The sequence below is a fragment of the Microchirus variegatus genome, assembly GCF_963457635.1.
Source record: "Microchirus variegatus genome assembly, chromosome: 23".
In the NCBI taxonomy this organism is placed as follows: domain Eukaryota; kingdom Metazoa; phylum Chordata; class Actinopteri; order Pleuronectiformes; family Soleidae; genus Microchirus; species Microchirus variegatus.
Window position 1 is genome coordinate 10,680,837 of NC_139824.1, and position 72,089 is coordinate 10,752,925.

General features: G+C 42.3%; 1 protein-coding gene across 1 annotated transcript; it reads left to right on the forward strand.

Annotated features, from left to right (window-relative positions):
- Positions 1 to 2,537: 2,537 nt before the first annotated feature.
- On the forward strand, positions 2,538 to 60,004 carry znf827 (zinc finger protein 827; the record flags this gene model as incomplete). The annotated part of the gene is made up of 14 exons (XM_083909204.1): positions 2,538 to 2,580; positions 21,061 to 22,338; positions 24,369 to 24,541; positions 24,662 to 25,157; positions 31,218 to 31,496; positions 39,048 to 39,290; positions 42,310 to 42,364; positions 42,492 to 42,592; positions 48,400 to 48,537; positions 50,740 to 50,911; positions 52,188 to 52,354; positions 54,225 to 54,434; positions 55,039 to 55,216; positions 58,987 to 60,004. The coding sequence occupies 14 exons, from the start codon at positions 2,538 to 2,540 to the stop codon at positions 60,002 to 60,004; spliced, it is 4,551 nt and encodes a 1,516-aa protein (XP_083765330.1).
- Between the last annotated feature and the right edge of the window lie 12,085 nt (positions 60,005 to 72,089).

The window sequence follows — 72,089 nt, forward strand, 5'->3', positions numbered from 1 at the left end:
AGCACTGGGTTGTAATTTAAAGTTTTGCAAGTATAATCGTGCAACAAATAAAGAAACCTACAGAACAAATACATTTACCTGGGATTTCATTAAGTAGCACTCTCCAGAGCTGCTGCACTATAGCAACTTAGTAGAATTCTAATACAACTGCCATTGGCCTGAATGCAATAGACATGGTAACCAGAAATGTCTCTGTATGCTCGTGAAGTCACCTTTTATGGATTTTTCAATTCGTTCCTAGCTTATCTGGGCACCGGCATTACATCTCATACATATATAAGCATATGTCGGACATATACTTTTAAATGAATAGCACTCTCAGCTCCTCCAGTCTTAAATCAGGACACTAGTCCATAGATCTGCAGGTGAGACGCACAGCTGTGTGTGTGCACAAATACGAACACACACACACACACACACACACACACAAACACCCTCAACAGTCTTTCACTGTAATGCATCCCATTGTAATATTTTCACAAGCCAACATTATCTCCTCCAGAAATGAAAGACCTAATGGGATGTCTTAATCATTTCATGCCAGAGATACAATGATATATAACTATTTTCTATTTGTGGAACATGTTTGTCCACTCTCCTCCTGATAGGCCCCATTTAATCATGTTGTTCTCTTTCCTAATTAGCAGAAATGCAAAGTGTCTTTGTCACCTGTGCACAGCCAAGAGCGCTAATTTGGGCTTTTCACTAATTGCCACGGTAACGAGCCTCCTGCGCCTCCGCTGGGGGTGGGTGGAAGGCATGGCAGGAGGAGGACTGGAGGATGGAAGGATGGAGGGATGAAGACACAGCTCTCCTCGCACACGGCCGAGGTGTGAAAGAACACGGCAGGCCAACAGAATGCAGCCTGGAGGAGTCCAACAGCAGGGAGTGGGGGACAGCCTGCGCTGTGAAAAAGCCCCAACACCCAGCTGAGAGGGAGGAGGATTCAGCTCTGGCCAGTTTTGGTCTTTCAACTTTGACGAGGAGATGACTTCGTTGGGTAAGACGCTTGCTGGACATGGTTCTGACACTGACACCTGTTATTAACCCCCACCTGATTATAATGCTGGTTCCCACACAATGCACTTCCTTTTTTCTTTTTTTTCTCCCTGTTCTTTTAATAGACAAAAAGGTATAACTCAGCAGGCAGATTCTAAATTGGTGGCTTAACATGAGTAAAGCTGTGTGTGTGAGGAGAGGAGGTAGGAGTAGATGGTGAGGAAAATGAACCAAATACTTATAATATCTCAGACATATGCGACGATGAGGGTTAGGATACTTGAATAGTCCAAATTAGAGCTTTTATTATTATTATTATAATTATTAGTTGTCTTCATGCAACTTTTATCAACTTTGCAACATCTACAGTGCTGAGCAAACATTCGGTTTGTTGTTTAAGCAGTGCTATACACATATAATTAATGTAAATACTATTTATTTTCCAAAGAAACTGCTTCTACGGGTTAAAGTGTCGTGCATTTCGTGTGACCTACCCTTACATTTTAAACAACAGCGTGGCCCTGACTCTCTTAAAACTGGAGTGGAGCTCTTAATTATGTTATGACTGGATTAATACTGACAAAATTAACATCCTATTTATTTATTTATTTATTATTTAATGAGGAGAAAATATGTGTGTGGATGTCTGTCTCTCTGTCACACATACAGCAAATACATAAGTCATATTATCAGCATTATTCCAATAATTTCTTAATGAAAACTAAACATTTGGTTGGGATTGCAAATTAATTTTTTTTCCTCTCCATGTTCTTGTGTTTTACATCATTTCATAGCAGTGAGGTGTGCATCCATGTGTGCATCATTTGCATAAATCACCACCGTCACACGTGCATCTTTTTATTTTTTTTATTTATTAATTTATTTCTCTTTTTTTATTTATTTTTTTTAAGGTGGAATTAAATGGGTTCTGTTAACGGATTCCGACTCCATCAGTGTGGTCTCGACGCGGAATTACACTTTTACATTTTTCTTCCCCCCCCCCCCCCTCTTCTCACAAATACATTTTCTTGTGTGCAGAACACACTGAAAGCTTAGGGGCACCTTGTCCGTACGCGCTGCTGCTCGAGGGCGAGCTCAGAGTGTGTGTGCGTGCACGCCACAGTGTGTGCGTCTGTGTGTGTGAGTGTGTGTGAGAGTGTGTGTGTGTGTGTGTGTGTGGGGAGGGGGGGGGAGAGAGAGAGCGCGCGCGCGTGTGTGTGTCTGCTCTGCTGTTGCTGCCCTTTGATCCCTGCATTAGTGTTAGTTAGGGGCTCGGAGACACACTTGCACCGAGAGCAGCCATAGTCAAGACAAGGCAACAACAACAGCGGCAGCAGCAGCGGCGGTGGCGGCGGCGGCGGCACCACCTCCTCCGCCTGTGTTCCTATTCCCCCCCCTCAACAATACACTTTAAACCGAGCAAAGCCAGGTGCACGACCGAGTCCCTGCCATCACTGGCGCCTCCAGTCTCAATGGGAAAAACCTTTTTTCTCCTTATCCCCAAACAAGGACGAGAATGTGATTAAAAACGGGGGAAAATGCCAAGGAGGAAGCAGGAGCAACCCAAGCGCCTGCCTTCACGTAAGTCGTCCGCTCGAATTGTGCCATTTTAACGGCTCCGTGTGTCTTTTGCGCAGTAGTTTAGGGTTAAAGAGGTGAAACAGACAAAAGGCTCGGCGTAGGTTATTTCTCCCTTTTTCTTTGAGGTCCGAGCGAGGCAGCCATGTTGTTGGCGATGGGCAACGTTAGCTAGGCAGTATGTGGATCAATGATACGTGGCTTTATTATTATTAAGAGTACAAAAAAAAAAAAACCGACGGAAAGGTCCGGTTCCGCTTAAAGGTTGCGGTCAGTTGTCATATCTGTCGGTTGTGTGTGAGTGTGTGGTGAATAATGGCCGAGCGTTTTCAGTCGAGAAGGGGTTCGCCTCTGCTGGGTCGCTTTTCGGTTAGAAAGGGGAGGATCTGGGAGTCTGGCCGCAATAAAATGAAGGGTCAGTCGGATCAGACAAGGCAGACTCTGGCTGCCCGTACCCTTGTGTTCCTAGTTAGCAATAGCGCTATCTAGCAACGCTCGCTAAACTTCATTTCCTCGCCAGTAAAAGGTCCAACTTTCACCTCGTAGTTTTGCTTCCCGAGTCGAATTCGCTCGCGCTTGTTTTGTCGTCGACTTTAAAAAGTGTGTAGACTTTTTTTTTTCTCCTCCACCACTAAAGCCAGTGTATTTTCCTCTCTACCCCTCCCAGTCTGCATGCAGGCTATGTGAGAGCCATGGTCGGTCACCTGAAGTTCAGGGTTTTTCCCCCTTTCCTTCCCTGTGCAGCCATTCATTGCAGACAGACTCGATCAATAACGCGGTTAGAGGAGGGAAACGACACATATGCTCGAAATAACGGCTCCTCTCTGCAGAAATCTAACATAAATGTCCATGCTGTTCATTTCTGGAGGAGGTTGGCTCACTTTTGTTTGTTTTTTTATGTACATCTGACCCTCCGTATCTTGGATGTTCATATTCTGTTTTTTTATCAGTCCAAATAATGAAAAGCTGCAGTAACACACTCTCGCCACCAGAGGATTGCATGTATGGTAGTAAGCACTGACAATGATGATTATTATTACTAAAGGAGTAATCCGAAAGTGACTTCTTTTTTTGCTTTTGATCGTCATGTCTGCTCATTACATGAGTAAGCAAACGGCTCACTTTGTCACACTGCTATGCAAATGTGATGAAAAACTGAGTGATTCATGTTTACATCAATGATGGATTTATCTCATGACCACTCCAGTTCTTTATTTCACAAATGTCAGGCCATGTCAGCTGTTCATTATTAGTGCACAAGTCCCTGAAAGTGCTTTCATTTCCTCAGTTTCCTGACTTGCACCTTTTTTATTTAAAGTTGCAAATGCTTTGCAGAATGAATGAGGTCTGACACCTGTCAAACATTCAACTAATTAAATCCAATGCATATGACAGAGTAATTACACAATATGCACAAATACACTTTTTTTTACATGTTGATGATAATTTCCCATGATCCCATAGCTCAAGTGTTTGACCTAGGGTTGAACTTGAGGAAATTGCTATGTTTGCTGGGAGGCATAGAGGTGGAGACTGGGTGACAGTGACACAATCTTTCACTCACTCAATGTGTTTGTGTGTGTGTGTCCATGGCAATGGGATGTTTGGATGGTAAACCCATGCTAAGAGGCTGCAAAGCGGACATTTATATGACCACATGTTTAGATTGCAAAGTGAAAGGGTCACGGCAGTGTTTTGCGACAGCATTCTAATGCGGTCGTAGAAAGTGTGTTTTCTCTTGAATATACTTTATTTGTTAGTAAAGTGCCATTTTAAATTGAAATAGTACTCTTCAAAACTTTCTCGCATTTTGTACACATTAGGATTGGCAGCACATAATCGATGATGGCCGCACATTAATGCGCGCTAACGCATGATTCGTTTCCATGACGACTGACCAGAAATAGACGCACACGACGTCATGTTTATGTGCCGCGACACCTGCGCCTACAGTGGAACTGGAGTGATCTGTTTATTAATCGAAAAGAGCAGCGCTACAAATAACCATTGTACCTGTGTACTGCGTATGTGTGCCTCTGTTTTTAAAGTTTAACGTTACTTTACAGACTAATTTTAACAATCGGGAGTCACGTAAACCGGTCATGAGTCACAGAAAAGTGTCGTGCGTAAACGTGCGCTAACGTTGACGCGTTAACGTTTGATAGCGTAATTGAATCAAGGGATAAGTGGCGATGCACAGCCTTAATACAGTTCGGTGCAAAATATTTCCATCATGTCACCCCATAGGAATGTGTGTGCAATATGAGATTTGTGTGTCGATACATATTGCAAAGTGACACAATTCAAACCAATTGTATTTTCTTGTGTAACAGCCATGTTTTATTACTGAAAATCCTATCTAGGGAAGTTGCAATTGATTATTCATTACAGCATCCCAATGTACCTCGGAGATTCATTTTCACAACCACCAAGTTCTGCATTATAATAACAAGAATTTCTGAGGGCCGACTTCTGTTTTTTCTTTCCACTTTAGGAAAATGCTGGTCTGAATGAAAGTAAGGTTAGACAATGAAAAACTCTCCGACTCTGGCCTCCGTGTGCTTAAAAAGTTCCGCAGTTGAGGGGTGAAAGTGTATTTTCAGCAAAAGCGTTATTATAGAATATATTATAGTATATATCTGAATCAGTCAAATGTAAAGTCCAATATTTTCTTTCCTGTGGACTTTGAAAAAAAAGAAAGAAAAAAAGCAGACTAAGTCCATGTCAAGTATTCAGTTTAACCACTGAGTAAATGGTCTGCAACAAAAATATTCTTCACCACCATATCTCAAAATCACGTCCTCCTATGTAGTCTTTGTAACTGACCACTGGTGTGCCTGTGTTCATGGGTTTAAATGAAAGCCTTTTCTGATTTAGGAATTGTTTCTTCCTCAGTCAACAAACTGTCAAAAAAGTATGAAGCTTTTTTTTGTTGCGCTTGTTTTGGATCTTCCCACTGAAGAGTGGAAGTGTCACCTCATGCCATTCTCTGTCAGTCTGTGAGTTATCATTATTCAGCCAACAACACCCTGGTGGTGTGCCAGCCAACAAGCACAATATCGAGCTTCAAATCTCTTCATCTGTGGTGAAAAAGGGCAAGCTAATACACAGGCTTTAATATGGGAGGTGCTTTATCTTAGCACGGGCCCAGATATATGGGTTGTGTAGCCTAGTATGAACTGTCCTATTGTCTGTGGCACAGCTTGTGAGAGGTGACTATTCTTTAAAGTGTGTGTGCACGGCACGCACATGTGAAAGTGAACACATAACCTTTTTTGTTTGTGTGTGTGTGTGTGTGTGTGTGTGTGTGTGTCTGGGTACATAAGCTGGCGATGGAGGTCACAGTACAGTATGGCGCCTTCACTTTGACAAGTAAACATGACCTTTGGTGTCACAATGGAAACTGCCATTCTTTATGACCTTGCAGTGAGTTATTGTTTGTGTAATTTTTTGCTGGCTTAATATTCACCATTACATCTTAAAACGTGTATGGGAATGTTTTATTCTATCAGTGACGTTATGTCTTTTAGCCCTGACCTAAATATTTAGTATTGGTTCTCAACCAAAATGTTCCTATAATAAGATCATTGCGTTAGATCAAACATGGCTGTTTAAAGACTTCTCAATCAGTCATATAATCCGTCTCAAATTAATGGAATTGGAAGAGTAATTTACGTTGAGCATAACTATGTTAAAGACTGAACGAGAGTCCATATCAGCACAAGCTTAAGTGTACAGGAAGGATCACTTATTTTGCTCCCTCCTCCCGTCTATCTGCATTTGTAATGGAGAGATCTCAAACATTTTGAGACAGAAATCCGCTCCTCTTCATCAGCCAATAGCTGACTGACTGGGTGGCTCTGTACCTTACTGTAATGGTGGGTCACTGGCTCTCTTCCACTTGCTATGATTATAATGACCTTGGTGGGGCTGGGGCTTGAAAACATTGGATGAAGGGGAAAGGAAAATGAGAGGAGGTTTCAATTTCGCTCTTGGCATAACATTTTTGGAGGAATTTCTGCCAAGAATCCCCCACCTCACCACTGCCATGCCCCAGCCCCCCCACCCTCCTCCAAGTTGATGTGGCTTGGGTGCTCTTGCATTGTCTGGCAAGTGGAGCTCCAATAAGCGAATAATGATACACAGGCTTTAACTTGGAAATGAATTAAAGGGCAAGGGAAGGTGGTGAATATCTCTCTCATAGCACACTATCATAAAGAGCGAGGGAATCTGCTGTTGGTGGAGATTCATATTCAGTGAACAGACAAGACTTTACCTCAGAAAACACAGGCTGACGTGAATGAAGAGTCGACGGGCCTGCTTTGAAAGAAGCGGCTAACCTTCAGGACATGGCACAATACTTGCAGTGTACTGGACACAAAAGTTAACCTTATTTCATACTAAAGAAAGGCAGCAAGGTGATTAGTCTGTCTTTACATGACTGAAAAGGATAATATTTTCCCTTGTTGACAAGTTGTGTGTGGGTTTGTATGTTCCCTAAGAATGACATGTTAAATTCGATCATCCTCAAAATCATCATTCTCATCGCCATTGAATAACTCATGCATGTGAGTGCCCGTTTTGCATTGTGCATTATTTTGTCTATGAAGAAATGAGAAATGTGACCAAAATAATTTGAATTCACTGAGCAAGTATCATCAATAAGTCGATTCTGCGTCACATTTTTAATAATAGCATTGTTTTGGACTGGACAGACTTTTCAGTTGTGTAACTGTTGATTGACTGATGGTTGACTGTAGGCTAAAATATGCTTGTCAGTTAAGCCCTACCCATCTAGATGGCTTAGTCTTGAACATGAGCTTGAAGAACAAGACTTAATATATTAATATTAAGATCCCTTTTAAGTTACTACATGCAGTGCAGCAAATATTGGCCTTTAACAGAAACCTGTATGACTGCATTGCTCAACCCCAATCAGTGCAAGCTTTGTCATGCTAGCTTTTTTCTGTTTCAATTAATATATATATATATATATATATATTACACCTTAATTACCAGGCCTGCATTTTTGTACGTATAATCGTGCCCGTGTATTTGTGTTGAATGGCATCAATACTGTATATTTTCAGACAAAAAACAAGCATAGCTTATATTGCCTTGATTTATTTTTGCCCTCATTTTTGCCATTTAAAAACATATTTTTTGCCATGCACGCTGTCATCTTCCTCTCTTGTCCCACACCGCTTCTCTTCCATAAGCTGCACTTTGATCGATGTAGTCCTTTCAATCTCCTCTCTGCATCAGAAAAATGTAAACATACTTTCAGTTCCACTAGAATATTCTGACAGTAAAAATTTAAATGTATCGGGTAGATAGAGAGTCTTTTTAAAAGTTCCTACATTACAAATCTGCACAATGTATAGAACATTTATTGTTATCAAGAGCAAAATACATATAGCAAACGATGCACACACTTGCATAAATAACTTTTTTTTTATTTAATTTTATAATATTCCACAATATGGTGGCCTAGCACACTTAACTTAAACCCCTCTAATCCTGCAACACCCTCTTACCCATGTTTTTAGTTCAGAGTAGCAGAAGTGTTTTAATTTGGGCATTAAAATTTTCAAAAAAACCATGTTGTTGTAATGGAAATAATGCATTTAATTTACTATGTAAGCAGCGGACCGTCACGTGACTCAAGTTTCTTCCATGTTGGCAGTAAAAGCTTTTGCAAAAATGAACGGCGCCGGTGCCAGTTTCAAGCCGTCAGAGTTCACTGCGCACTTTAAATCCACAGAGATCGGGCAATATATTGCAGAATCTGACAGAGTGAATATATCTGACCCTTAAAATGCCCCTGGATGCTTTTCGCCAGTATGGAAACAGCCAGAGCAGACATTATTTCAGGACTTGCATTAAAGTGACGTCTTCAACTTTGTCATAAACTTTCCCTCGTTCCACTCCGGAGACTGCTTACACATCACAACAAAAGCATGTAAAATAAACAAGATCTTTGAGTTAGTATGTGTTGGGTGTGGTACCTGATTTGAAGTGATCACTACACAAGTGGAATGGGAACCCATTGCCTGTCGGTTCTAAGCTCGCTTTGAGTGCATATTATGACCGTGATCCAACTCTGCCGTTTCTTTTCGGATATTTGATCTGGTAAAATACTTTCCTAGTTACTTCTCCATTGGTTTGAAGAAGAATATATACTTTATTAATCACTGCATAATCCCTGGGTCTGCTTTTAACCCATCTTTTACTCCTTTACTAGGAACCTTCCTAGAATTAGGAGCCTCAGCCACTTGGCCGCTTGCTGCCCTTTGTCACAGCAGTTCTCCGCCATATTTACTCTATATGAATATAGTCTGTGGCGAGACGAGCTGCCTGACATATTGGTCGAGTATGTTGCATTACGTCAGCTACCGGAGCGTTATTCTTATTTATTTGTTCATAAGTCATATTCTCATTGCCTTAGTTCGTGCAGCCTTAATCTGCATGGAGGAAGTGGATGTAAACACCCATCGTGATGGGCCAGCCACTGTTAAATGTCACATGGCATTATGGGAGCTGTTGTGTTGGTCAGATGACATGTAAGGAAGAAAATAAATTGAATTACGAGCAGTCTGTGAGTAAAACTCCAGTATCGCACTTCAGAGGGTCCGGTCTTTTTTTGTTGACATGATCTAAGAACCGCTGTGTTAAGTCATAAAAAAGTGCTTCACCCACATTAAAGCGGTTATGCCAGTGATCAAAGAGCTTATTGACATTTGCAGCATCACAGAGTCGGAATTATATCCCAACTTTTTATGATCTGCATCTTTGGAAAAATACTCTTGTCTGGACCTTGGTGGTCAGAGGCGGATTGCAGCCAAAAATGAGACTTCTTATCTAGACATTTTTTTTAAATACATTTTCAGCTGTCAAATGTATTTGCCAGGGTGAACGAGCTAATAGATTTATCCTCGATAAGTCGATAAGGTTTAATATTGATTATTGAGTGTAAATGCTATAGGCACGGTGTTTCTTAGGAGACCTGAATGTGAGATGTACAGCGTAAGCTTGCATTCAGAAAGTTTAATTTACCTAGTGTTGGGCGATGAACTTGAAATTTTATTAAACAGCAACGTAGAACCAAGACTTGAGATAAGAAGTGACATATTTCCCAGTCTAGTTTGAAGTTATATTATTTTTTATCAACCTCTGTCTGTTGTTAACATTAGTTTGTACAGTTTTATGTAGATATTCAGCTGTAAACCGTAAGCTAAGTGGTAAACAGTTATTTAATTAATAATGTAGTAGATTAACAGTGTGTATTTCACACAGCGCTGCATTAAAAAAAAACTTTAATTGCACACACTGCAATCAACATTGAAATACGCTCTCTTTTATAGTTTTTAATTTCTGTTTGGATTAAAAAATACAACTCACAAACTCAGATGGTCATGTATTGAAGTGATGAATCATCCCTTTCATCTTGTTCACTGTCTGATTGCAAATTGCAGAATTCTGTATCAGTATCTAATAAGTTCAAAGCACTTTCCCTGAGATGAGAATCCTCTGTAGCACAAAGTCAGCTAACAGCAGTCGTCCTTGTACCTCCAGTCCAGTACCTGCCTGTCTGCCTGGTCTCAATCAGAACCCTCTCTTTGTGGAATGGAGGTGCCTCAGCCTTGGTAACGATTTTTCCCCGTGTTGACAAGTCACAACATGGAGATCTACAGCTCGGAGAGCAGCCCTTTGGCTACGCAGGGCCCTGCTTGCACTGAGTAATAGCAATCTCACAGGAGTAGCAGGCTTTCAGCTGGCAGCAGTTCATACGGAACAGCTCGCTGGTGCAGCTGGGAAAGACGGAGCAGAGTGGAGAGGGAGAGAGAGCGAAGCTGGTGGTGGTAGCAGTGGAGATGGAGGGAGGGAGGAAGTGGAGAGGAAGAGCTGTTAAGAGCTTTGGGCGGTTTCTCTGTTGTTGTACCACACAAGTGCATCCAGGCCCTGCAGGACAAGCCTTTAACAGGCATGAGGGATGGAGAGCATGAGAGGAGAAGAAGAGGAGGAGGAGGAGGCGGTGGCGTTGGAGGAGGCGGTGGTCTGGGGTGCTGAAGCCGGCCAGTCGTGCCAGACGCCTGCTCTAAACAGGGATGTGATTTATTGCTGGTCTGTATCACACGTTTTACTCCTAGAAAGACACTAAAATTACGTTGTAGAGATAAAGAACTTCCTCAATTGACTTAGAAAAAAGATGTTTGCCTGTGGCCTGTTAAGAAAGAAAAAAGTTTGGAACATGTGGTACATCTGTAAGTAGTCGATGAAACAGGGAAGTTGTTGCGGCACCAGGTGCCATTAGATTTTCCACGTTTGGGAATGTATTCCTGCTTATTGCTTTTTAACCTGTTCTCGCAAATATATTCCTTTTAAAATATTATACTTTGATTTTCCATGAAACAGGATATCAGTGTTTATTTTCCTAGGGGGCTTAAAATGGCTTTTGGCCAACACATTGATCTTTGTCACTCTTGCTGAATGCACTCTGCACAGAAAGTGGTATGAGATGACCTCACATCCTGTGTGGGTAGAGGAGGGCAGCAGGCCTCTCACACATGCACATGGACTTTCTCTCTAGCAAAAGCCTGGCTCTAGTTAGCCTTTAGTGCACTGGCCAGTCTAACCCCTCTTTTCCTTTCGGTGTGGAAGTGTTTCCACATTGCACATTTATGCAGTCAAAGGCAAAGGACAGGCTAATACCTTTAACTAGCCGGGCTAACTGCTCTGTCTCTGCAGCTTTCTGGGACGTCGGCTCAGTTTTATAGGGAAATTAAAAGTAGAGAGAAGGAGGGGGGGTTGTTACAGACACGGGATAGTTGGACCATAAGGCAGTGACAGCTCTCCAGGGAAACGATATATCACCTCTAAAAGGAGAGTGGAGGTGTTTGGCTGCGGGACAAAAAATCCCGAGAAGTTAAAATCATTGATGTGATGTCATCTCTGAGAAAGCCATTGTCAGTGAGGTTATTTATGATGCCGAACATTCCGGTGAGTGTCTTGACTAATTCAGTGTTGTAGAGCAGACCTCCCCATTTGCACAGTGCAGTTGTATCCTTAAATGAACAATAAGATTCATTGTTTACTAAGATCAATTGGTAATTTGATCGCTAGATTTTTACCCTTAAGATACTGATGTCATTGGTGTCTGAATTAGCATGCATGCATCCCTACATATTTATGTAGTAATCTACATGAACCGACTCTGATAGCTCAGCTCATTATTACCTACGTATCACTCACCATGAGTGTTTTGCTGCCATGTCATTACTCCCTCATCCTCTATAGAGGAGTGGTCAGCGGCACATGTATTTGCACTTCCTCCAGAAGGTTTTCTAGATTAGCACAAATCCTCCCAGAAAGACCATTTAAACCCCCCATTTGGCACACACAGCCAGACTTTCAGCTCATAGCTGGCCAACGACTTCCATCCCTCCCTCTACATCTCATTATTTTTATTTTTTTTGTCATCCCCCCCACCCACCCACCTTTTGGATCTCAGAGCCGAGCCCCATGCAGATTTGGACAGCGCAGTGTAATTGTTTGGAAACTCGGTTCTGTCATTTGCATGTAGCAAGCAGCCACTTTTCCAGTTTCAGTGGTTTGACCTTGTTGTACCTGCCAGCCAGAAATGAGATCATCAGAAGAGTAGACGGGAAGCTGACATCTCTCCTCCACCTACCCATGGCTTTAAGTGATGGTTGTCATAGCAATCATTATGCCACAGAACAGACTCAGTGGGTGAAGGATGGCTTTGAATGCGGCAGCCTTGGGTCACAACCTGGTTATGACAGAACAAACAAATAGACCTTTGAGGGTTGGTTGCAAACCACTGTCGGGGCACAAAGTAAACAGCCGCATACATTGCATGTCAGGCTCATATAGATTTTAGGTCGAGATTGAAATTACTGAGGGAATATCTCTTTTTTAAATCTAGAAGAAAGCAAAGCAGGTATTGATATTACTCAGGGAGAAAGAGCAGCATGAGGCGAACAATACCTCTCATTCCCATCAGCTGCCCTGGCCAGCATTTAACATGGAGATTGGAAACGGAATAAGCTCTCCCCCATTCTCCCTGGACCTGCATGTAAATGAGGTTAGCGGTTAGCATTTCCTGCTGTGCCACAGCAATTCTTCTCCCTCTCTTGCTCCCTCTTTCCCTTTTTTTTTTTTTTCATAAATAATGGCCTGAAAGTGCTCCCCCTTTCCTGGGACAGGGACCGGGACCAATCCTGATTAGTGTCCCCGTCCTAAGTGACAGGCTAAAATCCAAACAGGCACCGACTTGGGTGCCTCTGCCAAACAGCCGTCAAACCAATACCACCATTAAAAACGTACCCCCCACAAGCACCTCCTCCCCACTTCTCAAGATTTCCTCCTGCTTTCGTCTCCCTTGCTCTTCAGCTCATTCTTCCCTGCTGTCCTCTCAGACTATCTCTAATAGACACTGCCTCTTTCGTTATGCCACACTGTCCCTTTACACACATACATGCTCATATAGAATTACCTCTTACCCCGCACCTCCTCGCGAACATTTCTTTGTGTCCCTGGGTTGACTGGCTGCTATAGAACCAAGTGTCCCTTTTGCCAGTAGGGTGATTTACAAACAATACATGGACACTATACACACTCCCACCCTCCTACTCTCTTTTGCTTCTCCTCCACAGACACACAATCACCTCTGTGAGCAGCTTTAGCATGCTCGAAAACTACGCAGCAGGGTGATGGCCTGTTCTTTTTGCACTTGTTTCAAAGAATGCACCCCGTCTTTTGAGAACGCGAGCACGATTTCCATGTCGCAGTTGAATGAGTTCACGTTGTCAGCTGTAAGAATAATTGACCTTACTAGTATTTCAGCAGGCTCGTGATTAGTCGCTTTCAAAACCACATAACACGGTAATCTGAGCCGTATTTACAATTTTGCCTGATTTGTATTTCGTTGAGTTGTGTACTTTCATTGTCCAGGAATTGTCAAACTAGAGAAAACGTAGTAATACTAGCTTTTTGTCCCTCTTTGTGCATTTGCCAATGCTGTGGTTGTCTTGTGAGCTTAGTGGTCTTGACTGCCTTGCTATCCCTTTCCATTTTATCCAATTAAGCCCGAAGGCGCGCTCTCAAAAAACTTTTGTAAAATCTAATAATTGCTTAAATCCCCCTACACCCAAAACTGAGGGTTTCTTAAAGCTTGCACAGCTCAACTTCTTTTCCTTCTGGGATGCCTTGCTATTTTAAAACATTTTAAATACCTCACATTGTGTAGAATTACTAAAAAAATAACAATTATGTTCTTTTTAACTTCAAAGGTTTTGATTAAATGGAAACTTAAACCTATTTAAGTGTTTCTATTTACCTATACTGATGGAGTATAGGCATGATTTAATTGATTCAGATGTTGTGCTGTAAGTATATTGGTTAAAAATAGCAAACATGTATGGCTATTTATGTACATGCAGTTGAATGTGTTTTTATTATCCTACATTTAGATACGTCTTGAATATGTTTAAAAATAGTGTTGAAATTGCTGTAACTCTTTAAAAAGCAGTTTAAAGCAGGAAGGACCGGACATTTCTGGATTTATTCGTAGGTTATTGCATCTTAAATTCACAAGCACATGTTGAGGCTGCAATAATACATTCATCTGTTGTGGTGCAAGCCCCGTTTCCACTAAGCGATTCACTCTGCAGGTCCACAATCATGCGAGTTTCCATTGTCAAACATGAACATTTTGATAAGGGCTCCAAAATAACCAAACTGTACCATCGGGGGTTTTGGCTCCGGTTCTTTGGGGCTCCAAATGATGCATCCAGGTTTATAGTGCACTGGCTCACACACATAGTGCTTTGCTGGTTTGACACTGTCTTCTTGGTGCCAAATATCCCGCCTTTTCATGTTATCGCTTGACAAAGGCTGCACACACTGTGCGTGGACAGGAAGGGCAGACAAATCATCTGTCGGTGTGTGTGTGTGTGTGTGTGAGAGAGAGAACTGCATATGCAGGGAGATGAATGAATGGAACAATGCGGTTTTTTTTTCAAAAAGAAAAGGAATCAATTTGTGGCGACAATGTATGGGAAGCTCAGACTTCCATCGTTTTGCCTGGAACCCTGTGCATAAAGATCCCGTCAGTTACATAGCCACACACACACATCAAAAGTCCCAGAAAGTGTATTATTTTTTAATTTTTTTACCTTGTGTGAACCAGATGTAGAGAAACATTATTACACCACGACACACTTCCGGGTAACATTGTTGTAGAGGTGAGTTAGCATGAGTTTTGAGTGGTCCCCACTTCAACAGTAGTACTTATGGTACTGTATGTGTGTGTGCGTGTGCGTCAGAGTGCACCGGGAATAGAGAGGCAGTGGATCGAAATGAGCTATCATACGATGTCACCTCGGACGCCACACTAGTTAGTGAGGAAACTCTGCACAGTGCATTACTGTTATGGGCAAATTTGGCACATCTGTATGATGCATGGACAGAAAGTTTTGATGTGTCCTTTTAGATTTTAATGCTTCAGGGATGCAGGACGCATACCAAACATCACTGCCGTGGTGAGCTGAACGGTACTGGTTGGTGGTTCACCGCAACAAAGGGGTCCTGCAGCATGCTATGTCTGAGGAGCACCTGGACATTATTTGCATAATTAGCTAAGAAAACAAAAAATCAGGATATAACTTTTGGTCCGTAACGCCCAGCCCTTCCATGTTGTAAGCATTTTGATCACATTTCTCTGCCAGTGATGATTATTAGATACAATTGCCTTAACGTTAACAAGATGAACTTAATGCCACCAAGTCTTTTTTAATTTGATTAGACTTGGCCAGGCTGATATGTCAGCGTCCTTTGACACCACACTGTCCTGTACATTTTTCATACCATTATTGATTTCAATGGCCTTATGTTATTTAGCTAATTATCATTGCCTTGTTTTCCTTTAGCGTTGCATTGATCTCCTTTTAATAGTAGCCACACTGTGCATGTTTTTTCCCCACTTGAGGCAAAACTGGCAGTGGTGCTTAGCTGTACAGTATATCCTCATCAGAATTAAGCCATCTTCTTCACTGTAGTTGCACTGCCATGTTTCTACATGATTTAAGAATGGACACTGGCTCTATAGACGGCATCAGGGGTTTGCCTACAAACCGGGAGAGTGATTAGAGGGGTAATAGCCCATTGTATCAGCTTTCTCACTAAATCCTGCACACTGAAATGTGCTCAGACTATTTAAAAATGAGAGGTCGTCTTTTATTCCCTGTGCCTCTTTTCAATTTTTAGGTTTTGTAGTATTTTTAATACGAAGATAGAGAATGTCGGCCTATTTTCACTCACTCGTTGGTGTATTTTGGGTGGTCTGGGATGCAGTATGAAATCTATCTACGTTATCTAGTTTTGTTTTGTAGGTGGGAGGTAGGCAGGTACAGACTGGAGTGTCATTCCACTTGCATTATCTGCTGGGGGAAAAAAATCTGGCTGTGTGTGTAGATGCTAATAACTTTATTGACCACTGGTGAGTGAACACAAGGCATACAGTACACAAAAAATACTGCTGTATGTGTATCTGCAGTGCAGAAATGGATCAAACCTCTCCTTTTGTAAGTGTAAAAAAATGTTAAGGTTCATTATGAAACTTTGATGTGTACAGTGTAATAGACACTACAGATGCATAGTGATTTTCTTTTAAGAAATGTGTAGATTTGCTTCAGGGTAGCACAATAAAGTGACTATTTAGTTAGTAATGAACCAGTATTTGCAGGGAAAATGCAATAGACATACCTCCTCTCTCCCTCCAGCAGTAAGGTCTATACCTTTGATGACACATCTGAGGTTATGAGTAAGAATGTATTTATTTATTAATGCAAGATGCTAAAAATGGAAAGGGAAAAAAAAGAACTATTGCACTAGTCTGGAACTGTTGCAGATGAAGTGCATTTCATCTGCAAAGAGGAATTTCAGAGGTCCGGTGCTCTCAGTCATCTCACTCTCTTACAAGAACACTTCTCCTTCCTGTTTCACCTCTGGCATGCTGCCCAAAGTACCCACAAACCACGGAGGCCAAGGCCAAAAATACACAGATGGTAATTTGCGCTACATTTCAATACGACTCGACCACTATTATATATAGCCCTGCTGTCTGAACCCTGATCCTCACCGAGAGTATCGCCTCACCTCAGATTGCAATTGAATGATGGGCTGTTTATGTCTTTGTCACAGAGGTAATGGACGTAGTTGGAGTTGAAAAATTCAGGGAATTATCAGTGGTTTGGTGATGAATTATCAATACGCGGTGGAGGCCAACTACAGAATCAGAACAATGTTTCAACAAAATGAACTGCCACAGGAATATTTAACGATTTAGGTTACCCTTGAATCGTCCGTTTTTCAAGTTTGTAAAGGTATTGGCCTTTGCTACTAATGTGTAACTCCCTACACAAGGTGCAATGTATATAATGTAAATGGAAGTCCTGCTAAGACTGCAGTTAATATAATGCACTCATAATATGAGTTAAAGTAACGTGATGTGTTCTCACAAGAGCACATGCTTCATTGTATGATGTTTTACCTTGGTGATCACATGTGCCGTCTGTTCCCTTGTTGTTTGTCATGTTTAATCAAGTTCCAAGTGGAAATAAGGTAATGGATAAAGTCTGGAGCAATTATCATGTTGCTGCTGCAAAAGAACACCAGCATTTAACAGATTGATGGCACATAATTTCATAGGGTGGGGGCTGTGGGGTTTGCATGCTGCCTCCCACACATCCAGCTGGATTTATTTTGAGCATCTGTGTTTATTTATTTATTTTATTAGTATTCTTGGTTATAGAGATGGGCAAACGGGGATGGGATGAAGCAAGTCATACGAAAAGAGCATGTTGGTGTGAAAGAGATCAAGCAATTGAGAGATTATGGGAAAAGGAAGGGAAGCGACCCTGATCCAGTGCGTCCCAATTAACGGAGTTGCCTTACTCCTCGGGAGGTTAGTCATTTGCAGAGACGTGAGCCCGCCAGTTCAGCATCTCTCCCACCATATTGTCCAGCGAGTGTTAATAAGGCAGCCATGACCGCTGGGCGTGCTCATTAGCATAGCCCGCGGCCGTGGCAACCTCCGCCAGCGCCCAGCCGGACACTTAATTACCATCAGGGCTTTTCACTGAATCCTTACTCACCGCTTTCTTTTCTGTGTCCGCACCCCTGCCCTTCTTCCTTAACCCACTCCCAAACACGCACACATGAACATCACACACGTGCAGTCATGGCAAGAACGATGTGAGCGTAATTATTTTGGTAATGTAAATGTGATGGCATTAGTGTTGGTATGTTCTGGCTGTCTTTTATTTATGTTATTTTTTTATGGCTTTGTGGTCAGCAATCTTTGCAATTTTAGTGATTCCCTGACCTGCACTACTGCTCTCTATTTCTTGCTCCCTCTCTCTCATTGCTATATTAGCTCATGGGCATGACTTTCCTTTTTGACATCGGCACAGCATTGATGCACCCTCGTCCAGCCTTAATCGGCTAATGGCTTTCTCTTCTTTCCTGCCCAGCCAAATCAACCCCTCCCTTAACCATCCTTCTATCTGTCCCTTTGCTTACTTCACCCTCCTATCTCCTCTCCTCCTACCCTGTTCAAGCCTGGGGTCAGTGAGGCCAATTTACATGCCTGGCTAAGTCACAGAGTAGCTTTGTGTGTGTGCCTGTGTGTGAGAGGAACACACACACACGCACACACACACACACAGAGGAATATGTTAGTCACTTGCCTCACATGAGTCATGTGGTGTGTGACCTCCTGACCCACCTTTACTCCAATCCCTCGCTCTTCTCCTCCTTCTTTAAATCACTATTCCCTTTACCAGCAACCGTTCAGTGTGACAAGGTTAGTTGAAATATTGCTGACTCCTGCACTGAACTTGTGCACGTGCCTTGCAAACTCCAGATACACGGTTATACCCCTCTCTAACCTAGAAAAGCTGTGTTTAAAATAACCCTGCCAAGTTCACAAATGGAGATTGTTGACAGCACTATGTGGTGGAACAAAGAACTGTCCAACCTGAACCTGAAATGTCCAACTGTTACAGCTGTAGTCACAGGCTGTGAGCTCCCTGTCTATTTTTGTTGCAGGTTAGCTGAAGAAATAGATTTGCAAACACCGAGTTGCAACATGAAAATATTTTTAGCTGGTCTGTGTACATCTGCGGTCAAGCTGAAGATATTCTTTTCCAGCAAGTCTTTAAGCACCCTTAAATAAGGCCATAGTCTGCATTTTGACTTATGTATGCCTCTTTGTATATGATTTGGTGACACTATACAGGGAGAAAATCCCATGCTGCTGCACCTCTGAATCACCCGCATGTGAGTGTTAACAGATCCAGACTGCTGAGCACCCTGCAGCTGTTTGTCTCAACATGCAAGTCATCCCCGCCATTACACCGCTAATGGTTCTCTTTCAGTGGCAGACGTTTGCCGCCTTGGCCTGGATCTTCGTGCTTCCATCACTTGGGGGGGGGGTTGCAGTTACTGTCATTGAGCCAGCCACCGTACTGGGGGCAAAGCAGTGGAACATGCATCAAAAAATGCAGTCAGTAGAGGAGAACTTAAGCATTAAATCACATTCTTGGCTGTGTCGTTGCACTTAGGTGTATATGTTTTCTCTATGCATGTGGTGGGCATACAGCAGAGTGTAGAATTCCAAGTTGGAGACCATGGTCTTGGTAAATGTCATTCTGCCCATGGGGTTGACTCGCCTATGACACAGAAAGCCGTGGTAGTGTAATGCAACAGCCGGCTTTATTGGTGTAGTATTGTGTTCTGCTGCACCTAACCCCGAGGTGCAAGAGTGAACCCAGGAAGTCGAAGAATTCAGCCTCAAAAGCCGAGATCTTGGGTCAGCAATGTAGCGACTTCCCTCTAACCGCATTATAGCCATTAGTGGTTCATGCTGCTTTTTCCCATGTCACATGGAAATTGGTCAAGCCCTGCCCTGCATGACTCATTGGTGCTTTCTGCCTCTCCCTCCCTTTCATTCCTGTTAACCCTACTCAGGTGGCAAAATGGCATCAAGGATCATTGGAAATTGGGTTCACAATATGTACATTGTGGTGCTTTTATTCACTGTTCGAAAGGTCCTGAAAATGAGAAGATCATTCTCATGTTGCCTTCTTGATCTACAAGAACATCAGGTCTATCAGGCTTGGATAGACGGTTTGTTGATGTCTGACACTTTCTTTGGGTGATTTTCTCTGAGAACATTTTCTATAAGTTAGAAACGTGTTTGTGTTAGAGATGAAAAGATCTTTGGGAGTGCGTGAGCTTTGCTTGATACTGTTGCTGAAGAAAGTAGCGGTCATAGCGGGTTGCGATTGTGGTCATCTTTGTGGACCACGGTGAGCCATGTTGGCCAGATGTCAGCCAACTCTAATGATCCCAACAGGTTGCTGCCTGGGTTGCCTGGCAACCGTTTTGACTTTGTCTGTAAACACAGAGCAGACCCACTAGGCTTTTGTCAGGGTCATGAGGGCGAGGATGTATGTTGTGTGTGAAACATTTAAAATATTTTTTTATAGCCTCATGTTTTTGTACTTACACTTCTCAGAAATCACTGCCAGTTTCTTTTAACCAGATGCTTTGTGAGGTTGTGTACGGTAACCCAAAAAGAAGATCAGTAAAAAACAAAATTTTTGACATTTTGTTTTGCCCAGGCTTGGTGCTTTTGACATATTGTTATGGTGGTTTGTTAATATGTATCAGGAATATTCACTTTTCTTTGTTCGCCCTTGTCTGGCAAGCTGTAATGTTTTGCTTATGAATATTGATACATGAAGTGTATATTAATGACCCTTTGTGACCTTAACCCTATCCTTATTGGCTCCCCGGTGGTATCTGCAGGCTCATGAATATTAATCTAGTTCTGTAACCTCCATTACCCTAATCTTTGCTGTCTAGCCTCCCAGAAGGACCTGTTGTCATGGTAACCCCTTTACTAGACTCTTCCACACCAAGGGTGGGAAAATATGGTTTAAAAAAAGGACAGAAAAATCTAAATTACTCAAATATCCTGAATGGTTGAAAATCCTTTTAGTGCTCTCCTTCTTTGGCTCTTAAGTATATTTTGCACTACAAATGGCTATTATGTGACTTGGCAGGTAAATATGTTCCAAACAGTAGTCCCAATTAGACTTCCACATGGGACAGGTCACTAATTAAGACGAGATTACACAAACAAACATGGGAAATAATAAAAGTGAATAGTTAATAATAATTTCCTTAGTTAAGTGCAGTCAGCCAGAGGCTATTACGATGCCCTCCACTTAACTCTTAGTAATAAGTTTTTGATATACACAAAGCTGACTTAGAATGTATTTCGTAGTGAAAAGATAATGGTTAGTCCAACTCTTCACTCAAGCAACATGTGCATACTTGTACATGTATTTCTGTTCCCTGAGGGTAAACTGTATGATTTGTCTCTTCTTCCAGATGTGGACAGCAATGAAGAAGGAGGGCCAGATGGCGGTCCTGTGGAGGAGGAGGCCTGGTTTGGGAATGCTTCTGACACGCGATCAGAGTCGTCGTCCTATGGAGACACACAGGATGAGGTCCTCCTCCCCAGAGGACCTTCTCCCGATGAACGATTGGGACTTAGCACTGGGTCCGGAGACCATGAAACCTGTGGAGGAGAGAGCTTACTGGGGTGTCAGACACCTGTCCATCGTGCCTCTTTGGAACTTCTCGGACTGGATGGAGGTACATTCTCGGCCCAGGACACACTCTCGTCTGTGGTGTCATCATTGTATGGTGATGCAGCGTCTCGTGCCCTGGGAAAACCCCTTAGCAGCAACCTACGACGCCTCCTAGAGGCTGGGTCACTGAAACTTGACACTGGGGAGCTCCTGGGTCGCTCGTCCAGGGGAGGCACTGGGGGTGAGTCTCCTCCAATTGGTCTAGCCCCACCATTGACCCTCTCCCCATCTTCCCATCATGCCCACCAGTTAAGTGCCCTTGCCCGAAAAGTGGCCAATAACAACAACAACAGTGGCTCAGTCTCACCAGCCTCCTTGGCATCCTCAGTCCCCAACATAAAGCAAGAGCCTCTTGACCCCTTTAACTCTGTCACTCCTAGCAATGGCAGTGGTTTTGTATGGGCAGGTATTGCAGATAAGTGGCCACCGGCCAGCTGCACCACACCCTGTGGCTCTAGTCTGTCCCCGGACTCTGCAATCCAGAAGCTTAAAGCGGCAGCAAATGCTGTACTTCAAGACAAGAATGCCGTGGCTACATCTTCAACAGCTTCTTCCTCCTCCTCCACCTCGGCCTCATCTGCAGTGTCCGCTCTTGGCGGAGGTGGAAGAGGAGACGATGTTGTGCGCTTCGATGCCTTCAACTCTCCGTTTAGCCCGCAGTCGGCGAGCTCTACCCTTGCTGCGCTTTCCAAGAAAGTCAGCGAGAGGAGCCATGCTTCGTCAACAACAAGTGCTGCTCCTGACCATCAAGCCTCAGCAAGTTCCTTTCTTTCACTTGTGTCAATGACCTCCTCTGCTGCCTTGCTCAAAGAGGTGGCAGCCAGGGCAGCGGGAAACCTTCTAGCAGAAAAGAAAGATGGTTCCCCCGTGGCAGCTGGTGTGGTCCTCCAAGATGATGTGAAGCCTTTGCTGGACAAGAACCAGAAGGGCTCCACACCGTCCACACCCACCCAGAACCTAGAGTTGCTGTTGCCCTCCACTCCTAAGGGCAGAGTCAAACCCAACAGCCAAGCAGGTAAATTAACAATAAAATAATGATATATGCATCAATCACCTTCTAATTTCATCATAATAATGTTCACTCCAGGTTCTACTGTTGAAAAAATCCACTATGAAGGTTCAAGATCATTTTAGCTGCACTCCATCGATGAAAAAACCTTTCATACTTCACCATGCCCTTTTGAAAAATACAAATTTACTTGGTTCAAGGCAAATATTGTCATTATCGTTATACTTTTTTCCATTCAGCCTTTCAAAGAAACAACACCACTGATGTATAGAAATGCAAATTGAAGCCGTTAACACATTTAGGCTAATATTGCACTCCGCTCCAAATAGATAAGATGTCTTGCTGTCACAGTGTGGGAGAGCAGCAGCTTTACTTGTCACCAAAACACGATGAGGGAAAGCGCAATTCTGAACTTCCATGACACGTTTTCTCTAGTTTTGTAATAGTTTTGTTCTCACCTCACTGGCGCTGAAGTGGCAAGTAGTGAAGCTTCAGCTTAACTGTCAGCCGAGCAGAGAGCATTGCTGAAAGAAAACAGCCCTGGCTGGCCTTCTAGTCTGAGAAATGGTCTGTGGGCTCAACGGGGGGTTCCGACTGAGACTTCACTGCCTTCCCAGACCAGCTCGTTTGTGCTCGGATGTGCACGCTGCCAAAAGGGGGCCGTCAGTGTGTGCTCGGCACAGTGGGGAGCCCTGGAGTCCATATCCATCTCGGCAGCCTCCTCCTGGCTTTAGCCCCCACTCACCAGAGCCCTCTGCACAGATCAGCACAGCAGACTTAAGGCCAAACACATCATACTTTCCACTGACTGGATACAGATGTGTGCACACCACACTCTCTCTCAATTTCTTTCTCCCTCTTATGCTCTCTTTCCCTCCCTCTCTCTGTTACTCACAAATGGCCATGCAGTATATTCTGTAAGTGTGTACACTGATGCAGACACATAACCCAAACACGGGTACACACAAAGATCTCACGCAAGTGCGCTGAGAGAAAGAACGTTTAAAAATGCTGGCTCTAACTAAGTAGCCTTTAGGGAGAACAGAATGTTTTCAGAGAGATGGATGGGCACTTTTGAGGGATTGTGTCGCAACCCCGCCAAATCTAAAATGGCTGGATCAAATTGACTTCAGACAGATGAGGCAGTTGATGTAATATTCTGTGATGTGCATGCTAAAGAGGGAGGGGGGGTCTGCTCTAACCCATGGTTCTGTCAAGGTCGTGCAGTGCTGTAAAAATGCAGGTAGTTGTTTGGTCGCCAGACTGAAAAATGTGACCTTGATTATTGACTGTCATGTCTTGTTTTATTGTTGTCCCTTGCCAATGCCGCTGTAACGCTGTATTGCACGCTTATGTTCTCTCTTCATACACAAGGAAAGCTTATTCCCTGTTTTTTTTTTTTGAGAATGTGGCTGTGATTACACAGAAAACAGACATTTTAAGGCACAAGATAAACGTACCAAAGAAACCCTCCTGTTTTATTTCAGCTTCACATGCCTCAACTAAAAGTAAGCTTAAGTCATTTCTGCTTTGTGATCTCTGCTGTGCTTGTAGAGGTTGGGCCGCAGATGGCAGTTTATTGTTGCAAATAGGCAGTCTCGAGGTTTTACACCTCAGGTCAATGAATGGCTGAGCACAGTAATTTCACCAAACACTGATTACCAGATGTTTTTCAAAGAACGGTGCCGGAATACTTATGAAGCCATCCTGACAGGCCCTTGTAGAATTTGTAATGCAATCATGCCTCTTTCTAATAAGACCAATTAAACAGTAATGGATGCCGGATATGAAGCCAACAACAATAATCGAGATACTAAAACATGCTCGAGTTTTTACTTCCATTGTTCTATCGCTTCCAGCTGGCATATCCCTTGATAGTTTTCACAATTAGGAGTGCAGGGATTGTCTTTTGCATATCTGTGAATACGAGTGATTTTTATTTCCTTTTGAAAATGATACATTTTTCCATACTTTGAAAGACTGATGACTGGCTTCTGAGCCTGTAAATAATAACACTGACCTGTGGTCCCTTCAAGGCTCTCCTGAGGATGGTGGCAAACCTTTCCAGTGTCCAGTGTGTGGACTGGTCATCAAACGCAAGAGCTACTGGAAGAGACACATGGTCATTCACACGGGCTTAAAAAGCCACCAGTGTCCACTGTGTCCCTTCCGCTGTGCTCGCAAAGACAATCTAAAGTCCCACATGAAGGTGAGAGCATATGGATGTTCTTCATCTTGAGATCATGACTCTTGCTGATGACTAATAATTGTAGAGGGGGAAAAAAAAACCTGTCTCTTGTGTCTAAAACTGTCCTGTTTTTTGTGTCAGGTACATCAGCACCAGGATCGCGGTGAGACGTTCCAGTGTGAACTTTGCCCCTTCACCTCTTCCCGTCACTTCAGCCTAAAGCTTCACATGCGCTGCCACCAGCACTTCCCCCGCACAGACGTCAAGGTGAAAGAAGAGCTCACCACCGACACGGAGGGAGAAGGCTCCCTGATGGATGACACCTGCTCCACGGACCTGAGAGGGACTGAGGTGTCCCCGCTACACTCGGACACTCCGCAGCAGACATCCCCTCCAGTCGAGGCTCCCTCCAATCATATCCACATAAAGGAGGAACCACAGGAGAGAGACCTGTCTGTGCTCTCGCCATTTAGCATCTGCAGGGACCGTCCCAGCAGCAGTGCCAACTCCTTGGACCTATCTGGAGTTGGCGTTGGAGTCGGGATCCGATCTAGTCCTAGTGGTCCAACCACAGCCTCCCTCTTCAGCCCTGACATCACCACTAAGACGGCTACTGACCTGCTTATAAAGCTATCAGGTTAGTCACTTAGTAACTCCATTTGAATCTATTCTAGCATCTGTGAATAATCTTGTAGTCCAATGTAATCAAATATAAAAGAAATACTGTAATATGGTTTTGAGAAAAGCAAGGAAAATGGCTTATTCAGAGACACTAATAGCTTGACTCTTGTAATCCACAATTATTTTGTTTATTGTACCATTTTCTCAACTTGACTTTGCAACTCCAGTCATCACGGCTGCACTTTTATCACAAGCGTTTCACTTTTGCGCGAAGACATCTGTGCTCGTCTGATGTTGCTCCACCTTTTTGTCTGGTGTTTTGTTTTGTTTCTTTCACCGTCACCAGAAATAACATTCATAAGATGTGTAAACAGTCTTACGTTTATAGTTTCAGGTCAATGCCACAGTTCTTCTCTGTGAATGTGTACAATTGAATCTCGAAATGTCTGTACTGACAGTAAGGTGCCCTTTTTTAAATGCCCTAATACATTGCCACGTGATATGAATGTTTTAGTGTTTCAACATAATGATCCAGCAATTTTTAGCTAAACAGGCATGCTACTCTCAGGCATTTAGACCCAGGCCATGTTTAGATGCATTTCACCATGTTGCAAAATATCAAAGGATAAACCAGGAGAAAAGTAAGATTGATGGAGAAAGGTTGTCCAAGGTTCAGCGGTGGGGTCGAGGCTATGGCTGCCACTCTTCCACTTAATGCTGTGTAATTAGATTGAGATCTTGAGTGCGGATGGGAGGGAAAAAACCCTGGGAACATTAGATTAATTAAAAATTTATGCATAATTCATTATTAAAAAGGAATTCATAATTTGAAATGATTAGCGCCCTCAGCACCATCCTGTGACCCCGCCAGGATGCACAGGGATTGGGCTGGTTTAGTTAACTCCCCCTCAATATTGCATGCCCCGGCGCCACATGGATGCCTCCTGGGTGCCAGTTGCACTTCACTCCCAGACTGCACAATTAAGCCCAGGCGACTCCCAAAGGAGCCAAGATGGCTCCTCACAATGTCAGTCCAGTGTCACTTGGCGGACATCTTAGTCAGGGCATCATTCAAGGACAATGAGAGAGGATAGAAAAAACACCGGACAAGAGGATGTTCAACTTGAATGCATGGCGATGTGATTTAGTAAATATTGCGTCTTTGATCACAAAGTTTACTCTTAGTTGGGGGCTTGAGTTAAAGGTAAGGGCTTTAAGATTGAGGAAAAACTGGCCTCAGATCATTGTGAGACCATGCCACAGAGCAGTCAGGGAGTCAGAGAGGGAGAGGTGAGGAGGTTCCTCCTGGGACTTCGAGACTCTATTTCTTTTGACCTCTCTGCCAACCCAGATTGAGGGTGTACACGAGCAGCTCATCCCTCCTGCTTTTACACTGCTGTCTCAGTGCCTCAATCCCACATGGAGCAGGAGGAGGGGTTGTATAAAAAGCTGGAAAGGGAAAGATAAAAAAAAAAAGACAGATAATGTGACAGCAAGCGAGGGAGAGGGAGAAAGCGGTAAAGAGGGAGTTGCATTGAGTTCCCCAGGCATAAAAAGCCACTGAACTCTTTCTGACCTCTGACATCATAAGCATATCATTTTTTTGGCTGCCCTGCTTCCCACTGAGTGTTATACTGATACCCTTTGATTTTTATCCTTGCACGCTGACACAACCGTTAGCTATCCAGTGTGATCCACATTTTGATTCACAGATGAAAGCCACTGAGGAACTTTGAAATGCACAGCCCCTACCCCTGTGCCCAGTGGACCCTGAGTTAATAATGACAGTGGGCACTGCGCACCCTCCGAACGCCAGCCCCACCTCCCTGCTGCGGTGACACAGGCGCGACGAGCTTGACCCTGGCTGGGTGTGAATAATTGGCATGCAGGGGGTTGTGGGAGGTGTTGCATCTGTCATGATGCTTCTGCAGTTGTCTTATTTATCTTTGTCCTCTGAGAATATGCATGCAATGCTTTGCCACAGTCCGATGAAGCACAGGCAGAATTTTAACACGTGTAAAACCAAGAATTTCTAACAACCTTGTGGAGTATGCACTTTTTTTCTCTATTGTCACGTCCTGTTCTGTTATGTTATGATCTATTGTAGCATTTCTTGGTTGATTTGGTGAATGACACTGAGTGTTTTAGATTCTGAAATGTCCTGTATTTAGCTTAGACACTTGTAGAATATTTTGATCCAATCTGTAATCTTATGTCCCTTGCTTTTCAGCTCTGCTTGAGTAGACACAGGCAGGCCTTTTGTGTGTGACCTCTGGTACATACATCCCCACTGCAGCCATCAGTATCACTGTCCACTGTCTAGCACACTGTCAGCTATTGTTGAGTTCTCAACCTGCTCCATGTAGCCCTGTGCGTTTTTTTTTTCTTCCTCCACGAGAAAACAGCAGCCAATTGTCAGAGGGGGATCAGGCCAGCGTGACAGAGGTGGAAAGCTAATGAAGTTATTTGACGGAAGCCCTGGCCATGGAGTGAGAGGTGAGGCAGAGTGGACAAGCACCTGGCAGAGAGACAGATGAAGCACGGGAGAAAAGCGTGGTGAAAGAGAGAGAGAGACGAACAGGAACGAGGATGGCAACAGACGTAGCGTTGGTGGCAGATGTCAGAAGAGTGTTGTAACACGGACACAAACTGATAGCGTCGTCAACCCTGAGCTGGAAGCAGCTTTGCAGTATCATGCACAAGGAGCTGACCCTGGCCTCAGTACGCACTCACAGAGGCAGGAATCTAACAGAAGAGAAACTCCGTCACATAGAGATGCACATCTCCTCCTCAGATGTGTGTTCACTTCACAGGATCATCTGCCATAGACTGAATGTGCATGATGCCATTGTGATTGTCGTATCCTGGTGGACAATAGACTTAAGTATAAGATTGCCATTGTAGACTGTAGGCTTTTGATACTAGGCAATGGCTCTTTATTATATATAAAAAAACATTGCCCATTGGATTAGGCCACTTAATAATTCAGTGGCCTCTGTAATATAGATTCTGATTCTGAGTGGAAATGCACTCTATATATAGCGGTGATCCAAAAGGTCACCAGAGTGATCTGACTTTGTGTGTGAGTGCATGACCTGTGGTTGTTATTGTTCTCATTAGGGTAAGAAGTGAGGAGAATTTAAGAAGCCGAGTTTGCTCTGTATTTGTCAGAGGTTCATATGCATCGCGGCGTCGTATCGCATAGTAATGCAGCGTGTGTTGTGTTGTGTTGTGTTGTATTTGCCTGTGCAGGTAAAAGGGATAGTGTATTTTTATGTGTGTTTGCGAGATGGTGACCAAGTGTGGTGTCCCTGTCTGATCCGACATGGCCCAACACGCTTCTAATTAGAGGACGTCCTTCCAGGTGCTGACCAGGTTATACTTAGCCTGCCCGCTGACATCTGACGGTATGACATTTCCAGCTGGTGCCGCGTGTGACCCTGCGCCACTGCCCCTGAACTTGAAGGTCATCCCCCTCCCCGACTGCCCAGCCTTCTCTCCCTGCCTGTTTTGAACTACAGCCCCAGCCTGCCATGGTGTGGCACTGTGGCATCATGACACCGCATGGTTGGTCAAAACACCAGCACCTGTCCCCTTTTCATGCCCTGTATCCCCTGTCCCTGAGGCCTCTATCCCTCTGGCGTAGATCATCATTAATCAGAGGGGCCAGAGCTGGCACAGATTGATGATGCGAGCAGGGGGTGGCAGGCCCGTGGCTGTTAGAGATGTTAGGTGAGACAGTAGGGTGAGGAACGGAGCAGATCTCTGCTGGGTCAAGAGGAGACTGGTCAGCAGTCTGCTCAAGAGTGATGGCCTTTCTTAAATCCATGCCCTATGTGTCTACTAGTATGTAAGACTGAGAGTGTGCACATGGCATGGTGCACAGATTGTTTGAGGTGTTGTGTGTGTGTTGCTGGCACAGTTAACCTCGGTTCAATTTAATTTAGTTTAAATTAGGGATGCACCAATCCAGCTTTTTCCAGTCCTGATACCGATGCCTGGGCTTTGCATATCGGCCGATACCCAATAATGATCCGATGCCATATTTGAATTAATACGCTGTTAACTTTTAGGAAGAGACTTGTTACAGATTAACACATAACACAGATTTTGAGTGGCAGCAACATGAAACAGCATTCAAACATAAACAGGAATCAAACGTATTTGTTTCCATTTTGCACAAACAGGAAATCAAAATACAACCATATAACATTTAGCAGCTGAAACTGATGATAGATAAATAAATATAGCTTAACTAAGTCAAACAGAAGTCAAAACTTATTTGTAAACATGTAGTGCCGTCTCCCACTACTCGGTGACCTGTTGTTACCCAGAATGTTCACTGAAGCATCGATGGCAGGTTCTTTCTCGTGAAAACAAGCATTTCTGCTCTCTCTGGTGTGAGTCTTTTTCTTTTCTCCTCCACAGTAAGCAGTATATCTCTTTCTACACTAGAGTTGTGTTCATGCCGTCGGCTAGACGTTTTTCCCCTTCCTTACAGTGCATCCGCAAACATTAGCCGCTGCATCATCTTGTCTTCTTATGGGTTTTTTTCATGAACTCTGCATGCTTTTTAGCGTGGTGCTTCTAGAGGTGCTTGATTAAGTTACCACCACGTCTTGGAACATTTACCTTGCAGGTATTCCAGGTAGCCGCCAAACTTGTTGGCGTACCAAGTGTAAAATAACTCCAAAAACCTGATTCTTTAACTCACTCCATATTGAATAAATTCCCCATTATCCAGTTCCCGACCTGTCAACATCGGTATAATACATTACATTTTAGCATTTGAAAATGGTTTAAAACTACAAGACTAATATTATATATTTTGTTAACTGTATACTTAGCTTACCTATTTGTGTTGTTTTGATTTAGAGACCCCTCGTAGGCAGAAATTGCAGATGTGTCTTTAGAGATGAATTAGTATCTATTTAGTGGCCCCTTTACCTGTGGTTGTGTATTGGAACTTCAGCAAATATAGATAAAAAATAGAGTATCAATGTGTATTTGTCTTTAAGGAATAACCGTCTTGCAGATATTTTTACAATTAACAACAATCATGGAAATATTACGTATTATAAGTGATGCCCTGTTGGGTAATGTTGCAGCCACGTTGTCTTATTTTTTTCTGACCTAAAGACATGTCAACGTTGTTGTTTTGCATACAACTGCTTCCCTATTTCATAGATGGATATATAGATATATATGACGAAAATTCATTATTATAATCGTACCATTTTAAATGGAAACACTGTAAATCATAGTGAGTGTGTGTGTAAACTTTCTTTTTAGCACACGGTGTAGTGGAACGTGCTGGGAGACACAAAGACATGTGCACGGCCTGCTGTTCTTTTCTTGGCGGCTATCGGAAGTTGCTCCATGTCTAATTATTAATTATTCATCTAAGGCGGATTAAATGTGGCCCAGTTTTTTCTTGAAGATGGCTGTAGAGCAGAGGGATGCATGTGACAGTTCACTCCCTAACCCAAGCTGCATACTGTAGAGATGGCGGATAAGCCTTTAACTGATTGCGATCGTGTCCCATCGAAACGGCGGGAATTGTTTAATGTTCTTAGTCTGAAATGGATTTAGAAGATGTCAGAGGTACAAAGGAAAGAGACAAGCCAGACTTAAAGTAGACCGAAGTAGCAATGTGAAGGACAAAGGAAGGAGAAGATGATGGGAATTTGTTGCCCCAAAGATGAAAGACAGGCTACAATAAGGCTTCACCTTGTGTTGACCTACACCACGCGGATTGTGGAAACTGATTATACTATAAGAAAATCCACTATGGTTCACTTTGTTGTTCACTTTAATTTGAATGTTTTCATTCGTTTATATTTTTGCAGTGTTGATGACATGTTGAAGAACCAGTGATATTTATAACAAAATCTGTAACCCTGAAAGACAATGGCAAGCCTCCACATGATCTCGTGTTGTTGCTGACACATTCAGGCACCTTTTTTAAAAGTTAGTCTTAAGCTGTACAAGGTCTTTCCTCCTCCTGCCCTTGACACAATTTCTCCTCTTCGTTTCCTCTCATTCTTTTGGTCTTTCTATCTCTTTCTCTTTGCAGCGGCCAACCAGAGGGAGACGCTCAAGTCTCCGTTCCACCTGAAGGAAGAGCCCAAAGTAGAAGAAGCACTCAGCCCGAGACCATCCTCCCAGTCCCAGAGCCATGTCCATCCAAGCTTTCATGGGTCCTTTTGTCACGAAGGAACAACAGCACCTGCAGCAGTCACAGAGCGCTCTGGGCCACTGAAACCAAGAGAAGGAAGCCCCATGGCTAAGAACAGCTTGCTGAGCCAGGATATCAACGTCAAGGTGGCTTCCGAGCTGCTGATTAAGCTTTCAGGTAGGACCTAGCTATGGATTTGTGCAATTGTGTTTATGTTAAGGGGGAAATGCAAATTACAGCTTTCATTGGTCATTATATACATAATTATTTCTTGTAAAGAAGAGATCACGCATACCCTATTTTACTGTGTCGGTCAGCTTTTTTGAGCTTCACATTGGCTAGTTCCAGCGCAGGAGGTCAGCTGTAAGCCAAAGGTTATGTCACAAAATGCCATAAAAGGGTTGTGTTGTTTTCTTCAATGGCACGCCTAACCAAGCTAAAATTGGGGTCTTCTCAAAGGTGAGCAAAGTGTACCTGTGTGGGGGGGAAAAAAACAAATAGGGTGGAATGTTTTTTTCTCTCTCTCTGCAGCCTCTGTACAGAGTAGTGGCTGAAAACTTCTGTGATGATATTCAGGTCGCTTGTCGTGACCCTTCATTTTTTGTCTCTCCCTCTCTGCATCAGGTTGTTCCAACTATTGTGGAACAAAGTGTGGATTTGTTTTTGTGGTCGCTGTTTTCTCTTAAGTTCCTCTACGAAACAGGACAAACTGGCAAATAAAAACTCATCCCTTACTTGCCCTTTCCATGACAAATTTTCACACACATCAGGTCCTAACCTATAGTTGGCCATTCTGGTCTAGTGCTGCATGATTTAGGCTTAAAATCTCCTGGTTTAAGTTCAGCAGGATTCTTGCTACAAAGTCCTCAGACAGCTTTGTGTAGCATATTGCGTGTGCATTATGTAAATGGTGACCATTTCTTTTCTTTATTTAATGCTTTGTGCAACCATCTATTTTATTTTAGATACAGTTAAAGTATTATACAAAAACAGTGCTAGCGTTTTTTGCCATATAATGCATGTGAAAATTAGATTTTCAATTTTTTCTCTTAAGAATTAAATGCATTCATTACATGCTTCTAAGTTTTTTTCTTTTTTTTTTACATTTAAGTTGGGCAAACACCTATTAAGCCTCATGGACTGCTTTTACTTTGGAACATATGTACACATTCACTTATTCAAGTATACATTCAAAGTATTGAAAAAAAACATGAAGTAAATGGCAGCCTAAAGGTGGCACAGTGGTGGTGCATTGCTCTGTCAGCGGCTTTTCATCCTGTGCCAGTGTGTATGTGTTTTACAGACGCCACACACCGATTGCCATTGTTCTCTCCGAGTCGACTGGTGTTCAGAGTGACTCATGTGAGCTGTGAGCTCTGTGGTGCTACACGTGTGCTGCTCCACTGCCTGCCCGCAGGTCACGTTTCCTTGTGTGTGCGCGTCCTTTTGTGTGTGCATGTCTGAGGAAGACAAAATTGACATGATTGTGACTTGAACAAAAACAACAAACAAACAAGCAAGACCGTGGCCTTTTTGCGAAAGCTGGAGAAATTGAGACCTATATTCATTGTTTCATTACTATTCCCCTTACTATTTCCAAACTATGGGTTATCCTGCCAGTTTTGGTCCTCATGCAGCATGGCCTGTATTTTTCCCCCTCCCATCACTTACACTGGCTCTGCAAGGTTGACCTAGGTTAGGGAAAGATGCTGCAGCGTTCATCCATCTGCTGGCTCCCTCTGCCCCCTCACATAGTCCTTGGAGTGCAGTGCCGTCCATTGCCATGGCAACAGCGGGGGTGGTAGATGGAGAGGACTGTCTAGAGTGACAGCCTTGACAAGAGTCTGGACCCTCAAATGACCCTGGGGGGGAAGGGAAGGAGAGAAAGTTGGTGAGGAGGACGGGAGAGATCCAGGAAAAGGTCAGCGCCATTACAGTCACGTGTGATTACAGTCATGGGGTTCAAGGGCATCTACATTATAACCTCTTTCTGGACTCTGGTAAAGGTCAGCCCCAGAATGCAATAACCTGGTGAGATTACTTAATAAGGAAATAATAAGGGAGCACAGCCTGAGCATTTTCTTTGTTAAAAACCTTACTATTTGTCTATTAAACGCTGCTTATTTCCTCATTTGTGCTCATCAGTACAGCAAATAGACAACCTAATTAAATTGCTGCTGCTCATCTTTCCCCAACCAAGGCATTGGGCAGTCGGAACAAGTGGGGTTGTCATCATTACTGCCCATAGTGCTGTAACACGAGTTGCATCATCCCTTTAACTAGGTCACTACTTCTTCTTTCCTTCCCCCTCTCTCCTCTCTTCCTTATCAAACAGTGGCTGGTCGCGTTGAGTCGCCTACCTCCCCCACATCTGTTTAAAACCAGGCTGCCGGTGTCTGGGGGCTAATTACACCAGGCTAAATAGTCCCTGGCGCCAGCGGCTAACGTGTACGAGCAGATGGGCATTGGTGTTGCAGGGCAAGGGGAACATGGCGTCACAGGAAGGGAGGGGGGGACAGGGAGGTGTGGGGCCCTAGGTGGTGCCCTGGCAGACTGGCATCGTGTGGATAACAGCCGTGCCACCCACTCACCATCCAACCACCCTCACTATAGGTGTGAAATCACACTTTGTACTTGCTTTACTAATTCGTCATTCCTTACAAATAGGCCTTTCCATCTCTGAGGACATTTTACAGGCCCTCTCCCCTCTACAGTGCCTTTTACCTCGCTAATAAAAGTGGCTTTAAAACATTTGGTCCACTTAGGAGCAGGCAGCTAAAGTCACAACAACAAATTTTAGCTTATGAGGTTCTGTTTGTTGACATTAAAGAGAAACGGCAGCTAAATTAATAATCTGTACACTGGAATTCCTCCTTAAATTATATTATGTCTTATCATTTTTGTCTGCTGGTTGCGTAATATGTTCATCTACATCCCATTCCCTATTCACTTGAGTTTTAGCCTCAGACTATTCAAACCAACACAGTGAAACCTACACATTTCCTCTGCAATGGTGGTGGTGTGAGAACAACTTTGAAGCACAATTTAAAAAAGCTAGTTGTTAATACAACACCAGCATCTTACCTCATCGTACAACAAGTCAGAACTAACATGCTGACTCATTCCTCTTTCCTACCATATCATAACTGTGAAGATGAAAGTTAGAAAAACATGTCGTGCAGTGCTTGTAGTCCACAGTAACATTTGAAATTACAAAGAAGAGGATTAATCTTTATTTAGTATAAAATTCCAACATGCAACTTTCTAGAATAAACCAAAAACTAAGCCAAGGAAGAACTGGCATTACACTAATAAGTATATATAGCCTTTCTTCTTGCGGTTTGTAACCGAATGTAACGCTCATCATTTATCCTTACCCTCACATTAAAGGTTGCACTATTTACTCAATATGGCGTTTCACAGCATCTATCCAAGCAGTTCATCATTCTAATTCACAACAGTGGCATTACTGTACAGCCTTACTTTATGTTAAGCTCTACTCTACTTTGACAGTGTCCTCACCATGCCCCCTCTGTGTGGCCGCTTGCTGACCTCTCGTACTCCCACCCTCCCTACCTCCATATTCTGTCTCACTGACTCCTCATCAAGGCGTATAGTTCTCTTTATAGAAATGCAGAGCTGATTCTTTTTGCCCAATGACTATATATGTTTGTTTTATCAGTGCCTTGTTATATATGAGAGATGGTTGACAGAATCACTGAGGCAATCACTTACAGTCCTTTGTCATGACCTTATATGATAAAGTTTTAGTAGCCTTGAATCTGCTCGAGCTCGTGCCAAATGTTTTTGTTTAGGACTGCTTTATAAGGGCCATATCTGGCTCCGTATGGGCTATTTATCAAGCGCGCGGCTCTGAAGTCCGACGTAGCCGCGGTTTTGCAACCATTGGAAAGTCGAACTACTGAGGACTAGCTGGTCGAGGATCAATTGTAGCAGCAGCTGTCTGTGAAGTCTGCAGGCAAGGCTGCTGTGGCTCCCACATGACATGAAGTCTCCACACTGCAGCCTTTGAAGCGCCTGAACTCTTCACCCCTGTCTGAGCAGGTCGACTAGAGAGCAGGAGAATAGAGAGATTGAGAGAGGGAGGGTGAGAGAGAGAGAAAGGTGAGGTGGGGGCAGGGAAACAGAGATGTGGAATAACAGAGCATTGAGAGGGGTAGACTACGATAACTGGAGGGGGAGAGGTGGAGAGGTTGTCATTTAGGCTATAGCCAATCCTCATCTTCCTGTCCTCCCCCAGCCTTTCTTACTCATGCCGCTTTCTTCTTTCCTTTCCTACCCTCGGGTGTTCTTTTTCTGGCACTTTTTTGACAGTTTCCTCTCTCCTTACCCTTATTCTGTGCTTCTTCTTCTTCTGTCTGTCTGTCTCTCCCGCTACCTGCTACCTAACTCCAGTGCTGTCGATGTATCAAAGCACTGCAGTAAATTGACTTAGCATGCATTAAATCACAGACGGTGCGCGGCTTTTTTTGTGCAATGTAGTTACAAATCAATCTGTGCCTTTCTTCTGTGTATTTCCAGCGAAACGGACAGTTACGTCCACGCAGATTCAAGTAGACACTGGAGGTCGATGTTGATCACGAAAATACAGAACGCCACGCAAAACCCAATCACTTTTGTACTGACTCAAAACTTGAGTAGAGCTGTGTCCGAGGGAACAAGTCATTATTAGTGCATTGAGACTCAGCATGCAGCTCACATACACACATACTGTAAGTGTGCAACAGTATTTAGCTAAAGATTCACATTTAGGTTTTGAGACAGTATTTGTTTGATATTGGGAAAATAATGATATCACTAGATATGAAATGAGAAGAGAAAATTCAGTAAAATACAATCTGAAAACCTTAAGTATCATAAATACAAGCAGTGCTTAAGCAAATGCTTCACTGAGCTGATTCTGATGATGTGCACCACCATTACTTTGACCAAAATGTGAGTGAGTGCTGTCTAAGTCGTTATGGAGTTATCGAAGCATCCTTATTTACATTTGGTCACAAGTTAAAACCGCTTAATCCGATCCGATCTAATATTTGGTCATAGTTGACACCCATGCTATCCTTTTACAAATGGGATCCATGTGCATTTGTTTAAGCAGAGGCCTGAGCAATAAAAGTCCACTCTTTATTTACCAAAGAAACATCAGCTACCAGAACAAAGGTGTGTAATTGGTGTGTGTATTTTATTGTTGCACCTGCTTTCAAATGAACAAAAGGTAGAAGCTGTTGAAACCTTTTTTTATAGTTTCAGAACATTAGGTCATGTACTCGACTTAAGAGCTGTATAAAGTATCATTGTGTGAGTGAGTCTTTATTTTCTTTGTTTAAAGCAGCCTGCTGTGATGTGATACTTTTAATAAGGCACCGCGTGTTTACAATTAAATATTTGCCTTCTGTCGACACGTGACTCTCCATAAGGGATGTATGTACTGTATGTCCGTTTCAGCATTGGAAGGTCAAGGACATGTAGTATCCCATAATACTTGTATGAGTTTTTGTGTGAGCATGTGTTTATGCAGCTCAGCAGTCCACTCAGCGTCTGTTGTTAGGGTGGTGATCCAGAGATCGAAGCTCTCGTGTCCCTTGGTTGACCCTTGGAGCATAGTGCCCCCAACCCTACCCCTCCACCCTCACTACCCTACTCCTCCTCCTCTGCCCTGCCCCTCCACCAGCCTCTCCTCCGTTACTCTTGGCCAACTCTCGACACCTGATTAAGGGATTAGTGGGCTGATGGTTGTCAGTGTCCCCACATACTGGCTTCTACCAGCAAAGCAGACATCTGGACCTTGGGGAGGAGGGTAGGGGGGTGTTCCACATTAACAGTGTAATATACTCACATTGAAGTGGAAACGTGTGCATGTTCACATGAGCACACATCTAGTCTTCTCGGAGGAGAAGAGAGTGTGAGGGGAAGAGTAGTAGGGTTACTGTCATGCATCTCCCCTCCCTCTTCCCTGTTTCTGCTGCTCCCCCTCCTACGACTCCCATTGCCCTGCCAAATTCATATATCCCATAATCGTGCTGAGTCGCCATGTCAGCGGCGCTGTATCAACTTCAACTGCTTTGTCTTGCTCCTGCTTGTCACTACAGGGACGCTACCTTCTGCAGTTACTTAAGCCAAAGATTGACCAACTTGTATACAGATGCTAAATAACGTGTCAAAGAAAGCCTTTAGTATAGTTTATTTATTTTTACCCACATCATGTTTGCTGCACAGTCTGCACTAACTGTAGCCTAAAGTAGTTCTAATTTGAATCTTCTAAATATAGCTATTGGAGACCATTAGAGAGCTGATATGTGACAGCTCAGTAGCTCTGCATTAAGAAAATATTGCCTGCATCACATATTCCCTTTTTAATGCGTTCCAGTATTCTTTCATGGCAGTCTGATTTTTTTATTTTTTATGCATCACTTTCAAAAAGAGAAGCGAGACATTCGTACCAGGTGTAGTGTCTAGATTTAGCCTGTTCTTTTAAACTTAAATGAGGAGTCAGTCAACACCTGTTTTCAAAGCATTCAGGCCAGTGTTTATGTGCTCAACAGAAAAAAACCCACAACCTAGATTTAAACATCCAACACTGCTACTAGTCTTAAACACAGTGATTGTTGCTTGCTTAATATTAACATGTTTAAGTTGGAGCCTTTCCCAAGACACAGTATGACCTCCTGCTGCCCTCTTTGCCCTAATCATTTCATTAAATTTATTTTGTTTAGCTTATTCAGATCAATAGAAGACTACAAATCATCTACATCAACCAATAGAAATAAAGATACCAAAACAGTTACTAATGAGTTTGTCATACATTTACAAATATGAAAGTGTTTTCACTACATGGCCAATTTAAATACCAATAGCTACTCGTCTATAAGAAACATTATGTCTTGGCAGTTGACAATCATCACCATTATGACCACTGGGTTCCTGAAACAAGAACTGACCGAAATGGAATCAAAACAACAATTTAAACATTGTTGTTGTTTTATCATCTCTGGAGATGGCTCCAGGCTAGTAAAAAAAATATGTTTGATGCTTTCGATATTGCTGCTGGACTGGATAATAAACAGATGCAGGAACTAACTATGGAACAGGAGCAACAACATACATTTAGGCACATTAAGGCCTTTTAGGCAAATGTTTAATTGTGAATTTGGTCCGAATATGAATGGAACCGACTGGCAGAAGGATTGCATCATCTGGCAGGCAATGTGACAGAGAAAAAAACATCAAATTAAGCCCGCATTCATTATGTAGGTACAGTGCAGTCATCTGTGTTTAATCCATTTTGCAGTCAGGGTTACATGAGTGGCTGAGATAAGATGAACCATTATCAGACCCTGTATTTCATTCAGCTGAAAGAGGTAAATTTAGCACCACATAATTACAACATTTTAACACGTTTTTTTTTAGTTACTTCAGGTGGATATAACGCTACCGTTTTGTAGTTCAAGTGAGTTCCTACACCAACTGATGTGCACTGTCATGCCACTGTATTTAAGAGAATTGTTTAACGTTATGGAAAAAAACTGTTGAGTAGAACATCAGTTAAAAGACCTTATCACATGCACTGAAGCAGATATGGTGAACAAAAACCTAACCATTTAATCAAGGTATTTATCACATGGGTGTATCAATGTATGTACTTTTGAAATGCTCACTTCAATTCTGCAACTTCAATCTAACCAGTGACTTTTCATTCGTGCACAGCAGAGAACAGCAAAGATGTCCAGTACCAGAGAGTGAAAGTAAAGCCAGAACCCATGGAGGTGGACCCGCCCCCCACAGAACTCACCCCACCGGCTTCTCACCTGCTGGCCTTCAGCACTTTAGGGGCGTGTGAGAAGAGTGAGCCGATAAGCAACCTCCCTGAGACGTTGACCTGTTCCCAGAAAGATCTCTTCTCCCAGGACATTTCGGTCAAAATGGCCTCTGAACTTCTGTTCAAATTGTCAGGTATGTCGAACAATGTCATTCCCTGGTACACACTGTTCTTTTGGCAACAGTAGATCTCCAACACTCATACATCCATGCACAGCAACATGTCGTTTTTCCCCCTGCAGCAACGCAAGTGTAAACCTTGGACAGTTTGTGATCCTCGACTATAAATCCTACATGTTTCCATTTCTGTCATTTGGTGGCTCTGTCGTAAAGCCACGAATGTAATGACACCCCTGCTTTTTTACCTGCATGGCCATGAAAGTGATATTGAAGCAGCAGACGGCTGTTTGTATTGTGAGATCAAGACCGAGCTTTGAGGTGCATCCATCGGTCCCCAGATACGCGTGTGTGTGTGTGTGAGAGGTCAGACTTGCCGTCCTGGTCTGTGACCCCCAGCTGTGTTTGATTGCTTTAATGCCACATAGCAAAACATGCGCGTGTAAAATCTCTTTTTCTTGCTCTTGCACATATTCACAAATTCACACATTGACAGTCTTTCTTTCCCACACACTCTTACACACTCGCACAAGCCTCCTTGGGGAGTGGTGTCTGCACAAATTCCCCCCCCCCCCCTTTTTCTTCCCTCCTTCTCCTCCTTTCTCTCATTCTCTCTCTCTACCTCTCCCCCCCTCCCTTGACTCGTTTTCAGACATGTCCGCTCAAGCACACTTGGCTGCACACGCTCTCCCCCTGCACTTCCCCTCCTTCCTCCCTTTACATTTCTCCTGTGCGGCATCTCCATGGCAACGTGGAAAGAGACCTCTGTCCTTGGCACGCAGTGTGACGGAGTGGGGTGTTCTGGGTGGTGGTGGTGGGGGGGGGGGTTGGTTGAGTTGTAGTGAGGGGGCAGAGGATAAGAAGGGTAGAGAGGGCACTGGGGGTGCACAGTATGCCCACCCAGGGATGCCCGGGCATCGCTAGCCTGGCAACAGCGACAAACAGCCCCCTTAGAACTGTTTCTTGAATGTGAGGGGGACTGGAACAGAGCGGGCTGCTGTCACACAATGAGCAATCAATATAAATTACTTAGAGCAGTAGGACCTCAGAGACGCATCAGTGGCAAGGTCGCTCTGAACACTGAGATGGTTGCTGCTTTGAAATTCACTTCATTACATCGCCTTGGAACTCACACAGTAGTAGCTCCATTCTCAGGCATTTTGTTTAGTGCTTTCTACAACTGTATACGCAAAATACTTAAGTCCAGTGGGCTACGCTAAAATTATCTGTTGAATGAGTAGCCTTTTGTTGAACCATTTTCAATTCGTCATTTACAATCCTGTTAAAAAGCATGCTTCAAGTGTACTGTAGCTCGGTAACTTGCTTTGCATCAGCACCAGTCTCATTATAAGCACACAACATTAAATGTTGGTGACCCTGAAGCAGTTGTGAGCCCGGTTGTTAGGAGGACATGTTTAAAAATTTGCTGTATTGTAAAGCTGAAAGGCAAAAATACTTTCTGGAAGACTAAGGCAATCAATTATATTTTAAACTCTTTATATGCACGTGTTATATTAGCATGTCCATTTACTATGCTGTTTTTCTTTGAGTGTAATCTAGTGTCCTGAAAAGGGGTTTTCTAATTTTTAGTCATTCTGTCCCACAAAACACTGTTGCTCAAGTCTGAAACACCTAGTTTAATTTAGTTAAGTGTAAGAGACACCAAATTACATGTGTATATTGGCCAGTTTGGCATAAATTGGTACGGCAAATCCACTGCCCCACACTCCAGTCCCAATAGATGGTTTGCCAACTGCCATTAAAACTCAAAGAAAAGAATAATTGGTACAGCAGAGCCATCGCATTTTTTACTGTGACAATAGCAGTGTTTACAAGTGTTGAAGGGTGTGGCATTTCCAACACATGCTCTAATAACTGAAGTGTTGGCCAGCAGGCTGAGCTTTCCAGAGTGGAATAAGGTGTTGCAGTTATATGCAGTTATTTGCAGTATGAGACCAAAAAAAAAAAAACGTCTTCTGCACCGCACGTCGCGTAAACCTATTCTCGTCGACCCCCGAATTAAAATTATGATCCAGCAAATGGCCAAAATATGGGCACTTTAATGTTTATTTGCTTGATTTATTGCAGCATTTTTATGGCAGAGGCACCCCCACCTAACCTGAAATGAAGAGTGCATCCATTAATGTTTGGAGAAATTATTACATTTTTATAAAACATTGTTTAAGTGTCAGGATGCACGTGACTCGGCATTTGACTGATCAATCCTCCGTGTTCATTTTAATGTAATCAATCTGAGCAACACATTGCAGTGTCTGGAAAACAAAACGCCGGATTCTTCTTTTTAATATAGTTAAATTAAGTGCTTGAATATACATTTGTCACGACAATGAGCCAATTTATGAGTTATAATAGCGCACACTAATTGCTGGTTGACTGGTACAATATGTACAATCCATCCTCGTAATCTTCATTTTTTTTGATCTGCAGCAGTTTAAAGACTATATCTAGTGGTGGTGCTGTATCAGACCGTGCAATATCAAAAGGTGTTTCTAACATTTTATCTCTTCACTCTCTGCTAACAAACAAGAGCAGCATCATTACACGACCACAAGTGTGCCATCTGGGGACTCTAATGCAGGTCTTCAAAAACTGTTTTCATATTCATATTTCATAAGTGTTGTTGGGCTAACTTTTTGGCCCACAGGTCAGCAGACCCACTGGAGAGACTCCCACTGCTCCAGATGGCCAGCTCTCCCCTGCTGGCATGACAAACCTGTGCCTTTACTAGCCCAATTCAACTTAAAGAGTCGAAGCCACCAGGCACGTACACGTGCATAGTCTTGGTATCTTTGTCAGACAATGACCTAATTGCAGGGCAGATTTTAGCTACTTAACAACCTCACTATCACTTTAAAATGGCAGCTTCTTGCATTCAGATATCTGCTCTGCACATAGAACTCTCTGATGTCCAAACACAATTTGGGGTTTACAGTATAAACAATGCAGTCAATAACTGGATATTGTAAATAAATAAATATTTAAATTATATTGTCTGTTTTTGTCTCTTTCTCATCAGAAAAAGTAAGCAAAGCCAACAACCACAAAGACGGTAACATGGTGGGAATAAACAGGTGAGTCGCACGAAGCGTGTGCATTTCCTGTGAAATTTGAATTATTTGTCACCTTATTACATTAACAGTTTTTTTTGCAGTATAAGTGTTGGGTATACTGTGGGTGTTCATTATGTCTCTGTTTTAGTCCGTTCCTGGATGAGTGCTTCAGACAATCACCCTTTAACTCGCGCTCCAAGAGCTCTTCCCCCGCAGAGGCCAGCTCCTCGACCAGGCCAGTGTACCACGGTAAGACGCATGTAAACCACACACACACTTACTGTACTCACACTCAACATGGTCAAAGTCTTGTATAGACTATTGGGACAGATCAATAGGTGATACAACTACAACTGCGTAATGCGGTATCCAACTGCGTAACCTAGTAGTTCTCTGTCGTGGTGCCGGATACGCACTGCGATTTCCTGCCCGATCAGTAGGGGTCGCTACGCAAGGTTGTTGTGCTACTGGCTACAGTGAGCAATGGCGTCTGAGAGAGATCGACTGTTGTTGTTGTCGCAGCTGAATAACATTGAAACTCAGATACTTTTAATACAAAAATGGAGACGTGAAAGACAGAGGGGACGTGTCGGTAGGTGGTCTGTACGTCCACTAAATGTACCGAGACTGATGGCAGGCGAATTTAACAGTCTTATTGGACCGATGAGGGACATGAACGAAGAAACCCACTTCAGGTACTTCCGAATGTCGGCTGGCAAACTTGACGAACTTCTACACCGTGTGCGATATCATATTAATCATCGAGGCACCCACCGCATGCCCATTGATTCCGATCAGAGACTGGCTGAGGAGCAATTGTAGCCCTCTCTGTTGTCCCTTGATGGAGTGACGGACACTTAAAAAATATTCCGGAGACAACGGAAAGGCTCTCCGGCGATGTAGAGCGCTTTACGCAGCAGTATAAATTGGGCTTAAGGAACAGCTAAATGGGCTTTATTTTGCTAATATTGTATCTTGCATCTACAATAATTTGTTATTGGTTGTCTTGTTTTGGACATATATTTTTTCTCTTTTTTTTAAGTGTGTTTTGTCAATTAACTTAAAACAAAGTGCTGTAACCAGAAAGTGCAAAGCAAATCTATATTTGGTGTGCACTCCCGTTGCCTTTTAAAACTGTGCCATTTCTCCAGGTGCACATGCAAAAGTTTATTTAAGGTTGTTCCAAGCATCTTCGAAAAAATTGCCATGATTTAGTTTGTCTGATTGTCTTCTCTCTCTTCATGTACGCCCAGTACACCCTGACTGACTCCATGGTGTTGAGATCAGGGCTCTGTCGTGGGGCCCACACCATCTGTTGTTCTTCTGATCACTGAAAAATATTTCCATTAGGATTTCTCAATGTACACGGGGCAGAAGGAAGTTTGCGAGCACTGTGGTACCTCCCTGATGGTTCTGTGTGATAATCGACAACAAACTAAATCCTCCTGCCACCCTCAGAGTCTCACTCAAAAAAGGAGTAAAATGAGAAACTAAACAATTGAAGTGAGACTAATATGGCCTGTATTTATTTAGCAGTTTTCTAGTCTCGATGACCAGTCAAAGCTGCTTTATATTATTTAAACACTTTAACCGACTGAAACAAGGAAGTATTTAAGTGACAGTAATTAACAGTCTGTGCAGTTGTAGGAACAACTCATTACGCAGAGATACCATTATACACTTACATACATGCAGTGTATGAGAGTGCAACAACTCAAACAACTCGACACAAAAAGAACGATTTTTATCCGAGCACATGGCCACATCAAACTACCTCGAACTTTATATAATATAATATTATCTCATCCTCATCTCTGGCAAACCTCCCCATCCAGTTCATCTTTACAACGCCATTCAGCGTGTCTGCACTCTTAAGCGTTTCCCCAACCTGAAGGCATCTGCCCAGGGCATCACCTGCCTCTCTCTCCTCCACATCTTCCCTGCCATCCCAGATCCTCCTCCATGTTCCTTTGGCAGTGAAAGATCCGGAGGTTAATTAGCTTGTGCCAGCTTTGCCTGTCCCTCTGCCAGTTAATGAAAATCTGATTGGCTTCTGGGTGTCAAGAGTGTCCTGAAAGTTAATTCGCCCAGCACACCTCTCTTTCCTCTTGTGTGTTTAAGCTTCAGATCTAGCCTCTGCTGCTTTTACTCTTACTGTGTAGCTCTTCTCTACCGTTCATGTGTCTGTACACAGCTGCTTTTTTTTCCCACCTAAATATTAGGAAGCAGTTGCACCAGACCTTTAATTTAATTCACTAATTCATTGCAATAGCTGACATTAATTCATCCCACATAGGGAGCACCATTGACCTTTTATATATTTTGGACCCAGAATCAAGAGGTTTAGCTTAATGTACTTTGGAATAAAAATTTACTTCTAATTTACGGGGTGCATAATGATTGCGAATAATGATAAATGATTGTTTTCTCCAGTGACTAAAACTACTGGACTATGCAGTACTACTGGGTAGTTTCATTTATTCTGTATTTATCCTTATTTTAATCTGCAGTGCATAACTTTTAAATATAAACAAATATGTGCTACATTCAAATGAATGACAAATGACCACACAACATCTTTGTGTGTGTGTGTGTCTGTCTCTCTCAATATAACAACCTCATACAGTTGCATTATGAGACGTACAGAAGTGGATTCTACCACTAAAAATAAATCCAGACATTCACAAATCGTATTTTAATCACAATCACATTATTTTTTTTATTTTTTTATTTTTTTGCTTGTAGAGCATGTGGTTGTACGATGTTGAAAAAGTGTTTTCCGCCAACAGCTAATGCAGAGCAAAGCGAGTGCTCTGTAAGCAACTGCCCGTGTGTGCCAAACACAACACGGCTCCTGCTGTTCACTGCACCACGCGACTCCAAGTGTCTCGGATGAAGTCTGGCAACTTTTAAAGACGTCTATGCTATACAACACATAACTTACTGAGGCGTTGGCAGACAGTAGGGTGTGTGTGTGAGCGTCATCAGCAGAATTGTTGATGTAACATCATCCTCAGTGTGTTCAAAGTACAGTCAATTGTTATGTGCCCTACAACAGTTATATTAAACGGTATGAGCGTTTCCCTTTAAAGGTCCCATATTATATCCTATTTCTCCAGTCTCTCAGTTAAATTAGTTCCAAAGGAGCGCGGAAGTCAACGTCGCGTGTTATATCTTCTGTACTTAGACTGAGATAGACCACAAAAACATGAGTGAGTCATACTTTCACACGTTGGCGACTGGTTGGGCCTCCAGAGTCCCATATATAAGGGTTTATATGATTAAAAAGTTGATTTTGCATAATATGGGACCTTTTTAAAGGTCCAGTGTGTAAGAATTAGTGACATCTAATCATGAGATTACAGATTATAAAAAAGACTCCTCAAATAAGCTTATTGCTCTTCTTCATCGTAAAATGCAAAACACACAAAACACGGTTTGTCCATTCAGGCTGCCGTAGATACTTAGAAACCAAATATACATGTTACTCATACTTACTTATAGGTTGTATATTTAGTTTTTGCCAATAAACCCTCCTAATTGTTACACACTGGACCTTTATATGCAAGAAAAAGAAGAAGTGAGTCAGACTTTGTGTGACATTAATGTGATGAGAGGAGTTGGTCATCTTCTGCCATCAGCCAGAGAGGGTTTAGCACAATCTGTAATTTCTCGTTTGTGTCCCACTCTCTCCAGCTCTAATGGCACTAATTAAACCCATTAGCCACTTCAAGGGCCACACCACACCCTAATTGGCTTAATCATCAGTGTGTTCGCCGGGGTCGTGGCCTCGAGTCCCTGTTGTCGGGCTTCTTGTTTCTTTTCCTGACCCGGCCGTTCGCCGGTGCTCACATATACGACTCGGGGCAAGTTAAATAGTTTATGGCTTATTCTCAGAAACTAAGCCTTGTAAGAAGGTCTGGGATTTCCCAGAAAAAAAGCCATGCACGGTCACTGTAGAGAAAAGCCGTACAGATAGCTGGTCTCGTATTAGCGGGAGGCAGGTTTCTGCTAATTCAGGAGGTCAGAAGGTTTGTGACCTGCAGGTTGACTCGGGTCACGGTAACTCCAGTTTGTTGACAGGTCTCATGTGACGCTTTTGTGTTGAGCCACAAACATACACATTTGCCTGTGCTATTTATTTGTTATTATTTATTCAGCGAACAGGCGCGTGCTGCTTTACACTGCCCTATTTACATGCCTTTGCTATTACGCAGGCACACACACACACACACATGCCCTCACTCACCCTTGTTACAATAGTGATTCACGTCCCTGTAGCAGAATGACAACTGATGTGGAATCAGCGGAATGAACTGCAACTAACAATTATTTTCATTGTTGCTTAAGTGGCTAATTTATTGTTGTTGTTGTTTTGATTATTCAATTAAATGCTTTGTGCATGAAATATTAAAGAACAGAAAAAAACACTCCAATGATACAATGCAATTACTTATTTAAATATGAATATTTATTGAAATTGAAGGAATTCTTTATTATTATTATTATTCCGTATTTTTGAGCCCTTTCCCATGCCCCAAAGCTCCCAGATTTGTGCAACCACATCAGACCTGGTGAACGATTGCGTGGAAAATTGGAAGTGGGAGGGGCTAAAAAACTGACGCAAAAAAGTGCTAGTAGGTCATCTCCTGTCCGGTTTAACGTACATGAACGAAACTTGGTACGCACGTTCATACAGGAATGCCGCCATTTTGGATTGAACGCGAAAACGGAAGCGTTTTTGGCGAATTTGCACCAATGCTACAAAATCTATCCAGTTGAACATATATTTGCTGTGTTTTTTTTTTTCCTTTTAGAAATTAAGTTCATGATATTACCTGATACCCGTTGACTGAGAAAATTGGCACCATGTCTTTGCAGGTGTTAAACTGAAGAGGCAGCTGTTAGTGAGATTATTTTTATATTGTGTGTCACAGACAAAAACTTCTTGCATCGATTGAGTTTGGGTTTTGTTTTGAGCTCTCAACTGTACATCTGTGGCTCTCATGTGAAGAGACTGTTTAACAGGATCTTCGCGTAGTCGAGTCTATTGTGGGGAACGGTCTGTGGCACAATTGGCCGTTTTGTCGTCCTTATCTGACTCTTTAAACTCAAACCCATCACCAAAGTGTGTCTATTTTTAAGGTACTCTCTCCTTGTTTGGTTTTATTAGATTCCTCCTCCTGGTAGAAATGACCTTGTTGTGTGTCACAGTCACACTCCATCCATGTTTGCTTTTGTTTGAGTTGTCTTATTGCAGATTTCTTAGCGTGCAACCATGACGTGTGGAATAACATTTATCGCTGTCAATCAGGTTACCCAAAAGTACTGACTGACTCTGATTTGACCAGGGTCAGTCTTTGTAACGTGTTCTTTGAACAAGATAGTTCAAATTATAAATAAAAGGACCTCCCTCTATGAATTAGTTGTATCGTACAATGATAAAGGTATCCCATATTTTTCCTTGAGGAATTTATGTCTTTTTATCTCTATTCATATTGAGGGGGTTTTATTCAAAGCAGAAACGTTGTCAGTCAGAGCCTATTAAAGCCTTGACATTATTCGTACAATCAGAGGAAGCAGGAACTCTGGCCTGCAAGTACATTCATAAAAAATAAAACGTAGTGCTAAATAAACAATAATTTATTCTTAAAGATGGCTGTCTCATGCCATCACTGACGAACATAATCCAGACCGAAATCCAGACCTAGTCATCCAATAATGTTTTACTGGCGATGGCTCTCATAAAAGATGGATGGAATGGAGCCATTCTTGTGTGGTTTGTTGTCCGACTGTTATTTTGGCCACATATTTGCCTTCACTTATTAACTGTCGAGTATTTAACATATTCATACGTATTTAACAAAGCCTAAATGTGCATAAAAAGTCATAGAACATTTCAAGTGGTATGGGCCATATTTCTTGATCATTTCAGTGTTGATGCGTGATGAATTCGACTTGTTTCATAGCAGCTTGACTTCACAGCTCTTAATCTACCTGCAGATGCTGTTATGGATGACTGTGTAAACAATTTTGTGTGTGTGTGTGTTTTCCAGACTCGGAAAAGGATGATTGTGAGCCAGGAAATGGAATTGCCCAATGGAGACTAAATGAGCAGCTCTTCCCCTGTCCGGTCTGTGGCAAGGTGTTTGGTCGACAGCAGACGCTTTCAAGACATCTGTCTCTACACACAGGTAAATAAACACACACACAAACATTAACACAAACATAAACAACATTGTTAGCCCATCACATATACGTATACACTACTCTGCACATTTGCATCCCTTTATCGATGTATAGCTGCTAGCTGTGTTGCTTTCGTTTGCGCTGCCCACAGTAAGTAAATAAGGTTGACTAGACTAGATTAACCTTACTTTAAAGAGATTACTACCATGATTAGTCTCACTGGGAAAACTGCCCATCTAATTACCCAGCTAGAAGGATGCCTTAGAGAGCACACACACAAGCACAAGCACAACAATAGTTTCTCTCTTTCACTTTCTCGCTCACGCTCAGACATGGGAGACTTCCTCCGGATGAAGCTGTGTGCTCTCCAGAGTCCTGATTACAGTGTTTTCAAACATATGCCTTGGTTGCGCCCAACCGATCCATTGCACCCAATAGCCGTCTCCCATAATCCTTCTCTTGCTCCTTATTAGGAGGGCGAAAGCAAATTAATGAACACACTTTTATCTTAAGCAAATGAATGATTGATTAGAAATTAATGCAGCCTACTTGGGAGAAGTAGACCAAATCACGAAAAGCACAAATGGAGACTCGTGTACGAAATGCCCCCACACAATTGGACATGCTCTCGCATTTTGCAGGCACACACTACACAATACACACACACGCGCACACACACACCATCTGAGAGTGTTGGCTGCGAACAGCTTGGCCACACCACAGAGAGCAGAAGCAGGGGCATATGTCAGTGTGATGGTCTTTTTGGTTTCCCCGACGACATAAAGGTTGCCTGGCTTCATGTCCTTGGGGCAAATGGTGTGTGTGTGTGTGTGTGTGCGCACATGTGTGTGTGGATGTGCTGTGCTTATTTTAGGGATGTCCCAATCAGCTTTTTGGCCTCTGATCAAATCGTTTTTACTGTCGAGTATGTGCCGATACGGAGTCCCAGTCTGATACTGATACTGCACACTGCATCTTTCTTTAAATTTAATAAAAAATGTACACAGTCAGTAAAAAGAATACTATTTCTGACTCGTATGTCTGCTGCTGCTGCTGCTGTGAGGCTCTTGGTAGTGCTGCTGGTAGAGAAATAGGGAGAGGGCGTGCATGTTGTCAGCGCTGTTAGCTAAACCAGCACTGTGTTGTGTACATATCATTAAACTGCGAGCAAGTTTGTAAAAATATCACTTCTCTGCATGTTTGCTGAACATGCAGAGAAGTGATATTTTTGGAGTGTGTAGAAAACTGTGTGTACATGTGCTGCAGTGCTCGGTGCAGATAGAAGACGGTCAGTGATTGCTTAGAGAGACTGGGATATCCCTAGTTGATTTGTCTGTTATTAAAAGGGGCGATGATAAGTCATTTTATTTTTTAATTTTTTGTAGAAACGACAGTATGATTTTAGCAGATTGTCGACAGCATTCGTGGTTGTAGAAAAAATGGGTATGTGCCTGTCAGTGTGTGGTGTTTTAAGAGAACATATATATATATATATCACCAGAAAATCAGCATTTCCTAATAATCTAATAATCTAAGAACAGTCAGGAGTTAGACAGGAGAACATTTCTCAATTTGTTTGTAGGATATTGCTGGAAAATAAGTTCAAATAATGTTTCATTCTTCCCAGGATCAGAGTTTACTGCCGGAGTCAGGCTGAGGTGAAGGGAGGAGTAAGGCATTGCGTATTTATTAGTGTTTAAAGGCGCAATTTGTAAGAATGTGGCCAAAAACGGTTACTACACTCCAATTCAAAATACAGAGGGTTTCGTTTTCTCCGCCATTGTAGCTCAGACGTAACTGGCAACCCGTGGTTGCTCGGCAGCTGGGACTCTACTGACTGCAATGATTGGTAGACGGCGGTAGGTGGCGCCACATGCCAAAACATGATTTCAAAACATAGACATGATTTGCAGTCTGCAAAATATTTTTTTAATGTGAACATTCTGCCTGTACTATTGTTGTTGGTGAGTTCAGTTTGTTATATGAACATTATTCCTGAGTCTCTGTGACATATTAGGAGGATTTTTTGGCCAGTTGCTTAAGATTTATTACATAATGCACCTTTAAGTTTGGTAGATAAACAGCTTCTTATCATTAGACTTACCTTTAAGGCTCAGTGGCTGGAGTGCAACTTAATGACACATCATCTGGGGTAAATGTTGACAGTAACCCAAGGTCTTGTCTTATCTGTGTGTGTTGTTTTCCAGAAGAGAGGAAGTACAAGTGTCACCTGTGTCCCTACGCAGCCAAGTGCAGGGCAAACCTCAATCAGCACCTGACCATCCACTCTGTGAAGCTGGTCAACACGGACGCCGAGCAGATCGTCAGCGCTGTCACGGCCGACTCTGCAGACCGCAAAAACTGCCCGTACTATTACAGGTAGTGATAACTGACAAAAGCACCACAATAACCTCTGTCATACTGTCTGACCATCTGTATGTGCTGTTTAAATCCTCATATTTGTTTTGTTTTTTCCACAGCAGATCTTTTCTGTTGGTCTGTTTTCTTTTTTTGTCAATCATTTATGTGTAGGGCTGAAACAATTACTCGATTAGTCATGCACTAACACGCGTTAATGTTGACGCCAGGAAGAAATGGATGAATATTTGGGAAACATAGGTTATTGAAATTGAGAGAAACCTTTACCCTGATTTCTGCATTATAATAGAGTATTCAGAATATTTCCCAATAAAGCCTTGTTAAAAAAAGGAATAGAAACGGGTGGATGCTAGAATGCTTTTATTTTGAAATGGATACAGGACATGTGCTGCGTGTGACATATGCGACAGATAAAGGCATAGATTAGCTGTTCAGCAGAGCTGAGAGGCGTCGCTGCTGCAGCAGCAGCAGCTGAAGGGAGGTGTTATAGAGAGAGAGGTCAGTCGGTCGGTGTCACACTCTTTAAAAACACCTTGTTGTTATTGAAAAAATGCTTGAATACAAAGTGACTTTGGGATTAAAAAAAAAAACAGACAGGATGGGTCACTAAATCAGGAGGTGAGCCGAAGCTCACGCTGCTCCCTGACATAATCAAAATAGGTCTTTTGTAATTGTTTTGATTGAGAAAGAGACCCCTAGTGGCAAAAATTATTTATATTATATGTTTGATCAATGGGGGAAAAAAAAACAAATATTAAAAATACTCTTTGGAACTAAAGAAGGCACTTTTTTTTCAGGTGAAAACCAATCTTCTGTATAAGGGAGATTGTATCTATTCATGTTTATTGATCCAGGTCCAGAACCTGAATTGACAATCAACATCGCAAAAGTATCAGCGCTGGAGTTGTCACTAAGAGTAAATTTTATTGTATAGAATGCCATCCATCTCAAAACGTCTATTAATCAAAGCTAAAGGCACACGTGCCATGTGTCCCCTCTACATTGTACAGATGACCACGCCCCCTACAGTGCGCCCTCACTCACAGCTCCCTCCCTACTTCTTTGCATTTTTCAAAATCAGGCCGAGTTGGCCTCAGATCAGCGGGTTAAGTTGCACTTTAAGTGAAACTATCTGCCTCTTGACTGGAGCATCAGAGACCTGAGAGTAATATCGAGCTTCTCGTCTACTTTCTGACATTGTGCTAATATTTCTACGTGGCAAATCATAATGCACAAACACAATCCTCACCGTCCTCCTCTCTGTTTTTCCGTCCAGCTGCCATGTGTGCGGTTTCCAGACGGAGCTGAATGCCCAGTTTGTCAGCCACATGTCGCTCCATGTGGACAAGGAGCAGTGGATGTTCTCGCTCTGCTGCAGCGTCTGCGACTACGTCAGCATGGAGGAGCACGACATGAAGAGCCACATCAGCACCGGTCATGCAGGTACAGGTTACATTTGTCATAAAATGTATTATTTTGGTCATTTTATGTTCCAATATAAGCACATTTTAAGCTATTGTAGTTCAGTTTCTGCTGGAGTACAAAAACAGACCAGAGTAAATGTTACTGTCCAAAATATTTTATATGACAAGAAATCAGCAGTGTGAAGTCGAGGCATAAAGGTGCAGCAGACGGTTATTTACACTTGATAAACACACAGTTGAGTACGAGTTCACAGGACACGGCGCAAGACTAGCAGTAGAGGAGGTTTTCACAAACAAGCCTCCTACTGCACTTGACTTTCCTTGGACTTAAAATGCTGCTGGTCTGAACCTCTGGTGGTCGATACGAGTGTTTTTGTCTAAACAGCTTTGTCCAGTTTATTGCTGATGTTTTGTTCCTCACAGCATGTGTGTCCATGTCGGCTTCTTGTGTGTGTGTGTGGGTGTGTGGGTGGGTTGGGGAGGAAGGGGGGGGGTGTCTGACCCAGACAGCCAACCGGTCTTTCACAGTCGACGGTGGCCTTGTTTATCTTAGAAGGTTGGTCCTTATTGTGCCTTAGGTGGAGGAAAATCAATAGGCCTCGGTTCCTTTGGAGACAATCTGGGTTTACGATGCCGCTGTGGCCATCTTTTTTAAGACTCGAATCCGGCGATGGCATTTATCTCAGTCCTCTCGCAAGATGGACACCGCCCACCAGACACACAAATGTACAAGAGTGTGTAATCACACCTCCTTTTTCTGTTTGTGGGGATTTAAATAATTTGTCAAGATCCAGCTGTTTGTCAAGCGTGTCAAAACGTCCTAGAATTGGTTTATACGGCACCGTCTAGAAGAAGTAGTACTGTAAAAGGGTCGTTGTTTGGTCAACTGTGTGGACACAGTGCTGAGTTCATGTAAACCTCCTGTGAAGCATAGACGTTACACAGAGTAGTGAGGTTGTGTGTGTGTGTTTGTGTGGCCTTCTCAATGGAGGAGAGGAAGGTGGTCTTGGAATTCTCTGGCTGGTAGATTTTGCATCTATATTTTTTCATTCCTCTATCATGAATAGTACCATGCAGTCTCTGGAATAAATAAATAAAGGAAAAAGTGCAATATTTTTTAGTTCAGGTATATTTCATGGTCAAGGCCCACAGGCTTGGAGCAGCGTACATTCTGTGGCTTCAGCCTTTTAGATATGCTATGAAAAAGGCAAATAGATGCTAAATGCTGCAGCAGAGGAGATAAAAGCGTCCTTAAACTGGTTCAATACTGTATTCAGACTGTCGCTGCGGCTGCGCTGCAAATGACCTTCGCTTATTTAGATTTGATTGATGGCGGTTAATCGCGACTATTGCCATTGTGTGAAAAATTATGTTCACAGCATGCTAGCATTCCTGTATAGCTCAGGCTCAGTCGTGTGTGTGTGTGCGTGTCTGTATTAAAAAGTTAGGTCAACCATTTCAGGGTCTGTGTAACCTTTTCTCCCTGCTTTCACTCCCTCATGAGTGAATGCCCTTTGTTGAGCTGTGCCCCGAGATGCTCCCACCATCTTAGCTCCTTCAGCCATGACCCACGGTCCTCGCCCCCCCCCCTTCTCCTTTCTCCCCCTCCCCGTCTAATTCCCTCTCTTCTCAGTGAATTGCAGACTTAGGGAAGGGGATCAATAAAAGCACACTGCATCTTGATTGGACTGGCAGCAGGGCCTCAGACAGACCACATCCATGCTGCCTGCTTGTATTCTATTTGTGTGAATGTCACTGTATGATGCACGTGACCGTGAGGAGCTTGAAAGAGATTTTTTTTTCGAGATATCTTTCCTCTTTGATCCTCTAAAGAATGCTCATCGATCATAACAATTAAGATTTCTCATTTGCCGTCCCCTTGTGGTCAGGTCTGAACTCGAGAAGTCCCCTCAGCGAGACCAAAAGCACCTCCTCGTCCCTCTCGGCCCTCAGCGATTCACTCAACAGCTCGGAGGGCGGAGACCTCACCCACAGTAACGAAGAACTCAAGAGCCTGCTGGCCCCGCCCTCCTCCACAGGCAGCCAGTCCAGCTCGGGAAGCCACTCGGGATCGGGAACTGAGGACAAGTCGGAAAAAGGCAAGAGCTTAGACACATTCGTTTGCATGATGCACACATTCATAGAGATATTTCACACTTAAGATCCTCTGCTAATCTGATTTGTCTGGATATTTGTCCCACTAACTGTAATTAATAGTTTCTGTACTTTTGCACGTGCACTGATAATGCAGCAGCATTCACCTTTTTCCAAAAGGCCCCGTCACCTCTTTAATCATAAGTCTCACGTGAGATGACTAAATCTATTGAGTGTGTCTGTTGGACCATGTTGCTGTGCTGCTCTACTAAGAGGGAATACTTCTCAAACTGTTAAAAAGATTCCATTAAGCAGCTTAATTTACTCGTCACAAGATGTGCTTTTCAAACTGTGAAGACAGATGTTTACTGAAGTAAAAAATAATAATAATCGCTTAGCGGCCTTGGAGTGTTGGACATGATTGTGATGTTGCATCCTTCTGTCTTGACATGAAACAAATCACTTCCTGTGTGCATAGTTTGAAAGATGCCCGGCGACACATGGTCTGAACAGTCCTGTACTGAAAAACACATAGAGGATCATGTGGCGCTGACTAATGGACTTCACTTTTTGACTCATCCTCTCCCCCTCCCCCCCTTCTCGCTCCAGGCTTCGAGTGCGTCTTCTGCAACTTCGTGTGCAAGACGCGCAGCATGTACGAGCGGCACCTCCAGATCCACCTCATCACGCGGATGTTCGAGTGCGACGTCTGCCACAAGTTCCTCAAGACGCCCGAGCAGCTGCTGGAGCACAAGAAGTGCCACACCGTCCCCTCCGGAGGGCTCAAGTAAGGAAAGCAAGTACAGACAGAGGTTCCTAACTCCGCCCACCTGACCCCCTCCCTCACCTGATCAACTCATTGCGCTCAAAAACATACATGCAGTATATGTGCGTTCATACAGTGATGCCAGAGGTGCGTGTTAAAGAATAGAATACTTGCTAATTCTTGATTATAACAATGAACCAAATACAATTTATTTATTTATTTATTTATTTTTACATACACACAATTATTAGGTCTAAATATGGTAACGCTTAAGATTAGGAAACACATATTCACCATTAACTAGGTGCTTACTAACATATATAAGTCGCATACTAGCCCTTTATTAGTAAACATTAAGCACATATTAACACCTTATTCTACATAACCTTATTCTACCTCTATTACGACTTGAATTAAGATTTTTCCTACATAAGGTTTTAATACGTGCTAAATATTCACAAATAAAGGGCTAGTATGCTATATATATATGTTAGTAAGCACCTAGTTAATGGTGAATATGTGTTCCCTAATCTAAAGTGTTACCAATATGAGTAATTTAATATAAATAGAACATAGATAGAAACTAACAACACAAACCGTGGGCAGAAATATTTCCCATATGTATTATACCCCAGATTGTACTATCCAGATACATCCATATACGACACGAGTTAACCTTCATTAACAAGATAAACACACATATACAGGATCAGTGTGAATATTATCCCAACTGTCTCCCGAATCAGTGAACCTCACTCTTAATGTTCGTTATCTGCAGCCAGAAAATGAAGTGATACAAGCTGTACTTGCGCTTGCAGTATCTTCCAACCTCCTGGCAAGTGGTAACTAGTTATGAGACGGTAGTCTGTGGGTCTGCAGTGGCTGTTCTGAACATAAGGGCCGAGATGGAGAATGAGATAGAAACGGGCCCCCCCCCCCCCCCTTAGGGTCTGTTGTTCTACTGCCCACAGCAAAACAGCTGTGCCAACAGAAAATATCTGAACCCTGCATTGGAGAAAGTGATTTTTCTTTCTTTCCACTGAATACAGATCGTCTGTGTAGTTAACCGTGCATTTTGCTGCCACAATTACATAAGCTGTAATATTATAAGATCATAGACTGGACACAGACGTCGATCCAATACACAACAAAACCAATGCAGGCCTTAAAGCTGACGCACATCCAATCTAGGGCTGGGCAAAATAATTCAATAACTATATATGACTAATCTAATCTAATCAAAATAACAGAGTTTCAGTATATCGATATCATGTTTGCTATGAATGATTTGCCTCAATTTTGTGAAATGTTTCTCTGTTTAACAGGTGATTGCTATTTTATGTCTGTAATCCACAAATATCAGGTTTCTTCAAGTTAGACTCACGTTTAATTGACTGAATTGAAACAATCTTTTTTTTTACTTGTATTGCCCAGTCCTAACCAAACCCTAACTCACATTAAAGATCGTATTCGTGCCAACGTACACTATATGGACAAAAGTATTTGGCCTCACAAGGGCAAACTTAAAGCTTCAGCATACCAAGACGTTTTGGACAACAGTTTGAGGAAGACCCTTTTTCTAGTCCAACATGACGGTGCCTGAGTGCACAAAGTTGTTGACTGAGCCATTATTATAGCGCTTTTGAGACACCCATGTATTGATTTCTTTTTTTTGGCATGTTACAAATAAACAAACTAGTTGACGTTTCGCTCCACTAGATGATGCCAAGTGTTCGCTCTCACTCGAGCGATATCGTGACACTGTCGGATTGTGCCGTTTCTGGCAATTCCCATCCCCTATCGAGATTGCGAGCCAGTGCTTCTCATCAGTCCAACATCAGTGTCTGACCTCATGAATGCTCTATAGACTGAATAAGAGCTGAAGTAGAGCTGAAACAAGCTTTTTTTCATTACTAAAACAAGATGTCTGATTGTTTCAGCTTCTTAAATGTGAATCTTTTCTGCGTTTCTTTATCCCACATAACAAAGGAATCATCACAACTGAATCATTTCGGTTTGCGGACAAAACGAGACATTCGAGAGCGCCGTCGTCTCCAGGTTTGACAAACACTGTTTTCGGATATTTTATGGACCAAACGAGAAAATAATTGACAGATTAATCAATTACGAAAACAATCCTTAGTTGCAGCTCTACATAGAAGCTTGAGGAAAGTCTTCCAAGACGTGTGGAAGCTGCAAAAGAGAGACCTGCTCTACATTAAAGTACTGTATATGGTCTGTTGTAATGGTCAGGCGTCCAAATACTTTAGTCCATATAGTGTACTTTTTAAATATTGACAGTTTTGAAGCTCTGACATGCTTCCCTCCCCCTTCTCCATCCTCCAGACCCACAGGAGCCTTTGTTGTACTGTCACATTTATGTATTTCAGGTGTGTTGAGCTAATGTAAGGCCCATCTGTTGACCTTATCCATGTTTTTAGTCTAGTCACAGTAATGTATTCTAACACAGTTTGGTTGACATTTAGGATGAACAGCTTCTATATACATTTACCTCAGAGTTCAATCACAAATGTAGGGCATTGTGTTTAAGTTCATTTCAAGTCACACAAACCATTTCTTTTTGTTTTGTTTTCGGTGTCCTGACTCATTTCCAATCTGTGCATGTGCAGAACCATCGAGTGTCATGATGATTCCCACCTCACCTTGTCATAAACAGTGTTCCACGTCTTATTTATTTTTTATCTGTGCCGTCATCCGTGGAGTTAGGACAATCTCAACATTGTTGTTATGAGTGTAAATGGAGACGACAAAGTTGCACTTCTGTTTTTCGACTAAACAAACACACGAGAAGGCCCTTTCGCAGCATCTATTAGTCTTTAAATTGAGGACTTGCTGCTCGCTGTAGTGTCACTGAGCAAATGTGAAAATGTTTCTTCTGTCTGGTGCCAGTGTTTTTTGAAGCTAGATTGATTTCTTTAAGCCAGCATTCAAAAGAGAAATAAGCAGGTAGTGGCTATTTTAGATTCTCTTCATTCAGCAGAGGGGAAAAAATGGATGAACTGAGCTATTGCTAGTCTTTATATTTAACTTTATAAGTAACAGCTTTTATTGTTAAAATACGCACATAGTTTTTAAGAATTTGTTTTCAGATCAAAATCACAATTTGAACCTAAAGCAATTTAGCCTATTAGATGAAAAGATAATGAAAATAATTAATATTGAGGGAAACCATGCACAGACAAATGGATATTCAAGGTAAATGACCTACATTTGCTGACCTTCCAGTCCCGATATTTGTGCCCGTCCAGTGTGTACGTGCGTATACACCTGATCAATGTGAAGTGTTTTCATATATGTAGGAGTGTGTAGACAGAGGGAGAGAGGGCCTTGATCATTTCGAGGTTTTTCTGAGGTGATTCTGTTCTGCAGGGTTTGTGAAGCGCTTTGGGGCCCAGAGCAGATGAAAGGTGCTATTTAAATGTAAGTGCCACTCCATTCCTTCATTTCCCCTCATGTCCTACTGCTTCACTCCTTTCTTCAGCCTGTCAATCTCCCTCCCTCCCTCCTTCCCACACACACACGCACACACAAACCTGATCACGTCCACTCTCCGATCATTAAGCTGCCACACATACTACTGTACATGATATACATTTTTCCTTTATCTGTCCTTCTCCTCTTCATCACTTTGTGTTCCTAAATTTCAAGTTGTGCCAGGTGACTTTGAACGAAACACGTTGCCAACGATTCTTGTCTTCTGCCTTTGTGTGTTTTGCTCTCCCCCCCCCCCCCCCTCCGCCCTTCTCCCACCCGTTTGTTGCATTTCCCAGGTGCCCTTTCTGCATCTACTCCACCAATCGTCCAGCGGCCATGGAGTGCCACCTTAAGACGCACTGTAAGATGGAGTACCGCTGCCGCATCTGTCAGGGACTGTGGCCCGACCAGGCCTCATTGGAGGCCCACATGCGCGGTCACCGCCTGGGAAACCACTACAAGTGTGAGCAGTGTGGCTACTTGTCCAAGACGGCCAACAAGCTGATCGAGCACGTGCGCGTGCACACGGGCGAGCGGCCCTTCCACTGCGACCGCTGCTCTTACAGCTGCAAGCGCAAGGATAACCTCAACCTGCACAAGAAGCTGAAGCACGCGCCGCGCCAGACTTTCGGCTGCCAAGAGTGCCCTTTCACCACCACACACCCTTTTGTCTTCAGCCGCCACCTCAAGAAACACCAGAGCGGGGCAGCGGGGGGGATGGATGAAGGCTTAGCAGGAGGGGAAGAGGAAGACGAGGAGGAGGAGCTGCCGCCTTTCAAGGGAACATCGTCATTGCGGAAGAGCGAGGAGAAGTTCCTGTTCGGTGGAGGAGGAGGAAGCAGTGGAGGGAGCGGGAGCAACAGCCCCCTCATGAGTCTCACGGCGTCCCAGGCTCTCCAGTCTGTTGCTCTGTCCGTCACTCTGGGCAAGACCAACCAGCTGGACGCCAAAGGCCCTCTGTACTGTTGGGCCAGAACCAATGGCGGCGGCGGCAGGGGCAGCGGGGGCGGCGACACCACCAGGAGCCCCGGGAGTTCGCTCGGCGGCGGCCTCCTCGTCCCCTCCTCCCACCACATGTTGGAGCAGTACAGGAACTGTGACCCGACGCACCTGATCCCCCTCACCACCCTGTTCACCCACAACAGCCGCTTCACATTCCACTCGCACCTCCACTCCAGATGGCGGCCCGCCGCGTCTCCTCTCCTCTTCTCCTCCAACTCGGCCTCCCCCTCCCGCTCTCCCCATTCCCCTGCCTCCCACAAACACTCCTTCCTGGCCTACCTGGGACTGATGGAGAGGGCCAAGACTGTTTGACCTCGCCACCTCACGTTCCCCCCCCCCCCACTCCTCGGACAGTGGACAGTGAATGACTCGTGACCACTGCAGTGGGAGCAACATTTTTTTCCAATCAGACCAGCAGAATAAGCTGGACCAGACTAACATATTGAAGAAAATAATAATAATAAAAAAAAAAACATTTATAAGACAAAAAGGCTGTACATGCTAAAAAAAATGCATTTATATCGAAAAGCTGCTTTTCTTATCAGTTCTATCAATTGAATTATTACTACTTCAGCTACTACTCTCTATTACCTTTTTATTTTCTGTTTTTAAAAGTCTGAATGACCTGGACCCAGTTGCATTATCTAAGGAAACTAACGTATCTCAAGTTTTATAGCTCTTTTACGTTTTAAAAAGACGAAACAAGACTTTGCAAGTGCTATATTTCAGTGCATTTTTGTCTCTTGCTATTATGCATCAAAACGGCATGCCCTGTTTTCTGTGTGTCAACTAGCTTTTTTTTTGACGTCATTAGGAAGCTAAAGTCGAGATATTCTGAAAGTGTTAGCGGCGCGACGAAAACCAATGAAACGGCATGCTTTTCATTGGCAAAGGCACGTTTCCAAAGCAACGCCTCAAAACCACGCGATTACCTTATTTATCAATCTTGTACATAGTTTTGTAGCCCCTTTCCCTTCCCATCTTTTTTGTTTTTCTTTTATTTCTGTTGGTCTTTTGTATAACGGTGAAACCATATTATGCATAGCTGCTGCCTGGTGTCGCACTTCTGCCTCAGAACTGATGTTATTTTAGCAGGTTATCGGAAAACGTTGCTAGTTTTTCGAAACGCTGCGATAATGTAAATATTTAAATACGTCCAAAGTGACCTATCGTGACAAGAAAGAGATTTTATTCCCTTCCAACAATTTCAATTTGAACAAAATCACATAGTAAGTTGCAGAATTCATGATTTCTGAGACCAAGTGGACATCAGCACAGTTTCCTATGCAGAACTATGTATCGCGCACGTGTACTTAGAAGAGATATGAGATAACTGTTTTGTGGAGGTGACCTGCTCTGGGTTTATAGCGAGCTACTACCCACAGACCGGGGTCGCCACAGGCCGATTCAATGGTGCTTTTTGGAGCTTTTTGTAATTTTTTGTGTACAAAAAAAAGAAGGAAAAAAAAAACCTGTTCCAAAATGACTTGAATGAATGTATTTTTTGTTGATGTACGTGGGGAAAAAGAAGCGATACAGAAGAGGGAAGGCGGGGAAAGTTAGTGTGTTTGGTGGCCTTCTGTGTCTTTTTCTTTTTTTTTTTTGGGGGGTTTCTTTTTCTTTTCTTTTTTACTGAGCCTTTTACGTCATAAAACTTTTTTTTTTTTTACTAACATTCATAGAGCACCTATTGGGGCAGGGGAAAAGCTCCTTTAGGTGCGATAATGAAGCAAAGCCATTCACCTGTACAGCATCACGTTCAATGGCACTGGATTGTTTTGAGGCTGGCTGACATGGTACTGCTTTTTTTTTTTAGCCTCCCCTCCCCTGTCCAACTTTTTTTGAAGTTTTAATTGCACTTAATGGAGTTACACTTCAAGCCAAAAGCACTTAAAAAAAAGGAAAATAAAAAGGTTTTAAGTGCAAACTTCCCAAATGATCCGCTATCATGTGAAGTGGGGAGCATTAGTTGCTGGAAATGACTCAATCACCATCATCATCATCATCATCATCATCATCATCATCCGTTAGTTTCACATTTATTTCAATGCTAAAGGGTCTGCGTCCCTATGGATCAACGAATGGAGCCAATAATCCTGAATAAAGTGAGATTTCATCTTGTAAGTTATAAGTCAAACCAAGAGAGAAAAACGCCATTTGCAAATCTGTGCCACTGAGGCTTTTTTTCCCCCTCCGTTGACCCTGGAGGAGAGAGAGGAGGAGGAGAAAGTAAATGAATACAAATTGCATGAATTAGACAGTAGAGGTTAAGCTCTCCCTGGGAACTTAAAGTCCCAGGCTAAATTGTGATCGCCAATTTTGCACAGTGCTGCACTTTTTCCTGATGAGAATATGTATTTATCCATGAAATGCTCAAAAATGATTTCTGAGGAGATGATGGGGCAGTACAAGCATTTTATTATTTTTATTTTTTTTGGAAAAGCTTTACCCGTTATTGATCGCGCTTGTGTTCCTAAGTGGTCTTCAAGCCAAAATCCCTTATTTGTAAAGGGGTCGTTTTTTTTTTTTTTCATTCTTTGTTCTTTGCCTGTTATGATGAATCATTGTTGCTTTTTGCTTCTTCTCTCTTTTTAAATTTTTTTTTTTTTTTTACTTAAATGTCAGAACGAAAGAACATGTTGATTGGACAGAAAACACGAATCGTCAAGACCAAAATGTAAAAGTCGCCGCAGGATGTGATGTTAGGATTGAATCCGTCACAGGGCCTGCTCTGGAGCGATGCCTTGATTGTCTCCCTGTTTTTACACTGTTTTTGTTTGTTTGTTTGTTTGTTCCTTTCTGCTCCGTCGATGCCTGGCATGCCGTCTCTGGAGTGAAAGGAGCATCCCTACACACACACACACACACACACACACACACACTCTCCTTGTACTATCTATGTTATCTTTTATACTCTAGTGCCACTTGGTGGAAGGAAACCACCTGAGACTTCTGAGAATAAGTCAAACTAATTGTCAGGGTCCAAAAGATAAAGAGGAAAAAAAAGAAAGAAGAAAAATGTGTCCACGCGACACCTTTTTTAAAAAAAAAAGTAATTGTCTGCCTTTTAATACATAATCATTGTCTCCACCGTTCAAAAAGGCAACACAGGGCTCGATCCGTTTAAAAAACAGTATTCTAAAGCACTTACTTTGTTTGTTTTTGCCCAAATGTACGCAGCACAGTAACTTTGTTTTGTTCTGTTTCCTCTTTTTAAAATAGCTTGACTACCTTCTTGGCACTTCAGAGTATGCATGACATTGCCCTTGCTCTCGTTCTTTAGCACTTAATTGTGTTTCAAACTAACTCCCTTGGTTGCGTTTAGCCTGCACTCTCTCTCTCTCTCTCTCTCTCTCTCTCCCTCTCTACAATCATTTAGCTTTACGTTCGGCTGTATTTTATGATCAGAAAAAGGCTCAACGATCTTATCCTTTTTGGCACTCGGTAAACATTGGTATGTGCTGTATAAAGCTTTTTTTTATTACTCCATTGTTAAGGCTGTACAGGGTTGTGATGATAACTGGTAAATAGATCATTTGTACTTTTGGTTTTGTATTTGTTTGGCATTATTTTATGTTCAACTTGCCAGATCTAAATGTAACAGGATTTGAAAGTAAAGCTTACATCAGATATTACGTCAGTTCTCTGGTCTTTTCTTTGTCATGGACTTCAGTGTCGCTCCTTCAATGTGATGAACACAATAATGCATGTTAATATAATATACACACAGTGATATAGTCCAATAAATAACTATACACAATAATAATACTATTACACTTTGGTTAATGTAGGCAAATATTACAGTGCATGTTTTAAATATGAAATTGTCTTAAATATGTGTTGCATAATTACATATTTATATTTAAAACCTTTTGGGTTAATTTTAGACTTTTTAAAATGTAAAAAAAATTATATAGGATTATATATTTATATACATATCCGTAAATATATGTACATACACGTAAATAAATATATATATTTATATATATATATGTATGTATGTATATTTATATACAGTTACAGTCAGAAATATACAACATTTGACAAAAACGTCATCCTATTCTATGTCGTTAAAAATTGGACTTTTTTGGAAAAAAAATGTTTAGTCCAAAATTTGACAAAAACGTCATCCTATACTACGTCGTTCAAAATTTGACAATTTTTTTGAAAAAAAAATGTTGGTCCGAAATTTGACAAAAACGTCATACTATAGTATTTGACATATTTTTTGAAAAATTGTCTTACTATACCACCCTCAAGATTTTAAGGATTTATCGGTTGCTGTCTGCTGTAAATGACTTCTTTATGAGTTGAGTGATACATACAATCAACAGTGCATGATGTAGTATTTGTGTTGAACAGTATATTTTAGTAAAATAGCCATGTCACAATTCTTCAACCCCTATATAATGTTGTTGTCTTCAAAGCTGTCTGTTAGTTCTTGTGAAATAAAGTGGAGTTGAACTCTATAATGAGCCTTGATTTGCTTCAGCTGTGATGCATGGACTACACAACCTTCTGCACGACCTGCACCTGGTGTTAGACGTCCAGAGAGATGAGGAGAAGAAACATCCAGGTTAGTGGTCGATGCTAAAAGAACATGATCCTCCGGCAAAGACCTGTCACACATGCGCCAATGAACCACAATGTGAGAAAATGTGACCAACATTTTTTTTTTTATATGCCGTGTTTTTGAACGATTGGACGACATACTATACTATGACATTCCAGTCAAATGTTGGACCAAAACTTTTTTTTTTTCAAAAAAAAATTCAAATTTTGAATGACATAGAATAATATGAAATTTTCGTCAAATTTTGGACGACATAGTGTGGTATGACAGTTGAGTCTAATTTTCTTTTTTGACCATTTTTGGACGACATCCTATACTATGACGTTTTTGTCCAATTTTGGACAACATACTATACTATGACGTTTTTGTCCAATTTTGATCATTTTTGGACAACATACTATACAATGACGTTTTTTTTACCATTTTTGGACAACATCCTAAAGTATGACGTTTTTGTCCAATTTTGACCATTTTCAGACCACATACTATACTATGACGTTTTTGACCATTTTTGGGCAACATACAAAAATTAGGTTTTTGTCCAATTTTGACCATTTTTGGACGACATACTATACTATGACGTTTTTGACCATTTTTGGGCAACATACTAAAGTATTAGGTTTTTGTCCAATTTTGACCATTTTTGGACGACATACTATACTATGACGTTTTTGACCATTTTTGGACGACATACTATACTATGACGTTTTTGACCATTTTTGGACAACATACTAAAGTATGACGTTTTTGTCCAATTTTGACCATTTTTGGACGACATACTATACTATGACGTTTTTTTTACCATTTTTGGACAACATCCTAAAGTATGACGTTTTTGTCCAATTTTGACAATTTTCAGACCACATACTATACTATGACGTTTTTGACCATTTTTGGGCAACATACAAAAATGAGGTTTTTGTCCAATTTTGACCATTTTTGGACGACATCCTATACTATGACGTTTTTGACCATTTTTGGACAACATACTAAAGTAGGAGGTTTTTGTCCAATTTTGACCATTTTTGGACGACATACTATACTATGACGTTTTTGACCATTTTTGGACGACATACTATACTATGACGTTTTTGACAATTTTTGGACAACATACTTAAGTATGACGTTTTTGTCCAATTTTGATCATTTTTGGACAACATACTATACTATGACGTTTTTGACCATTTTTGGGCAACATACAAAAGTATGAGGTTTTTGTCCAATTTTGACCATTTTTGGACGACATACTATACTATGATGTTTTTGACCATTTTTGTGCAACATACTAAAGTATTAGGTTTTTGTCCAATTTTGACCATTTTTGGACGACATACTATACTATGACGTTTTTGACAATTTTTGGGCAACATACTAAAGTATTAGGTTTTTGTCCAATTTTGACCATTTTTGGACGACATACTATACTATGACGTTTTTGACCATTTTTGGATGACATACTATATTATGACGTATTTGTCCAATTTTGATCATTTTTGGACAACATACTATACTATGACGTTTTTGAAAATTTTTGGACAACATACTAAAGTATGACGTTTTTGTCCAATTTTGACAATTTTTGGACGACATACTATACTATGACGTTTTTGACCATTTTTGGACGACATACTATACTATGACGTTTTTTTACCATTTTTGGACAACATCCTAAAGTATGACGTTTTTGTCCAATTTTGACCATTTTTGGACAACATATTATACTTTGACGTTTTTGACCATTTTCAGACCACATACTATACTACGCCGTTTTGATGTGATTTTTGTATGGCATTCTAGACTGATGTTTTGCGGTGATTTTGGTACACTTGAATGAGTATGAATCAAATTATTCTTTGAAATGTAATATCTCGATTGTCCACCTGAGGGCAGTTTAGATAAATCCATTTGGAATCTTCCACTTCCTGTTTGCCATTTGGAGCCAGCAGGAGCAGGAGGAGACACCCCAGGAGGAGGACGAGGAGCAGCGGGGACAAACATGTGGTAACTGCTGCTTAAAAATGATCCACACATTTCTTAGATGTTCTGTTGACGCTCTGTTTACAACTGTTGTTAACATCCAACCTGAGTGATCTGATCACAGGTGATCACATGCCACCGGCTGCTGCTACTTATGCTGCTGTTAATGCTGCTGCTAATGTTGTTGCTAATGCTAATGCTAATGCTAATGCTAATGCTAATGCTAATGCTAATGTTATGTCACAGCAATGTTTGAAAAATGTTCATCAATGTTTCTCAAACCTGGAATTGATGATTCTCAAATGTCTTCTCTTTTTTTGTCCACAAGCCAAAAATTATTCTGTTTTAATTATTTCTTTGTTATAAGGAACAAAGAAAGCAGAAAATGTTCAACATTTGTAATTAAATAAAACAATTAAACAACCAACAACAATTCATTGATTATTAAAGTAATTGCCAATTAATTTAGTAATGGTTTAATAATGCAGTAATCATTGCATCCCTACTTGTTTTTTATGTCTTTTAAAAATCATCTGAGACACCATGATACGATTTATCACGATATTTGAAAAATCATATATTGCGTTATACTGACAGCGTGAGTGAAAGTGAGCACTTGGCACCATCTAGACTGAACTATTAATTAATTTTGTTATTTTTTAATGCCAGTCCACAAAAACGTTTGACGTTTATGTGTAACATCAGTGTGTGCAACCACGGCAACCAACAACATTAGCTGTACGTAAAGTTGCACTATCGTATGGATGTAGTTTTGTCGCCATTTTCACGTTAGACACTGGAAACGCATCGGAGAGTTGCATTTACATTTCTGTTCAATATTAACACAGTGTGTCTCCGACCACCTCCTGTCGTGGTTTGGCAAATTGGTGAACAATCTGGTTTCTTGGTTTGTGGACAAAACAAGACATTTTAGAACATCGTCATTTTCCAGGTTTAAAAAAACCTGATCAACATTTTCTGACATTTTATGGACCAAACCATGAATCCAGTTTGTTCATGCAGCAGTAAAGTAGGATTCACCTGTGATTTCATCACCTCAGACGGACGTTAACAGCACTTGTCAACAGAGCCTCTGTTTAATGTGTCTGCATTGATTTCCATTGTTAACATGTGACTTTAGTGAAAACCACATTCACCTGTTTGCTGCTTTTTCAGGCTGAAGCCAGTCCAACTCAACTGCAGCTGTTTGGAGCTCTTCAGTGTTGGGATGTTAACACAGAAACTTTATCAAGACTATTATTTGTCCAAAATGAGGGTTGATCAAGTTTCTGTGTTAACATCCCAACACTGAAGAGCTTCAAACAGCTGCAGTTGAGTTGGACTGGCTTCAGCATGAAAAAGCAGCAAACAGGTGAATGTGGTTTTCACTAAAGTCACCTGTTAACCATGTAAAAATGATGTGCACACATTAATGACAGAAGTCCAATTAATGTGTGGATGATTTTTAAGCAGCAGTTACTGGACACCTGGACCCCAACTGTGTGGTGGACTTTCCAGGGAGTGAACCCTTGTCGTTTTTTTTATGTTTTTTTATGAATTTTTGGGCACATTTTTTTGAAATAAAACAGCATAACCCCCACTTGTCATATCACTGGGAGTCCGGGGGGGCACAAGCCCAGCCCCGTTCTCCCACCCCCGTGCCACCACATGCACCACCACCTGTGAGTAATCTCTTGGGACCGCGAGGTGGAATCGAACCAGCCACCACCGGACCGGCACAACCATACGGTTGTGAACGAAACCACTACGCCACACATCCCTGAGAGATTTAGGAGCTCTTGGTGCTTTTCACTGTTCACTTTGGATGTGGAACCTTAAATGTTGGAGTATAAGGGAGTTGAACCCATAACCTCAAGATCCTGAGGACTGCTCCTTAACCAGTTGAGCTAACTCCACACGCTTTCTTTCATTTTTAGAACTACTATTTACTCTTTTTGGTTGAATATTGTATTTAAAAATCAGTTCATGCAAGATTCGACCCCATGCTCACAGGAACCAGGGAATTGAATCCATAACCTCAGGACTGCTCCTTAACCAGTTGAGCTAACTCCACACTCTTTCTGACAAATTTCGAACTACTATTTACTCTTTTTGGTTGAATATTGTATTTAAAATACAGTTTATGCAAGATTTGAACCCATGCTCACAGGAACCTCAGGAACTTGAGTCACTCTCTTAGTTCCGTGAGCTATTTGTCCTTGTGAGCTTTTTCCCAAAATTTGGAAGCCTTTCAATAATAGAACCCATGACTTTAACGCATTGAACTACTTAATAACGTCCGTCCGGCACAGGCAGCCAAACAGTTAGTGTAATACACAAACACAGGGAGAAAATGCAAAACAAGATGCAGGAAAGCCCATGTTCCAACTGGGATTCGAACCCTGGTCCAAAGGCAAGGTTGCAACACTCAGCACACAAGTGCTCAACAAGCTGAGCTATTTGTCCTTGTGAGCTTGTTCCCAAAATTTGGATGCCTATAAATAATAGAACCCATGACTTTAACGTATTGGATAATTTAATTATGTCCGTCCAAAACACGCAGCCAAACAGTTAGTGTAATGGTTTACACACTTGGCTTTGGAGCAGGAGACCCTGGTTCGATTCCCACTTGGAACAAGTACCTTTATGCATGGAATTTTTCTCGCCATGTGATTGACACACACACTGATTAACTGTGGGGGGAGAGTGGGGGGTCGAGCGGGGGTTGGGTGTCGGTGTGGGGGGGTTGTGCTGGGAAGTGGGGGATGGAGTGTGTCGGGGCGGGGAGGGTTATCCACAAACACAGGGAGAAAAAGCAAAACTGCATGGAGGAAAGCCCGTGGTCCAACCAGGATTCGAACCCAGGTCCAAAGGCAAGGTTGCAACACTCTACACAAGAGTGCTCAACAAGGTGAGCTATTTGTCTTTGTGTGTATGTGCCCAAAATTTGGAAGCCTTTAAATAATAGAACCCATGACTTTGAGTCATCAAAGTATTGAACTATTTAGTAACGTGCGTCTGGCATATGCAGCCAAACAGTTAGTGTAATGGTTTACACACTTGTCTTTAGAGCAGGAGACCCTGGTTCGATTCTCGCTCTGAACAAGAAACCTTGCTGCTTGGAGTTTTGCATGTTCGTTTGTGTATTACACCCCCCATGTATGACCATTAATGTTGATGGTCATACAACCAGACTTCAATGTGTGCCAATCACATGGGGAGAAAAACTCCATGCATAAAGGTACTTGTTCCAAGTGGGAATCGAACCAGGGTCTCCTGCTCCAAAGCCAAGTGTGTAAACCATTACACTAACTGTTTGGCTGCGTGTTTTGGACGGACATAATTAAATTATCCAATATGTTAAATACGTTATTTATAGGCATCCAAATTTTGGGAACAAGCTCACAAGGACAAATAGCTCACCTTGTTGAGCACTTGTGTGTAGAGTGTTGCAACCTTGCCTTTGGACCAGGGTTCGAATCCCAGTTGGAACATGGGCTTTCCTGCATGTGGTTTTGCATTTTCTCCCTGTGTTTGTGTATTACCACCCCACCCACCCCAACACACTCCACCCCCCACTTCCCAGCACACCCCCACAACGACACCCAACCCCCGCTCCACCCCCCACACTCCCCCACAGTTAATCAGTGTGTGTGTAAGCAAAGTTAGTGTTGATGGTCATACAACCAGACTTCAATGTGTGTGTGTGTCAATCACATGGCGAGAAAAACTCCATGCATAAAGGTACTTGTTCCAAGTGGGAATCGAACCGGGGTCTCCTGCTCCAAAGCCAAGTGTGTAAACCATTACACTAACTGTTTGGCTGCGTGTTTTGGACGGACATAATTAAATTATCCAATACGTTAAAGTCATGGGTTCTATTATTTATAGTCATCCAAATTTTGGGAACAAGCTCACAAGGACAAATAGCTCACCTTGTTGAGCACTTGTGTGCTGAGTGTTGCAACCTTGCCTTTGGACCAGGGTTCGAATCCCAGTTGGAACATGGGCTTTCCTGCATCTTGTTTTGCATTTTCTCCCTGTGTTTGTGTATTACACTAACTGTTTGGCTGCCTGTGCCGGACGGACGTTATTAAGTAGTTCAATGCGTTAAAGTCATGGGTTCTATTATTGAAAGGCTTCCAAATTTTGGGAAAAAGCTCACAAGGACAAATAGCTCACGGAACTAAGAGAGTGACTCAAGTTCCTGAGGTTCCTGTGAGCATGGGTTCAAATCTTGCATAAACTGTATTTTAAATACAATATTCAACCAAAAAGAGTAAATAGTAGTTCGAAATTTGTCAGAAAGAGTGTGGAGTTAGCTCAACTGGTTAAGGCGCAGTCCTGAGGTTATGGATTCAATTCCCTGGTTCCTGTGAGCATGGGTTCGAATCTTGCATGAACTGATTTTTAAATACAATATTCAACCAAAAAGAGTAAATAGTAGTTCTAAAAATGAAAGAAAGCGTGTGGAGTTAGCTCAACTGGTTAAGGAGCAGTCCTCAGGATCTTGAGGTTATGGGTTCAACTCCCTTATACTCCAACATTTAAGGTTCCACATCCAAAGTGAACAGTGAAAAGCACCAAGAGCTCCTAAATCTCTCAGGGATGTGTGGCGTAGTGGTTTCGTTCACAACCGTATGGTTGTGCCGGTCCGGTGGTGGCTGGTTCGATTCCACCTCGCGGTCCCAAGAGATTGATCACTGGTGGTGGCACAGGGGGTGGGAGAACGGGGCTGGGCTTGTGCCCCCCCGGACTCCCAGTGATATGACAGGTGGGGGTTATGCTGTTTTATTTCAAAAAAATTTGCCCAAAAATTCATAAAAAAACATAAAAAAAATGACAAGGGTTCACTCCCTGGAAAGTCCACCACACAGTTGGGGTCCAGGTGTCCAGTAACTGCTGCTTAAAAATCATCCACACATTAATTGGACTTCTGTCATTAATGTGTGCACATCATTTTTACATGGTTAACAGGTGACTTTAGTGAAAACCACATTCACCTGTTTGCTGCTTTTTCATGCTGAAGCCAGTCCAACTCAACTGCAGCTGTTTGAAGCTCTTCAGTGTTGGGATGTTAACACAGAAACTTGATCAACCCTCATTTTGGACAAATAATAGTCTTGATAAAGTTTCTGTGTTAACATCCCAACACTGAAGAGCTCCAAACAGCTGCAGTTGAGTTGGACTGGCTTCAGCCTGAAAAAGCAGCAAACAGGTGAATGTGGTTTTCACTAAAGTCACATGTTAACAATGGAAATCAATGCAGACACATTAAACAGAGGCTCTGTTGACAAGTGCTGTTAACGTCCGTCTGAGGTGATGAAATCACAGGTGAATCCTACTTTACTGCTCCATAAACAAACTGGATTCATGGTTTGGTCCATAAAATGTCAGAAAATGTTGATCAGGTTTTTTTAAACCTGGAAAATGACAATGTTCTAAAATGTCTTGTTTTGTCCACAAACCAAGAAACCAGATTGTTCACCGATTTGCCAAACCACAACAGGAGGTGGTCTGAGACACTGTGACAATATTGAACAGAAGTGTAAATGCAACTCTCCGATGCGTTTCCAGTGTCTAACGTGAAAATGGCGACAAAACTACATCCATACGATAGTGCAACTTTACGTACAGCTAATGTTGTTGGTTGCCGTGGTTGCACACACTGATGTTACACATAAACGTCAAAGTTTTTGTGGACTGGCATTAAAAAATAACAAAATTAATTAATAGTTCAGTCTAGATGGTGCCAAGTGCTCACGTTCACTCACGCTGTCAGTATAACGCAATATATGATTTTTCAAATATCGTGATAAATCGTATCATGGTGTCTCAGATGATTTT